At 33.0% G+C, this 72,089-nt stretch overlaps 1 protein-coding gene and 1 long non-coding RNA gene across 5 annotated transcripts; one reads left to right on the top strand and one right to left on the bottom strand.

Annotated features, from left to right (window-relative positions):
• The first annotated feature begins 25,610 nt into the window (after positions 1–25,610).
• LOC139482908 (uncharacterized) lies at positions 25,611–29,940 on the top strand. Its single transcript, XR_011655003.1, has 2 exons — positions 25,611–25,856; positions 29,036–29,940. It is a non-coding gene; the product is annotated as an uncharacterized lncRNA (long non-coding RNA).
• A 14,385-nt stretch (positions 29,941–44,325) lies between these two features.
• Positions 44,326–63,904, bottom strand: LOC139481736 (putative uncharacterized protein DDB_G0289963). 4 transcript variants are annotated; one of them, XM_071265226.1, is made up of 3 exons: positions 63,777–63,904; positions 62,326–62,473; positions 44,326–45,368 (listed from the first exon to the last, which is right to left on the bottom strand). In XM_071265226.1, exon 3 carries the CDS (start codon positions 45,347–45,349, stop codon positions 44,408–44,410), a length of 942 nt encoding a protein of 313 aa, XP_071121327.1. In that variant the 5' UTR covers positions 45,350–45,368; positions 62,326–62,473; positions 63,777–63,904; the 3' UTR covers positions 44,326–44,407. The 4 variants fall into 4 exon arrangements, with proteins under 4 accessions (XP_071121327.1, XP_071121325.1, XP_071121328.1 ...); XM_071265224.1 differs by lacking the exons at positions 62,326–62,473; positions 63,777–63,904 and adding an exon at positions 52,743–53,158; XM_071265227.1 differs by lacking the exons at positions 62,326–62,473; positions 63,777–63,904 and adding an exon at positions 50,615–50,875.
• Positions 63,905–72,089: the final 8,185 nt, after the last annotated feature.

Raw genomic sequence — 72,089 nt, 5'->3', positions numbered from 1 at the left:
TGAAAGAAATTTAAATAACATATTTCAATCAACGAAATTATGTTGGTAATGCATTCAAGGCATTTTAATAATACTTGTTTTTTTCTTATTTTGGAGTGGCTAGATTCTTAAATAACGGAAACTGATGTTTAAAGAAAAGCATTCATTTCGGTAGTTGATCACGTGATTAAAGCTCGAGTGTCCAAACTTACTAACCGAACTTCTGACAATAATATTTTAGTCGACGCTTTTTTTCAATGTATTTTCAAGAAACAAATACAGATTTTTGTTTACAATAACATGAATAAGGGGTATTCAATCTAATTGCAAAATATTTATTCTCAGAGAAAAAAAACCCAAACTTTTATAGACAGTACTTAAAATATAGTTGTCGTACTACATAGCATGATATTTGTTTACCACTATACATAGAAGTAACAGTCGTCAGTAGTTTAAAAACCTTAGTATTTTCTTAAGAATTATACATTTTATCGCTTACACATGTTACAGTGTATAAAATGTATAATTCTTAAGAAAATACTTAGGTTTACATGCTGTTGGACATTAGTTCAGATTTTGTTGTAGGATTTACAACCTTTCAACACAAAGACGGAATAACTTTGAGCGCAATCGATGCAATATAATAATATTTTTGAAGATTTTCTTAATTTTTAAATCATTCTCTTAATAGAATAACATTGAACAAAGGTTTCTTGTAACAATGGAATATTATGTTTTAGATGTCCAAAGGGAGGATAAACGTCCGCTTTTTTATGTTGAGCTTAGTGAAGATACACATCTTAATACCAACTCTATTTTAAAATTCGACACACAAGTAATAGATGAAGGAAATAACTTCAATACAGGAGACGGTATATTTGTGGCTCCAATATCAGGAGTTTATTTATTTTCCTGGACCATTCAGACACAATTTTCGCAACATGTACAAACAGAACTGCGAGTCGACAACATCGTTAAAGGAAAACAGTTAATGTCTTTAGGAGCTGGGGCTGGTTATTTTGGAACAACAAGAAATGTTCTTTGCACTGTCAATAAGGGGGATCATGTTTGGATACAAACAGACAACCATTATACAGATCACTACTTCGATGATATCAACGGCGGTGTTAGAAGTTCTTTCATGGGAATGTTTATCCAATAAATCTGAACATTTTAAAAGTATATGTGTTTGCAACTGTTAGTGTGGTGCTTTTCCATGAAAACTTTATACATTTGTACTACATATATTTTAGTATAAAAAGTTAAACAAGCGTGTAATCACAATTTGATCAGAAGAATAACCATGTAGATTCTTGTAGCTTTGTTCTGTTCTATGGTCGAGCTGTTGTCTCTTTGACACATTCCCCATTTCCGTTCTTAATTTAATTTTTTTTTAAGTGGTCTTCAATGCAGCGAAAAATTTCCGCACCCAGAAGCGTCCTTCAGCTTGCCCCTAAACAAATATATATACTAGTTCAGTGATAATAAACGCCATACTAAACTCCAAATTGTACACAAGAAACTAAAATTAAAAATAATAAAAGACTAACAAAGGCCAGAGACTCCTGACTTGGGACAGGCGCAAAAATGCGGCGGGGTTAAACATGCTTATGAGATCTCAATCCTCCCCCTATACCTATGGCCAATGCAGAATAGTAAACGTATAACAATACGCACATTAAAATTCAGTTCGAGAGAAGTCCGAGTCTGATGTCAGAAGATGTAACCAAAGAAAATAAACAAAATGACAATAATACATAAATAACAACAGACTACTAGCAGTTAACTGACATGCCAGCTTCAGACCTCAATTAAACTGATTGAAAAGTCTGTTTACTATAATCTGTATTGTCATTTGAATTAAATACATAATCAACTGATATTATATATTTGTAACTTTGTCAAAACGTATTTTCTTTTATTACATCGCACTATTTTTCGGGTTTTGCTCAAATCAACCATTAATCGCATCGTTAAGGAATCATGTCATCTTTTTAAATATTTCGTTCTTTCGGTCGCCTTTCAACGAAGATTTCACATTACATGAACTCAACTGTGTTTTGTCTTTTATACATAAATATGGTTAAGAAATAATCGTGTCATTTTCGTCTTTAAGCTTTTCTCTGCTTGGTAATTGTTCAGATGTTTCAGTTTCTTATGAGGCATTTGCCATTTTTGGATCCCGTTCTCTTTTTGCACATTTAGATTTGGTTTCATAAGCTTTTAGATTTTCCTACTGGTCTCTCTCCTCACTTTCAGTTAAATAGTCATTGTTTTCTACTTGATTGTGGATGCCATGCTTCCTTTTATGTGATCTTACGTCAAAACTTACGATCATAAATTTTCAACTATACACTTACAACTATTAAAAATAAGTAAAAATAACATTTGATTATCAAATTCACATAGCTTGCGTACCACCTATTTAAAATAGGCTATTTTTACAATAACAAAAGTTCGCAAAAAACACAATAATGAAATTTCTATATTTTTTTCACCACGAATGTGACCTGATCATACAACATTATTTACCACTCCTGTACTGGACATGCCATTTGACACCTGATCATACAACATGTTCCTTATGTCGTAACTACAATACCCTTCCCTTTTCATGAGTGTGACCTACCGAATAAGACTATTTATCGGGCTTGCAGTAACATGAGCAACACGACGGGTGTCATATGTGGAGCAGGATCTGCTTACCATTCCGGAGCACCTGAGATCATCCCAGTTTTGGGTGGGATTCGTGTTGATTAGGCTTATGTTTTCTATGTTGTGTCATGTGTACTTTTGTTTGTCTGTTTTTTTCTTTCTTTCTTTTTAGCCATCGCGTTGTCAGTTTATTTCCGATTTATGAGTTTGACTGTCCGGCTCCCTCTTGTATCTCCCCTATGTTTATTAATTTGATGACATAGATTTTTAGACAAAGGTCGGAACAAACCATGGATCAGGTGTTTTCTGAAAGCTTGATATTATACTTTAAAATCTTAGTATTACCTGATTTCATTCACTTGACTAAGTGATCTTAAACCTGTTCGCTCATAATATACTAGTTCATCTTATGACAGGTGTTTTATGATAATCTCATCAATGAAGTGTCTTATCAAACATTTCTTCAAACAAATTGAAATGTATGTTCCGCCTGATCAGTTGAAAACACATTGGTGATACACCATATCAGCTTGTACTACATATACCTATTATCGTCTGATCTTAAAATAATAAGGGTGTTACAGGTTATTTGAATTAACTTTGTAATCGAATTAACTATGTAGGTTATAATGATTATATTAAGAAATTTGTTTAAAGAATGAAGGGATTTTTTGTTTGCAAATACAATATACAAATGTAGCGTAGGATTAATACGTCAAGTGTACAATGTACTCTAAAGTTGTTGGCTATATTCACATTGATGAGTGTCTTTCTTTGTTTGTGTTTTTGGCATTGTTGGAATTGGGGGACTCACCAACATAGACATGTAAAATTGCGTTCAGAAGTAACGAATCCAGTTGTTAACGATTTCTTTGATCCTACCTATAAAAATATTACAATGAGAAAAATTGAAGCATATTTAAGTGTCAGATTCTATTATACACAGCAAATGTATGATATATAGAACCAATAAGAGGGAATAAAGACTTAAAGTAAATATTTATTGATCGGCGAAATAAGACATGGTTTCCGGCGGTCACATTAAAAAATGGGTTTGAGTAGACATAAATGAGATGCAAATCCGTAAATAAAATTAGTATATATAAAGTTTACATTCAAAATGCAAATCTTGTAATTTAAATGAAAGAGATAATTAAACTTCAAACTATTAACCAAAAACCTCTAAATAAACGCCGAAGAGGACCGTTGTGTTTGATAGTTGATTTTTTTCCTATCGTCCCCAAAAAATATGCTAATTTATAATTGAAATACTATGAGACAAAACTCGTTTGTGCATGCAGAAGCATGATACTACAACATTGTTTAAACAATAATTATATCCGGATTCGGTCTTTTATGTAGATCGGCGGGATGGTTTTTTTCTAGGAATAAGCCTTTATATGTCTACTTGATAATCTAAAAACAAACAAACTTTTTTTTTAATAGCATTCTAGAACAAAGGTTTTTGAAACTCAATGTTGTTTTCAATGGAAACAAACATTGTTTTTTTATTTCCTTTTTAAAATGAGTATTTTTTTCAAGAAATTGTAAATTAAATTATATATTAAAAGGGTTTTATTTGGTTTGTTGAGAGACATTTTTTTTCTGAATGAACAACTAAACGATATAAATAATTCTGACAGCATTTTTGATCAAACGAAGGAATTGATTTTATATTAATTTTCATATTCATATTCCTGGTAAGTACAATGTATGTTGTCAACAATGCCAGTTAATTTAGGAGGAACAATAATTTAAATCAGTTAATGATGAGGGACTCAAACGGATAAGAATACTTCAATCTGTTCTATAATAATAGCCAATTTAAACAGATGTAACTTGCATGAAATATGAGATGATAAAACGAAATTGGTAGAAAGATATTAATATATTCAATTTTTGCAAGCTCAAATGATACAAAACTGAGAACACACGATTTTACACTGATGGTTGATTATGTTATGTAATATCATATCAGTATTACAAAAACAGATGCAAAAATGTGTTTTTCTTTTATATCTGACACGTTTGGATTCCTGTTGTTTTGCAATTCTTTGACATCAGATGCAATATATAACAAGAAATAATTGTAACAGTATGCTCTTACGAAGTCTCCCAAATAAAGCTCCAATAATTTGCCATTCCCATGCTCACCTATTCATTTTATTTGTGTTATTTACAATTGATCAAACATGAGGGGTGAGGGTGACCCCCACAGACTTCGCCTATATTTCATTTGAATTGTTGTATTGTCCCATACAGGAATATATATGGTTTAGGGGGTTGGGATCTTGACCGTTTACATTTTGTCAAACATGAGGGGGTGGGGTGACCCCCATGGACTCTCCCATTATTTCAATTGATGTGTTGCTTGTGTCCCATACAAGAATATATGTGGTTAGGGAAGGGAATCTTGACCGTTTATAAGTTTGCAAACAAGATGGGGTGGGGTGATCCTTCAGCTACTTCCCTTTTCTATTAATTTGATTTGTTTTATTGCCCCATACAAGAATATGGTTAAGGGGTGGAGATCTCGACCGTTTACAAAATAAAAGCACATTCTCAAAATGAAGGGGGTGGGGTGACCCCCAGGGACTCACTTATATATCATTTTATTTGTTTTATTGTCCTGTGATCATTTTTGAAGACTGCATCTGTCTATCACTTACAATTTTCAAGTTATAGTAATTTAAAAATTTAAAAAAATAAATATCCCGTAGGGTTCTAAGGTAAAACCTCCCTTCTTTATGCTCCCCAATACCCCTTTATAGACCCCAATTTACAAACGAAAGATTGATGGCTCCTAGACATGTTATTCTAACTTTATGAAACCCTAGGTAAATCTGACAAGCGGTTTTTGAGAACTGCTGCGGACAAATTCATTTTAAAATGGTGGTAGAAAAAGAAAAAGAAGAACTTGACGTGCAATTGCCAGTAATAACGAATGGCACCCTTCCTCCATTGCCAGGGTAACGGTAGCCATTTTGAAAATTCTAAAATTAAAGAGTGCATCTACACATGCTTATTAACATTTTTGTAAAGTTTCATAAACTTTGGAGCATTTTGAAAAAAATTACATTTCTGCTGTTTCCGTGGTAACGGCGGCCATTTTAGAATTCTAAATTCAAACTCAAAATCAGCACATGTCAGTTATCATTTCTATGAAGTTTCTTCCACTTTGGAACATTTGTTTTTGCTGTTTCCAGGGTAACGTCAGAAGGACAACTTCGCATTGGTGTCAACATTATACCATAGTTCCATCAACTTTGATCCATTCTATTCCGAGAACTGCTCCGGAGAAATAATAGTGGAAGAATAATAATTGTAAGAATAAAAACAAAAAGAAACGTAGAATAACGGTATGTCACCCCAACTCCGTTGAGGGTGCATTAGTTATAAAAATAATAAGAACTGAGAAAAAAACAATAAGTCTCCAAAATTTGTTTAGGAGACTTAAATATGTAACATTGTAACTGACACATGGTTTGATAACCAAATTTCAATAAACTTTGCATTGTTCACCAAGTGTTTTGCGACCAATTTTGTCTCATTACTCAGTGTGTCCGTGTTGCTAATTTAAATATTATTCCACAGTCGCCTCATTTGTTAATAAGGTAAATTTGAAATCTGCTTTTCTGCAAAAATTGTGTAGTATATACTAATTTTTGTAGGATATCAGTTTTGATGTATTTGTTAGTAGATGTGAACAACAAAACAGAATTCTACATGATTAAATAGAAACTTTGGTAAATAACCACGAATATACATGTTTTTTCTTCAATCCACGTAAAGTGGAACCTGCGCAAAGAGAATGAGTCCAATGTACATAACGATTTTATAGAATGGAGAGGAAATCAGTACGTTGAGATTTGGTGAATATGTTCTAAAAGAAATTATTGCCACCATTTACAAGTAGTTATCAAAGGTACCAGGGTTATAATTAAGTACGCCATACGTGCGTTTCGTCTACAAAAGACTCACCATTGCCGCTCAGATCAAAATAGTTGTAAAGCCAAACAAATACAAAGTTGAAGAGCATTGACGACCTAAAATTCCAAAATGTTGTGTCAAATACGGTTAAGGTAATCTATTCCTGGGATAAGAAAATCCAAAATTTTTCGAAAAAATCTATGTTTTGTAACAGGAAATTTATAAAAATGACCATATGATTGATATGCATGTTAACACAGAAGTGCTGACTACTGGGCTGGTGATACCCTCGGGGACGAAACGTCCACCTGCAGTGGCATCGACTCAGTGGTGTAAATAGTTATCAGAGGTAACATGATTATAATTTAGTACGCCAGACGCGCGTTTCGTCTGCATAAGACTCATTAGTGACGCTCAGGTCAAAATAGTTGTAAAGCCAAACAAGTACAAAGTTGAAGAGCATTGAGGACTCAAAATTCCAAAAACTTGTGTCAAATACGGCTAAGGTAATCTATTCCTGGCATAAGAAAATCCTTAGTTTTTCGAAAAATTCTATGTTTTGTAACAGGAAATCTATAAAAATGACCATATAATTGATATCCATGTCAACACAGTAGTGCTGACTACTGGGCTGGTGATATCCTCGGGTACGAAACGTACACCAGCTATGGCATTGACACATTATTGTAAATAGTTATCAAGGGTACCAGGATTATAATTGAGTACGCCAGACGCGCGTTTCGTCTACATAAGACTCTTTAGTGACGCTCAGATAAAAAAAGTTGAAAAGCAAAGAAAGTACAAAGTTGAAGAGCATTAAGGACTCAAAATTCCAAAAACTTGTGTCAAATACGGCTAAGGTAATCTATTCCTGGCATAAGAAAATCCTTAGTTTTTCGAAAAATTCTATGTTTTGTAACAGGAAATCTATAAAAATGACCATATAATTGATATCCATGTCAACACAGTAGTGCTGACTACTGGGCTGGTGATATCCTCGGGTACGAAACGTACACCAGCTATGGCATTGACACATTATTGTAAATAGTTATCAAGGGTACCAGGATTATAATTGAGTACGCCAGACGCGCGTTTCGTCTACATAAGACTCTTTAGTGACGCTCAGATAAAAAAAAGTTGAAAAGCAAAGCAAGTACAAAGTTGAAGAGCATTAAGGACTCAAAATTCCAAAAACTTGTGTCAAATACGGCTAAGGTAATCTATTCCTGGCATAAGAAAATCCTTAGTTTTTCGAAAAATTCTATGTTTTGTAACAGGAAATCTATAAAAATGACCATATAATTGATATCCATGTCAACACAGTAGTGCTGACTACTGGGCTGGTGATATCCTCGGGTACGAAACGTACACCAGCTATGGCATTGACACATTATTGTAAATAGTTATCAAGGGTACCAGGATTATAATTGAGTACGCCAGACGCGCGTTTCGTCTACATAAGACTCTTTAGTGACGCTCAGATAAAAAAAAGTTGAAAAGCAAAGCAAGTACAAAGTTGAAGAGCATTAAGGACTCAAAATTCCAAAAACTTGTGTCAAATACGGCTAAGGTAATCTATTCCTGGCATAAGAAAATCCTTAGTTTTTCGAAAAATTCTATGTTTTGTAACAGGAAATCTATAAAAATGACCATATAATTGATATCCATGTCAACACAGTAGTGCTGACTACTGGGCTGGTGATATCCTCGGGTACGAAACGTACACCAGCTATGGCATTGACACATTATTGTAAATAGTTATCAAGGGTACCAGGATTATAATTGAGTACGCCAGACGCGCGTTTCGTCTACATAAGACTCTTTAGTGACGCTCAGATAAAAAAAGTTGAAAAGCAAAGCAAGTACAAAGTTGAAGAGCATTAAGGACCCAAAATTCCAAAAACTTGCGTCAAATACGGCTAAGGTAATCTATTCCTGGCATAAGAAAATCCTTAGTTTTTCGAAAAATTCTATGTTTTGTAACAGGAAATCTATAAAAATGACCATATAATTGATATCCATGTCAACACAGTAGTGCTGACTACTGGGCTGGTGATATCCTCGGGTACGAAACGTACACCAGCTATGGCATTGACACATTATTGTAAATAGTTATCAAGGGTACCAGGATTATAATTGAGTACGCCAGACGCGCGTTTCGTCTACATAAGACTCTTTAGTGACGCTCAGATAAAAAAAGTTGAAAAGCAAAGAAAGTACAAAGTTGAAGAGCATTAAGGACTCAAAATTCCAAAAACTTGTGTCAAATACGGCTAAGGTAATCTATTCCTGGCATAAGAAAATCCTTAGTTTTTCGAAAAATTCTATGTTTTGTAACAGGAAATCTATAAAAATGACCATATAATTGATATCCATGTCAACACAGTAGTGCTGACTACTGGGCTGGTGATATCCTCGGGTACGAAACGTACACCAGCTATGGCATTTACACATTATTGTAAATAGTTATCAAGGGTACCAGGATTATAATTGAGTACGCCAGACGCGCGTTTCGTCTACATAAGACTCTTTAGTGACGCTCAGATAAAAAAAAGTTGAAAAGCAAAGCAAGTACAAAGTTGAAGAGCATTAAGGACTCAAAATTCCAAAAACCTTGTGTCAAATACGGCTAAGGTAATCTATTCCTGGCATAAGAAAATCCTTAGTTTTTCGAAAAATTCTATGTTTTGTAACAGGAAATCTATAAAAATGACCATATAATTGATATCCATGTCAACACAGTAGTGCTGACTACTGGGCTGGTGATATCCTCGGGTACGAAACGTACACCAGCTATGGCATTGACACATTATTGTAAATAGTTATCAAGGGTACCAGGATTATAATTGAGTACGCCAGACGCGCGTTTCGTCTACATAAGACTCTTTAGTGACGCTCAGATAAAAAAAGTTGAAAAGCAAAGCAAGTACAAAGTTGAAGAGCATTAAGGACCCAAAATTCCAAAAACTTGCGTCAAATACGGCTAAGGTAATCTATTCCTAGCATAAGAAAATCCTTAGTTTTTCAAAAAAATCTATGTTTTGTAACAGGAAATCTATAAAAATGACCATATAATTGATATGCATGTCAACACAGTAGTGCTGACTACTGGGCTGGTGATATCCTCGGGTACGAAACGTACACCAGCTATGACATTGACCCAGTATTATAAATAGTTATCAAGGGTACCAGGATTATAATTGAGTACGCCAGACGCGCGTTTCGTCTACATAAGACTCTTTAGTGACGCTCAGATAAAAAAAGTTGTAAAGCAAAGCAAGTACAAAGTTGAAGAGCATTAAGGACCAAAAATTCCAAAAACTTGCGTCAAATACGGCTAAGGTAATCTATTCCTGGCATAAGAAAATCCTTAGTTTTTCGAAAAATTCTATGTGTTGCAACAGGAAATTTATAAAAATGACCATATAATTGATATTCATGTCAACACAGAAGTGCTGAATACTGGGCTGGTGATACCCTCAGGTACGAAACAAACACCAGCAGTGAAATCGACACAGTGGTGTAAATAGTTATCAAGGGTACAAGGATTATAATTGAGTACGTCAGACGCGCGTTTCGTCTACATAAGACTCTTCAGTGACGCTCAGATAAAAATAGTTGTAAAGCCAAACAAGTACAAATTTGAAGAGTATTGAGGACCCCAAAATTCCAAAAACTTGTGTCAAATACGGCTAAGGTTATCTATTCCTGGGATAAGAAAATCCAAACTTTTTCGAAAAAATCTAACGTTTTGTAACAGGAAATTTCTGTTGATCTCACTGAAATAGATACACTGAACGAGCAAATGATTGACTATGTTATATGATACTTATAAGTAATATTAGAGAAATGTATATATACATTTTCAGCTTGCTACAATACATTTCTTAAAAAGTGGATTGAAAGAAATAACAACTTTACGTGACAGACGAAACATACGAAAATGATAACAAATGTATCAAATTATAATCCAGCTGAGCTAAAACGTAGCCTCAACCGAATTCTTATCAACTTGATAATAATATATAAACTTTCTGTTGATTTACTGAAAAAAATGAAAAATAAATTAAATAAACAAATAAACGTCAGATGCCAAAATAGCTGCCCCAAAAATAAAATATATATAAGGATACAAAAAATGATAATACGCATTCAGAGAAGAATGAATCATGAGTTTGCGAGTTTTGCTATATGTTGGAATGATTTTATTCCAAAGAGTACTTTCTAAATCCATTAGCAATGGGACGATTGAGAATAGAACATATGTTTTGGAAAGGACACTTGATTCATTGGTTTTGCGAATAAACAATATAAGTGACATACTGAATGATCTTCCGAAACGTAAGTAAGAATTTGTTCACAAACGTCATGATTGAAACACATTGTTTTAAAACTTGTTTGTCAAACATTTATATAATTGCCTTTGTTGAACAATAACTATAGTACATACTATTTAATCTTTATTTCCTATATTTTCACTCACAGAAACGTAACTGTATATGTCTTTGCAATACGTTTTTCTTTTTTTAAACTTTAATAATATATTTGAACTTGAAATAATAACAACTTGCAATGAGTACATGGAAATGGTTTACTTGAAAATATGTGATATAGCACGATATTTATTATAATTTTTGAAGCAATTACTTTTCAAAGTATAATTTGTAGGGCACAACATCCAAGCGACACAAACCCAAATGTTCTGTTGAGATAAATATAAGGTCATAAACACTATACGAAAAGTACGAAATGAAATCATTTCCTCGTGTCATCATTTGTCTACATATTCACAATTATTCTAAACTGTACAAACGTATATATGAAATTCAAGCATCAAAACCATGTTTAACAGGTTTAATTAGGGTTATAAAAAATAATTGACAAAAAACGCTGGATGTGGTTACACTTTTAAAAATGTTCTTATATCAATTTATCTACACTGTGGATGAAAGTAACATAAACAAGAACTGCATTGTTTTTGATATTACAAAAATCACCTACTATTGTACAAATATCTTTTTTCTTTCTATTCATATAATGTTGTAAATAGAAACCAAAACGCAGATAAATGGTTAAAATGTTGCTACCGAATTAGAGACAAGGTCATGTTGACATTTCAAATTTGATTTCAAAGGCAAATAAGTTTCTACTTCGAAATAAACCCATAGTTTTACTGTAGCTTTTTTTTTTAACTTTTCGAAATTTAAATATCTCTTCTTTAATTTCAAAATTTTTATCAATTGTTTGGTTATTGTCACTCGCTTAATTGTCTGTGTCAATCAAGACAATGCAAAAAAAATTGTTATATCTATAGTTTTCAGTACTCGGAGTAATTATTCAGGTGTTGTCTCTGTCATTTTTGTCTATACATTCGATGAACCTTAAAATCGGAAAATATTTCCAGTGAAAGAATAGCACTTTATGAAATCCACTGAACTCTGATTGTTTGAATCTGATTTTGGTTAAAGACAAAATGCATCGTATTTACATTAACTAAAGTTAGTGCAGATGAAAATGTTTTATATTTAATAAAATAATTAATACAATTTTTGACATGGTGTAAATACACTCTCATCAATGTTTTAAAACATTGTATTCAGTAAATTTATAACAAGCACTTATGGTTGGAATAACCAATTAAAATCTTTAATAATTATTAAAAAAGGCTAAATTAGTATAGGGAAAAATGATATCATTTGACAAAAAGTCGACTGTAGCAATTAGAGAAAGATTGGAATCGTCGCGTTTAAAAAAATACATAAACCAGCATTTCAACAGTTCATTAGTCAAGAAAATAATCTGCTCATCTTAGTGTTTCTTACCAGGATAGTGTTTAGCTATGGAATAAATGTTTCTTCTTTCTTTCAGAAATACAAAATGAGAAACGTCCGGTATTTTATGTTGAACTCAGAGTGACAACAACACTAAATATAAACTCTATTGTGAAATTTGACACAGAGTTAATTGATGAAGGAAATAACTTCAACACAGGAGACGGAATTTTTATTGCTCCAATCTCAGGAGTTTATCTATTTTCCTGGACCATTCAGACATACAGCTCGAAAAATGTACAAACCGAACTGAGAGTTGACAACATTGTAAAGGGAAAACATTTAATGATTTTAGGATCTGGCACTGGTCATTTTGCAACAACAAAAAATGTACTTTGCACTGTCAAAAAGGGTGATCATGTTTGGATTCAAACAAGCTATTATTCAGATAATTTTTTGAATGAACTGCATAGTGGTGTTAGAAGTTCTTTCATGGGACTTCTTATCCGAGAACTCTGAAAGTTTGAACTAATGTATTTTAAAATATCTGTTATTTGATGCATTTGTACTTTTGCAAGAATAACTCTTTAACACTATATCATGTGTATACTGTACAGTAACAGATTACAGATTACACCAACGTATGAAAAAACACTATAAAGATTAAATCTTCTATTTATGATAGTATAATATTAATAAAATAAAAAAATAAAAATATTTTGGGACGACTTATTGTTTGTCTACATTTAAATTTCACAAACAAACTTATTTTAATTCGAGAATAAAGTTTTTAAAACTCATTTTTGTTAATAATCAGTTTTCAATGAAATTCGAAACAAACAATATCCCTTTCGTTCTGAAACAGGTATTTTTATTTCAAGTAATTGTAAATCAAATAATATATTAACTGGGGTTCTTTTTTGTATGTTGAGAGATTTTTCTCCTAATTTAAAACTAAAAGAACAAAAATATTCTGACATAGTTTCTGACCAAACGAAGAAATTAAGATTAATTTTGATTTTCATAAACATGTTTCTGGTACGTATGTTGACACTCTGGTCAGTCAATATCGGAGGAACAATAATGTACAACGTTTATGGATGAGAGACTCAAATTGATAAATAATATTTAAATCTGATTTATTATACCTTCAAGGTTATGCAGATATTACTTGCAAGGCATTCGAGGTGATAAAATGAAATTAAATGAAAGATATTGATGTATTTTACTTTTTTCTAGCTGAAATGATAAAAAAGAGAACACACGATTTTATACTGATAACTAATTATATCATCTAACAACATATCATATTACAAATACAGATGCAACAATGTATTTTATTCATATCTGATCCTCTTGAGTGCTTGTTTTTTATACAATATTTTGACGTCATAGGCAGAAGATGTAACATTGAAACTGACACATGGTTTGATCTCAAAATTTCAATTGCCTTTCATTGCTCACCAAGTGTTTTGTGACCGATTTTTCTCATCTTTCAGTGTGATCTTATTGCTAATTTAGATAATATTCCTCAGCCGCCTCTCTTTTTGATAAGGTTACAAAAATGAAGGATTTAAGAAAAAAATGAAATCTTCTTTTCTTCAAAAACAGTGTAGTATATATACAACAAAGTTCAAAAATAAACGGACATTCCATATGATTAAATAGACTTTGGCAAAATCAAAACCACGAATATACATGTTTTTTTTTCAATCCGCGTAAAGGGGAACCAACGCAAACAAGTATGTACACAGCACAGACATTTCAGTACGTTGAGGTTTCGTAAATATGTACTTAAAGAAATGATTGCCACCAGTTACAAGATTGGTTGATAAACTCTAATATTGGCTAATGCAACTGGTGATGCAGTAGGTAATGCATATAGGGTGTGGTTTGTCAGATTATCTTACATGACTGAAATATGATATTCAGTCACAAAATATATCAATTTTTTAAGATATTGAGAGGGTTGTTGTGAATGTGACTTTGCCTTCATGTCCGTAATGTCGCAAAACAGTGTTAACGTTGTTTCCCGTACTTTTGACGTTGTGTGATAGTGACGTGAGAGGGGGGATGTGTTGCCGGAAGAACAAGATGGCTGAACTGTCAGAGTGTATAACGTGTATTTTGTATGTTATGTAACGCATAATGCAAAAGAAAAAGTAGAAAGAAGTGAAAATCAAGCATGTTGATGTTATGAACAAAAAAGATTATACGCCAATTGATAGTCTTTTAACAGCATGCTTATATTGTCCTTTTATTTCGTACGAAAGCTTTAAATTTCATCACAAATGAATCCTTAATCAAATAGTTATTCTTTGTTATCGACAAAACCTGATAGACAATATATATCAGAATAAGAAGAAAAAATAAATCGCATTTTTCAGTGTTTATTGATATAAGTTTTGCGTTTTAGATACATACTTAGCTATGATTTTATTTATTTTGTTTAGAAAAAGTATGAAACTCACTCCATAGATTACTTTCTATGTAAAACGTTCTTTCATGGATTTAATTTTTCTAACGTGTCCGGCATTAGAAATTAAACTTTTTATTGATGATAACTGTATAATTTATGCAATACTGTCAATTAAAACTTTTATTACAAAGCATGTAAAATGAATTGCCGTACTTTCCTTTTCAATACGATTATAAAATTGAGAATGGAAATGGGGAATGTGTCAAAGAGACAACAACCCGACCATAGAGCAGACAACAACAGAAGGTCACAAACAGGTCTTCAATGCAGCGAGAAATTCCCGCACCCGAAGGTGTCCTTCAGCTGGCCCCTAAACAAATATATATATACTAGTTCAGTGATAATGAATATAAAAAAGAAGATGTGGTATGATTGCCAATGAGATAGCTGTCCACAAGAGACCAAAATGACAAAGACATTAACAACTATAGGTCAGCGTGAGGCCTTCAACAATGAGCAAAGCCCATACCGCATAGTCAGTCATAAAAGGCCACGATAAGACAATGTAAAACAATTCAAACGAGAAAACTAACGGCCTTATTTATTTAAAAAAATGAACGAAAAACAAATATGTAACACATAAACAAACGACAACCACTGAATTATAGGCTCCATACTAAACTCCAAATTGTATTAAAATAAGAAACTAAGATTAAGAATAATACAAGACTAACAAAGGCCAGAGGCTCCTGACTTGGGACAGGCGCAAAAATGCGGCGGGGTTAAACATGTTTATGAGATCTCAACCCTCCCCCTAAACCTCAAGCCAATGCAGAAAAGTAAACGCATAACAATACGCACATTAAAATTCAGTTAAAAAGAAGTCCGAGTCTGATGTCAGAAGATGTAACCAAAGAAAATAAACAAAATGACAATAACACATAAATAACATCAGAATACTAGCAGTTAACTGACATGCCAGCTCCAGACTATAGGTTGCACTTTGTAAATACAGCTGTTTCTCAAAACACGCCTCTTTTGGGGAGATCTTGAATATTCATAGAAAATTAATTTTGTTTACATACTGGTTTCCAGTTATGCTCCCTGTGTTTCATCTCACAGAGACATAAGTTGGGAATGTTACCAGTAAATATACACGTGCATGTTGTTTACATTATTATCTGTGGTAACCTTTCATTCGAGGTAGGGGTAGTTAAGAAAATTAGTGTAAGTTTAAACTCTGAGAAGTTCAGGGCATATACATGTTGAAAATATGCCGCACAGCCATATATTTTGACCTTTGAAAAAAATTGTTGTGCATATGAACTTTCAATTCTAGGATAAGATTTTTTTCAAAACTTCATAGTAAAAGTGGTACAGTTTTAGCCGTAAAAGGATTTCCTATGGGAAATTGCATTGTCAATATTTACAGAAATGCAACCTGAATTCAATTAAACTGATTGAAAGATTATATGTCTTCATCATATGAATATCAGGCACAATCCTTCCCGTGAGGGGTTTAGTATCATACCATCATAACATATATGACAAGAACATAACCCGTGTCATGCCAACAACTGGTTTTTATATAAATGTGTGTAGGTTCGATGCAAAGACCCTATAAGTAAATCAATATTAACGCCAAAATATGCAATTTTCAATGACCTGACAACAGTATCGTAACTATATCCCTTCTTAATAAGTCTATTTATCTGTTTATCTCTGATGAGCTCACTCTTTCACGAAATGAGTAAGTAGTAGATTAAACGAGCGAATGATTGATTATGATGCAATGAACAAACAATACATACATTTTAAGTTTGATACAATAGAAGTAAAATAAAACGTAATTACAAGAAATGACAGCTTTGGGAAAGTACAAAACAAATGAAGCTGATTACACATATATCAATTTCTAGTGCAGGTGAGCTAAGACATAACCTTGATTGAATGGTTTTATCATGATAAACTGAAAATTTACTTTTTCGTTATCTACCAAAAAAAAAAAAACTCCAAAAAAAACAACTCTTACATGTATAAGAAAATAAACATCAGATGCCAAGATAACTGCAAACAAATAAATATATATATATATATAACATATATAAAGATACAGTACATGGTTGTACGCATCCACAGAAGAACAAATCATGAGTTTTCGAATTTTGTTATATGTTTTCTAAATCCATCAGCAAAGGAACGATTGAGAATAGAACAGATTCATCAGAAAGGTCTATGGAGTCATTGCTGTTAAGGATAAATAATATAAGTAATATACTGAATAATCTACAAACAAGTAAGTATTGTCCATGTGATTAAAAAAATGTTTTTATATTGTAAGTTATGCATTGTGATCGTTACACTTGATTTTTAGAACAATTTCAACTGCACATCACAGAAAAAGAACAGCGTTTTATTGCTTTTTTCTTCATCCCATAGTCATACTTAGGCCTTAAACACAAACCAAATTCATGCAAGTTAACAGAAATCCGACTGTAATACGATAATATCCTTCTTTTGTCTAAACATTTGACTTTAAGGTGACTCGGGTCTTTTCCAAGTTTCTGTCGGAGATCCCGTTTATTTTGAAATTTCATCTATACAGAATATGTATACATGTTACGACTTTCATTGTATGATTTTACTTTAACATAATGAAAAGGAGACAGCAGTCTAACAACACACACTTAAAACGTCGTCTTAAGATCATAATATGGTCATCAACATTAGACTAGCACGAACTGTATGAAAATTGAAGCAAAATCTATGGTGGCTTATTTTTTACATAATTTTGGTCGACATTTATTTCGATAAGAACTGATATTATCTTGACATGAGACACATGAGATTGCTGACAAATCATAAATACATTGTGTATGAAAATAATAATATAACATCTATTACCAATGTTATTTCAACTGATCGGGCGGAGCTTACGTTTTAAATAGGACAGTCTATTTGAAGATGTGTGTGATAAGGATGATTGCCGTTATAATTATTACTGATTGATAATCACATATCAGTGACACCAAAGGAATTTACAAAACAATAACCGGACACTTCATTGATGAGTTTATCCTAAAACACCTATCTATAGATGGACTGGTTTATTGTGAGCGAATCGGTTAAACTCCGCCCAGTCAAGTGAAATAAATCGAGTAATACACACGCTTAAACAAACACGTGTCTCATGTCTATCTCTAGATTCACCTTCCGTGACAAGGTAACACTACGACTATTGAAGTTATATTTTTATATAGCGGATGTGGTCGAGTGGTCGAGAGCGCTTGCCATGAGGCTAAGCGATTGGTGCTGTAGTGTATCAAAGGTGTGAGTTCGAATCCCGCTGAGGGACGGACAAAAATTTGTCAGTATAAAATCTAACTCTAACACTGTTTGGTGTAAAAGAGGGACGAAAGATACCAAAGGGACAGTCAAACTCATAAATCTAAAACAAACTGACAACGCCATGGCTAAAAATGAAAAAACAGAAAAACAATAGTACACATGACACAACATAGAAAACTAAAGAATAAACAACACGAACCCCACCAAAAACTAGGGTGATCTCAGGTGCTCCGGAAGGGTAAGCAGATCCTGCTCCACATGTGGCACCCGTCGTGTTGCTTATGTTATTACAAATCCGGTAAATAGTCTAATTCGGTAGGTAACATTCGTGAAAGGGAAGGGGATTGCAGTTACGACGTAAGGAACATATCCGATATCATTTGTGAAACGGTTATTCCATAACGGTCAACCAACTCGTGATGGCGTCCGTAAAATTTACGAAGGGATGATTTCAACTTCACCATTTGGAACTCTTGGTTTAATAGCTTCCTTGTGAGCAGTAACCCTCTATCAAGAAAATCATGATAGGAAATGCAAGCAAGGGAATATCGTATCAATTGGGAGATATATACCCGGTATGCAGGTGCTGCTGGAATGTTGCTACTTAGAAATGGAAAGTTCACAATTGGAAAGCTGAAATCATCTCTTTTGTCGTAAAGTTTTGTTTTCAACCGACCCTCATTGTCAATTTCTAAATGTAAGTCAAGATATGAAGCCGGCTTAACTGTATCTGTAGTATCCATTATCTCCAATTCGATGGGATAGATGTGTTCCACATAGTTACCAAATTTTGAATTGTTTAGTGAAAGAACGTCATCTATATAGCGGAAAGTAGAGTTAAAGGATATTGCTAACTTCTTATCTTTCTTCCTAAGAAGTTCCTGCATGAAGTCAGCTTCATAATAATAACGAAACAAGTCGGCAAGTAGAGGGGCACAGTTTGTTCCCATTGGGATGCCGACAGTCTGTTGAAAAACACATCCTCCGAACGTTACAAATATGTTGTCAATAAAGAAATCAAGCATCTTGATAATATCGGTTTCAGAGAATTTGTTTGTTTGAATCAGAGTGATTCTTTACAAAGTATGATTTATCCCTCCCTAAGACAAGATACTTTTATCTACGTTGGCCATTCTTTTTTATGAAGTAAAGTAATACCAACTCTTTCAATTTGTCTTTTAGTTTGGAATGTGGAATACTTGTGTAAAGAGTAGAAATGTCAAATGTTTTAATACTGTTACAAGATGAAAGAGAGTTAGATTGTATTTACTCTAAAAGATCTTTGGAATTTTTAAGTATCCGCATCTGATTCACGCCACCTCTAGAATAGGCAGTTTCACAATAACTTTGAAGCCCGTCTTTGATTGCTGATAAAATAGATGTTAATAATTTAGAAAGAGGTTTCGTGGAGCACTTAGAAGACCCAGCAATATACCGTTGCTTGTAAGGACACTTATGTAGTTTAGGTATCCAATATAGTGATGGAAGATCCAGTTCTTCATCTTGGCTGAAATACCAAAGAAACAAAGAACAGACCTATGATTATCCAGAATTTTCTCTTTGGTAAGTGTCGTGAGGGTATATGGTGAGTTTCCAAGTGATTCAGACTTATATAAATACTTGCATTAACCTTGTATCTATATCACTCTTATATCCAGTGGACATGTATATTGTATGGTTTGTCACTTGTTTAGACTTGTTTGTATAATATACTTATTTCTAGTGACTGTATAATGAAATGAATCATGATCCTATATGATATATAAAAATTGTTGAGTTAGATTGCTGACAAATAATAAATACATTGTGTATGAAAATAATAATATAACATCTACACACGCTTAAAAAACACGTGTCTCATGTCTATCTCTAGATTCACCTTCCGTGAAAAGGTAACACTACGACTATTGAAGTTATATTTTTATATAGCGGATGTGGTCGAGTGGTCTACAGCGCTTGACATGAGGCTAAGCGATTGGTGCTGTAGTGTATCAAAGGTGTGAGTTCGAATCACGCTGAGGGACGGACAAAAATGTGTCAGTATAAAATCTAACTCTAACACTGTTTGGTTTAATTTTCAGACTTATATAAATATTTGCATTAACCTTGTATCTATATCACTCTTAGATCCAGTGGACATGTATATTGTATGGTTTGTCACTTGTTTAGACTTGTTTGTATATATATATATATACAACTCGTCTAAACATCAACCCAACAATGTTAGATCTGTAAATTTGCTTTCGCAAATTTTTGGTTCTTCCCTCGCCGGGATTCGAACCCATGCTACTGTGATATCGTGACACCAAATCGCCTGCACTGCAGCCGTCCCGCTAGACCACACGACCACCTTACCATATATATATAAGTACGTTTGAGTCAGTGACAACTCTACAACAGATGTATCCATCGGATCGCCATCAATGATGGTGATACATGGCTGTGTACATAATGTATAGACAACTCGTCTAAACATCAACCCAACAATGTTAGATCTGTAAATTTGCTTTCGCAAATTTTTTTTGCAAATTTTTGGTTCTTCCCTGCGAAAGCAAATTTACAGATCTAACATTGTTGGGTTGATGTATATATATGTATGTACTGTAGTACGCCGCTAGATTAAAACTGACGTGGAAAGGTAACACATGCCCACCGAAAGCTCTTTTTTTGAGAGCCCATGTGGTCGTGTGGTCTAGCGGGACGGCTGCAGTGCAGGCGATTTGGTGTCACGATATCACAGTAGCATGGGTTCGAATCCCGGCGAGGGAAGAACCAAAAATTTGCGAAAGCAAATTTACAGATCTAACATTGTTGGGTTGATGTTTAGACGAGTTGTATATACATTATGTACACAGCCATGTATCACCATCATTGATAGCGATCCGATGGATACATCTGTTGTAGGGTTGTCACTGACTCAGACGTACTTATGGATATAATTATTTTCTGTGACTGTATCTGACATTAATTTGTAGGATCCTTTACTATAGATAATTTAGCTGATCTGTAACAATAACATCTGCATGCCTTATATATCATGTACTGAAGTACGCCGCTAGATTAAAACTGACGTGGAAAGGTAACACATGCCCACCGAAAGCTTTTTTTTTGAGAGCCCAGGTGGTCGTGTGGTCTAGCGGGACGGCTGCAGTGCAGGCGATTTGGTGTCACGATATCACAGTAGCATGGATTCGAATCCCGGCGAGGGAAGAACCAAAAATTTGCGAAAGCAAATTTACAGATCTAACATTGTTGGGTTGATGTTTAGACGAGTTGTATATATATATATATATATATATATATATATATATATATATTTTGATAAATAAAAAGTCCTTGGTACAGAAAATATAATTTAAAAGTAAAAAACACAAAAAATCACATCATAAATCGAACATTGTTTCTGTTAGCGCTTTCACCGCATCTCCAGCGGTTCATCAGACAGAATTGTTATCGTTAATAGTAACGACTTGTGACGTTACGTTATAGTAACGACTTGTGACGTTATTGCGAAATGTCATTTATTGTGCAACCTGTCCCACTTGTAATAAAAACTACATAGGTCAAACAAATAGACTAATTGATAGAGTGAGAGTTCATAAACAGCAGATAAAAGACCCGTCAATTCGAAATTCTCCCTGTTCTGAACACTTTGACCGATGTGGAAAGGGAAAATTTAAAATATATCCCTTTTTTAAGATGTGGACCGAAGATAAAATTCCGCGTGAAGCCAAGGAACAATATTTTATTGAACTTTATAAGCCCACACTAAATAGGAAGTGAAATTCGGTCCGTTAATAAAATTCCGTAAGATATATACAACTACCGCATGACGTTACTATAACGTAACGTCACAAGTCGTTACTATAACGTAACGTCACAAGTCGTTACTATTAACGATAACAATTCTGTCTGATGAACCGCTGGAGATGCGGTGAAAGCGCTAACAGAAACAATGTTCGATTTATGATGTGATTTTTTGTGTTTTTTACTTTTAAATTATATATATATATATATATATATATATATATATATATATATATATATAAAGACTATATAAGAATCTACCAACCAGTAAAGTAATAGGTATTGGATCATCAAAATTGACAATACTACACAAACAGGAAAAATTATATGAGTCTAAAAGATTGTGTAACAATACCGATAAATAGATGGAAAACAAAACACTAAAAAGTGTTGAATATCATCGTACAAAGATCGAAAGTCTGAACAGATGATATAAATTATGCAATAATATATATATATATATATATATATATATATATATATATATATATAAAAAGAATAATGATAAAACACCTCGAGACATATCATTGCAAAAAAGAAATGATAAAGAAAAAAGGTACACCCAAAAGACATACAAACACTTAAGATATAGCCATAGCAGCACTAAAATAAGCTAGTTGGAAAATGCAAATACTCAAAAGTGGCAGCACATGTGGAAAGAGAAAATAAAACTGACAAGCAATGTGTATAACCATGTAGATCATGGAATAATTTGATTCTTTTGTAAGTTTGAAATATTATATAAACTGTCAGTTTGTATACTTTTAAACGATTATTTTTTTATATCCAGAAAATCAACACCTTTTCAACTTTCATTAAAGTTTTATCGATCAGAATATCAAACTGTAATGAAAAAAAAACCAAACCTATTCTTTTGTAAAACAAAACCAATTACTTCTAGTAGTTGCGCTTCTTTACTATCAGTAAACAAACATAAAATGAATATGACTGGCCTAGGCTGCTTTAATATTTAAAATAGCCGTGCAATGTGCTGTATTTGATAATAGAGTTAAACAAAATATCCAGAAACATGCATTTGATTCTTCAACTTTGTCAGTTGTTTTTATAAAACTTTTCAGATTTTTATAAACATATGTTCTCTACCTTTTGTCATTCATTTATATTAAGTAGTCTACTTTATGCAAACAATCGCCGCCTCACCATGGCACCTCCAGATTTTGAAATTTCCTCGTTGTTTTGCAATCCTATCCCGATATTGACCAAACAAATATTTTTAAAACAATGTTCTCCATTTTTTGATGTATATATAAATTTCGATCATTCTATTTAATGCAATTTATGTCCGTTAGATTTGTACTCTTTGGTATTGGTTTACATTTTCCTGCGTCATTTTCAGTCTCATCTGTCTTATGAACCTGACTGTGATTGTGATGAAGAGCAGCAATAAAAGCGCTGTATCCTAAGTTTTTTTTAATTTTTATGCAAGCTTGTTTAGTTTGTGTAATGAAGCAATAACCATATGATTGTTTCCCTTTGAAGTTAAAAATAAACGTGCATATATTCGCACACCTGTTCCATAACAACACAAAACAGGACTGAACACTAGATTAAATCGCAAATCAAAAAGCAAACATTTTTTAGTGATTTGATCTAATGGAACATCTATAACATATCTTCAATCCTATTTTACTATCTTAGTTTGCAGTACGAATTTGTTCCATGTGTTTAGTTTCTTTTGATAACGTCTTATTCAAATCACTTCTTTCCTGTACACACATTTTCAATACAAACAAAAACATGCCGTTTTTGTGGGTGACATCTTTGATTTTGGAAGAATTTTAATATAATGTGAAGTTGCATGAATGTACAGATAAAAAGACTATAAAAGAGTTGTTTATGAAGTAATGCTTCTGTAATTCGTATTTTACCTTATGTAAACATGAATACACCTTCATTATCTCTAATTTGTGTTTGTTTCGTGCTTTTTGCAGAACCAATGTTCTAATTAGTTGCATTTTCTGATAATTTTTTTCTCTACAAGTTTGTTACATTCAGTTTTTAATTATCTTTTGAGGTAATGCAACAATCTAACACCTTGTAGAAACACAGACATTGTAATGTGTAACAAAGTCTTTTTTCTTTTTGTATTTGTTTTTCATTTTCATGTGCTGAGACCAACGATATAAAATGTATGTTTTTTAATTTACTGGATCTGTCTCGATACAACATCGGAGTGTATCATCAACTCAGTAGCCAGTGCTTCAGAAAACAGTACTGACATAATTTATAACATAAATAATATTCGGGATCCGATAATACATTAAGTTACCGTTATTAAGATTTGACAATAATGGCCTCAGATGAAATGGCTATTTCCTGTTATGTCCGTTTTTGTCATATAGCACCTCAGGTTTTCAGGTCTTATATATCCGTGGCTTTATGGGTATGTGTTGGCCAAGTGGTTTAGGCAGTTCATCTACAGCATCAATAGCCTGTCAACACTGAGGTTGTGGATTCAAACGCCGCACGTGGCAGGTATCGACTCCGACGTTGATTGACTAGGATTGCCAATTTTGCTGCCAACAATCAGTGGTTCTCTCCAGGTAATCAAACTTCCTCTACCATTAAAATCTTACGCAAATAATATAGCAAGTGTGATTAAACACCAACAAACAATCAATCGATCATCATTGGATATTAATGTTTAGTCGTTTTGATCGGTCCTGATGAAGGTAAATCCCGTAAATCGTTTCGCATGGCATAAATAATATAAGTTATTTCAGTGATACACGCGCATCTGATGTTCTTAAATGCAATTGAAGCAATACATGAACTGGAAAATAATACCATGTGGTGTAAACAAATGTTAGAGAATGACGAAAAATTACAAGATACAAATGACGATGACACAAATAGACATTTTGCGCTGAATAAAACTAAATATTGAGCAATACGACCCAATAATGTGCATAACTATTAAAGGGTATATTCAGTATCGTCGACTTATGGATATACTAAACATGGCTACTGTATGGTCTTTACTATAATATTTGATCGACAAGAGTTTGTTTTATTTTCTCACAGTACCGTATCGGTACTCAAAACTTTACTGCCAATTCTACTTAATTTGGTCAAATATAGTATCCATTACTTTGACTACACACTACAGCTGATTAAAGTAAGCTTTGTTACTTTGAGATGAAGAACAGCAATACAAGCGCTGTTCCTTTGCTTTTTGTGTATTTTTGTTTGTTGTGCATGTACAGATTTTGTGTCATGGATGGATACCCCATATCCTATGTTTTTCTATTTCATTTTCATTCCATCTGGTTTGGCAAAAAAAAAACAGAGTATATTTTTGTTTGCATTATTGTTAAAACCAATTCGATTGAACCATTTATTATTTATTTGTTTGCAGTCTTGTGATATAAACTGCTTGTATGCTAAATTTTTTGATAGCTGCAGCTCAATTGGAAGATAATTGTTGGGTTCATCTGATATACTTTGAAAGCAAAATTATCTACCTTAATTTAAGTTTTATTTAAGAGGTTCAGGAAGGTGATTCTATAGAATAAATCTTTTATGCAGAACGACCAAAACGTAGCCTAGTATCAAACTGAGGTCAAGATGAGATAAAACTTCAAAAATAACTTCAAAGTTAAATTAATCATGATATACTTGAAGTTGTACCATTTATGAAATAACGGGAAAGTAAACAAGTACATCAAGAACTATAAAAACCCATGAACGTCAGACGTCAAATTACTAAAAATATGTTTGTCAAATCGGTAAAAGCACTCAGCGAAATTGGAAAATGAGTTTGCCTATTTTTCTTTATATTAGAGTAATTTTATTCCACACAGTGTTTTCTAAATCCATAAGCAATGGAACGATTGAAAACAGAACAGATGCTTTGGAAAAGTCATTTGACTTATTGAATTTACGGATAAACAATATGAGTGACATTTTGAAAAATCTTCAAACAAGTAAGTACAGTTTTATATATTAATAAGGGGAAGTATTTGTGGGATATACATTAATTAGGCAGCTACATAACAACACCGAAAGGCATGCTTGTATATCAGTTTATGTTTTGACGATCCAAAAATTATTCAAGAGAGGTACTGAAATGTTTATAGTGAAGGTTGGTACATATTGAATCGTTTAATCGCGCTGCAACTGTTAGCGCCTATCCTAAGTCAGAAATATGATGTTCAGCAGTTGTCGTTTGTTGATCTGGTTCATAAGTGTTTCTCGTTATTTTTATAGATTAGACAGTTGGTTTTCCCATTTAAATGATTTTACACTAGTCTTTTTGTTTGAGTCTTTTATAGCTTGCTGTTTGGAGTGAGCCAAGGCTATGTGTTAAAAACCATAACTTGACCTATAATGGTTTACTTTTTTTATAAATTGAGACTTGATCGAATGGAGAGTTGTCTCATTGGAACACATACCACATCCTCCTATATCTAATAGTGAAACTTTTGAACAGAATTATATCTTTTTTTTTAATCTTTTGCTTTCCTGATCTGAAGGGTCAAGTTAGCTGATCACGTTAATTGACGTCTGTCGGAGTCCATTAACTTAATATACACGAATCGTCTCTAATGAAACTTCTTAAATATATGGAACAAAACATGGACACCAACATCCTTGTGTTATTTTGCTAAACAAAATTGTGTCAACGAACCCGTATGCAAACCAGTATGGTTGACATTGCAAAACTTAGAACATAGGAGTAAAATTAAAGTTATGTCTATCATCTTGATTTTTTTTTAAAGAATTAGAAATGTTCAAAATATTGTGCTATTATGCTTTTTGTCTAATACTATAAAAACTATAAGACAACATTTGAGAAGAGTTATTTAGTCAGACCAATTTTACCAATAATTTTGTGTTTATAATATGTTTAGAAATAACAATAGTTAGAGAGAAATGTTAAAGGCAAACATTATTAGGGAAACATATATTAAAGACAAGATCTAGAAATAAATGAACTAAACCGGAAATAGCCAATTAAATTCTGATCATATTATTACCCTTTAATGACAATTCTACCAATTGTATATAATTCTGTCTTTTATATTGAAAACTATAACTAGAAATGTAGAAATTTGAATCGCAAACACAGTCAATAAGAAAAATACCTAGCAACCATTTATTTTCATACATGATATAGGAAAATTGCCTAGCAACAATATTGTTGGTGTCATTGGGACAAAAAATCAGAAAAATATGATTATTAAGCAAGCAGCTGAGTATACAGAAAATTCAGGTAACAGCAATTGTTTTTGCAAATTTTTTGGCACTTTTAATCGCTTGTGTCTGACAATTGTGGTTGATTTACTCCTAGCTCCTTCATTCTAATAAGGGTGCATGTTTCGTTTTGATTATTTAATTGATTTTATAACAATAAGAATGTATTCGCTAGCTACCAAATCCTGAAGCAGAAACTTTATATAGTAACATTTGTCCATTTAACAGCTTGTAATGAGGGTCGGTTGAAAACAAAACTTTACGACAAAAGAGATGATTTCAGCTTTCCAATTGTGAACTTTCCATTTCTAAGTAGCAACATTCCAGCAGCACCTGCATACGGGGTATATATCTCCCAATTGATACGATATTCCCGTGCTTGCATTTCCTATCATGATTTTCTTGATAGAGGGTTGCTGCTTACAAGGAAGCTATTAAACCAAGAGTTCAAAATGGTGAAGTTGAAATCATCCTTTCGTAAATTTTACGGACGCCATCACGAGTTGGTTGACCGTTAAGGAATGACCATTTCACTAATGATATCGGATATGTTCCTTACGTCGTAACTACAATCCCCTTCCCTTTCATGAATGTGACCTACCGAATTAGACTATTTACCGGATTTGTAATCACATAAGCAACACGACGGGTGCCACATGTGGAGCAGGATCTGCTTACCCTTCCGGAGCACCTGAGATCACCCCTAGTTTTTGGAGGGGTTCGTGTTGTTTATTCTTTAGTTTTCTATGTTGTGTCATGTGTACTATTGTTTTTCTGTTTGTCTTTTTCATTTTTAGCCATGGCGTTGTCAGTTTGTTTTAGATTTATGAGTTTGACTATCCCTTTGGTATCTTCCGTCCCTCTTTTGATATTTGTGGAATGCCGGAACCAATCTTGACCTTCTCCCAATGTGCACAGTTTAGTACCCACACTATGGTTTAAATTTAAAAAAAAAAACTGAGAAAAAACGAGTGATTGAAGAGAATATCTGATGTTTGGTTTTGATCCATCGACTGCCATTTTAAAAGTTTCAATTGTTTTTCTATATCATAAATTCTCATGAACAACATTTCGGATTGTTTCAGTTTCATTGATGATAAAAAATTGGCATATAAAAAGATGTTCTAGCATACATCAGGCCAATGGTTTTATCATTTGAATATTTCCCGCACGATATCCTTACAGTCTTGCCCTTTAATTAATTGTGACGTTAGCAATTATACCGTATCTTCTTAGTTTTAATTTCAAAGAGGGTGTTTCAAAGGACTGACACACTCCCCGTTTCCATCCTCAATATCATTAAAGAAACTACGAAATTTTAATCTCTAAAGGTTGCACTTTGTAAATACAGCTGTTTCTCAAACCACGCCTCTTTTGGGGAGATTTAGAATATTCATAGAAAATTAATTTTGTTTACATACTGGTTCCCAGTTATGCTCCCAGTGTTCCATCTCATAGAGACATAACTTGGGAATGTTACCAGTAAATATACATGTCCATATTATTTACATTGAAATCTGTGGTAACCCTTCATTCGAGGTAAGGGTAGTTTAGTTTAAACTCTGAAAAGTTCAGGGCATATAAACGTTGAAAATATGCCGCACAGCCCTATATTTTGACCTTTGTATATATGAACTTTCAATTCTAGGATAAGATTTTTTTCAAAACTTCATAGTAAAAGTGGTCCAGTTTTAGCCGTAAAAGGAGTTCCTATGGGAAATTGAATTGTCAATATTTACAGCAATGCAACCTATAACAGAAAGACAGTCAAGAGTATTTGATTTTGAGCGCTATAATGAAATATATCTTGTTTCGTTGAAAATCACAATTCGTATTGAAAGATTCTAATAAACGATTTATTTTCAACATGAGTTTACTTAAACAATACATGAACTTATTTATATTTCAGAAATTCCGACGGAGAAGAAACGTCCGTTGTTTTATATTGAGCTTCGCGGAAACATACATCTTCAAACGAACTCTATTGTGAAATTCGACACACAAGTTATTGACGAGGGAAATAACTTTAACACAGGAGACGGAATATTTGTTGCACCACTCTCTGGAATTTATTCATTTTCTTGGTCTATTCAGACACATTTGTCGCAAAATGTTCAAACTGAACTGCGAGTCGATAATATCGTTAAAGGGAAACAGTTGATGAATTTAGGAGCTGGAGCTGGTTATTTTGCGACAACAAGAAATGTATTTTGCACTGTACACAAGGGCGATCATGTTTGGATTCAAACAGACAACCATTATACAGACAATTATTTCAATGAACTCGGAGGCGGAGTCAGAGGTTCATTTATGGGACTTTTTATCCAAGAACTATGAACATTTGTATTTAATTGAATGTATTTGAAAACAATGTATTTTATATTATACCTTTTTTTTAACTTCTGCGAGTTCGTTAATTCTGTATAATTCACTGTATATGGTTTCATCAGCGTGTGCATACAAGAGCGTTATAAGAATCGATTATAGTCATTTCGTACCGTATGGAATTATAATGTATACCATTTCGTACCATATGGAACATTATAATGATTTCTATTTCGTATTATACGGGAGATTATAATGTATACCATTTCGTACCATAATGTATACCATTTCGTTCCATAATGTATACCATTTCATACCATAATATATACCATTTCGTACCATAATGTATACCATTTCGTACCATAATGTATACCATTTCGTACTTTATGTAAGATTATAATGTTAAGCTTTTCGTACCAATGTATGCTGTTTTTGAAAAGTTTGAAATTATACTTGTTGTACTATGAATAAATAAATAAAAGTAACATATACAGTTTTCATCTATATAAGAATAAGCTGCGATAAAAGGAACGATTATTTTCACTAAGGTTTCCTTATATTCAAAGAACCCAGTTCTGTTTACTTTTTTTAAAAGATATAACAACCAGAAAATTTGCTATAACAACAGAAACAAGTTTATGAAAAAAACTCTAAATACAAGAAACTACTGTTTTTACACACACTTACATATTTCGTTTCTATACTATACAATAAATTTTATTAAACAAAATACACAGACCTTTTATACGTTAAAACGGGCAGGCAATATGACTTGTGAAAGACAGAATTTGTATTGGTAATTGAAATAAAAAGGAACTTTATTAACATTATACATTCGACTCAAAATAAAAAAAATCGCCGCCTCGTTACGGAATCGCTCGGATTCTCCTTGTTGCGCAATATTTCACCGATATTGATCTTATATACACTAATACAAACAATGATGTTATATGGACACCATCACGAATTGGTTGATCTATACGATGTGTCTGTGTCTAAACTAACCAACGACATATTTACCATGTCTAAGATTGTGGTTTAACATCTATGTCGTCAGTCTGTTAATTACAGAACGTGACCTATTCCTGAATATGACTGTTTTGCCGAGTGTGAATTTGCATTGCTTTACGACGTGTCTCGGTATTGATACATCCATTTAGAATCATATTCAAAACAGTGTGGTCCTGGCCATTGATTGACGACCTAAATTATCCCATTGACTGGGACAGATTAGGTGAACGTTTGTCGGTAACAATCACTGCTCACTATATACTTGTTAAAGACACTGAATCTGTGAGGTCACCAAAGGTTCTCAACACCTAAATAAAAAAATTCGAAAAACGAATCCGGAATAATACGATGTGTTGATTTATATCAATAATATAAATCAAAACATAAAGGTTATTCCTGAATAATTTTTCGAATTATTTTATTATTAAAGGCGTTAAGAACCTTTGGTGACCCCATAGTTTAAATTCTATAATAAGTAAGAGGTGAGCAATGGTCGTTACAGACAAACGTTCACCTAATCTGTCCCAGTCACTGGGATAATTTAGGTCGGCAATCAATGGTCAGGACCACACTGTTTTGAATATGATTCTATTCAGTTATGTTGTTTTTATAGAGGGTTCGGTTGGATATTGTGTCATGTCTTATCATATGTGTGGTTTGAATTCTGTATTTTCGTTACATTACACATAATTATGTCTTATTTGTTTGTATAGTCTTGTTACTTTCGATTTGTCATAGATAGAGTACTGTGTTAGTTCAAATGATTATGACTTCGTCACAGCAATAATTTTATTTAATTGTATGAAGGTCAATATTATATTCACGTCACAAAAATACGTCACTGTATGTGGAGTCCTGTTATGTCGTTAATGGAACATGTTCGTTGTAATCTGCGGTTTTGAAATTACTAATTTACGATTATATTATTTTTTACTGAGTTTATCTGTGCTGAGTACGCTTCAATTTGTTTGTATTGCATTCTTGTCATTTTAGCAATATGTTTTAAAATTGTCATATATACGGGAGGTTTGACTACCATTAAACCAGGCTCAACGCACCATTTTTTTAAATGACTTGTACCAGTCTAAGACAGGGATAGGTCAATTTTTATCAAACAATCCGTTTTTATGTATGCGGGCGTTTGTTTTTGATACAATTTAGTGTATCTATTAATCCGTTGTTTTCCTCTTATAGTTGATGTTTTTCCCTCGGTTTTAGTTTGTAACCCGGATATGTTTTTATCTCAATAGTTTTATGACTTTTGAACAGCGGTATACTACTGTTGTCTTTGTGTATGGCCTATTTCCAAACTGCAATATCTAATAAAGAATATCACATCAGTCTTCTTTCGAACAGCATTGCCTTGAAGTCTTTATAAAACCTGCAAAACTGTTGTAAACCATACAAAAGCAAAATCGATAAACGTATAAAAAAATGAAAATACTTACTTCATCCATAAGAGTACACGCATTAACTATAGAGCATTTGGCCTATTAGTTAAAGCTCATCATAAATATTTTGCTTAAAAGTAACGCAAGCCAAGAGTTTCGTCTTAGAAACTCACCAGTTATATTCGAATAAAAAAAAAGTTAAATGGTCAAAATCGTACAAAATTGAAGAGCAATAGGGACCCAAATAAGCGAGTCATGGGTACATGAAGTATATCATCATTGTGAAAACTGACAGGCTCAGCCTGAATATTCTTTTCTAACTCAACTGCGCAATACTTATTGAATACCTGGCATCGGAAGAGCAGGTACTTATCCATTTTAAGGGATGAGCTTTAAAAGTCACTTCTATCCAATTACATAATTGATTGCCATGCGATAAATTAATATCCATGGACAAAAGAAAATATCAAATAAAATCCAAGGATTGATCAAAATTGAAAGTCCGTTAACAAATAGCAAAATCAAAATGTTAAGCACATCAACAGCTGTAATATTCCTGACTTGGTACATTTTACATTTTAGTGTTATGTCGTTGGTCTCCTCTTATATTTAATGCGTTTCCCTCGGTTTTAGTTTGTTACCCCGATTTTGTTTTTTGTCCATGGATTTATGAGTTTTGAACAGCGGTATACTACTGTTGCCTTTATTTGGTACAGGAATTTTCTTATGTAGAAAATAAAAGAATAAACCTGGCTGTATGGCTACCTAAACCCCTAATTTGTATGACAGTCGCATAAAATTCCATTAAATTGTCAACAATTTGTGACCTAACTAATAGACATAATAGGTGAAAATATCAAAACGTCAAGGTACACTGGGGTAAAGCTGATGACCGTAACTGCATTCACGGTCATCCCAAGATGTCGGATGAAAAATTAGGTCAGTTTCTGTATTGTCTGTTAAAGTGTTTCTATATCATTTTCTTTACAAATCATACATTAAAACGATGTAAATTTATAAAAGAATCACTCGGAAATCACTAATTACTTCTGAGAAATGTGCATGAAACGGGAAATTCGATTTGAAAAAATCGCCAAGATGACTGTAAATCACAATCGAGATGACTGTAACAGAATCAGCGATTCATAACAAGGCTGACCGTAACTGCTTTTAAGATGACCGTAATTTGTAAATGATGACCGTAACTTTTAAAGGATAACCCTCAATTCTAAGAAATATCCGTAATTATATAACTATCTTTTTGTATCAAATGATTGCCAAAAGACATGCAAATGAACAGGAAGGGAAAACATGCCACAAAAGCGCGATAAAATGACACCTTACAAGCCTTCAATTGCTCGACAAAAGATTTTTGTTTGTTTCTGGGATTCCTTTTAATGACATATAATAAATACACATTTTTAAAAATGCCAAAAAATTGCATGTACACCCATTGATATTATATCGTCTTTCATTTTGTCGTGCAAATAAAATAACAGAAATATTTTGAAAATATCATTCGAATAAACTAGTGAAGGTGAGCTCCAGCAAAGTAGATCCTTAAAAAAGGATTGTACGAAAAGCGTATCACAAGGCGGAACGTTGTCAATTTGTATATATAAAGAAATGTTATTCATACAGTCAGGATTCTACTTCTTCAAAATTATCTCCCCATTACGCCAGTTCATGCTCACAATTGTAGAAATGGAAGCCATTGTAGGGATGACGCTCTGCAAAATTTTGCTCTTGAAAACTGATAAATGTATCCACATAGCACCATTACGATCGATCGTTATGTGTCAGTTATATTTTAAAAGACAAATGTATCTACTAGCTAATGAGCATTATTTAGTTAATGATCTTGTCTGCATTGATTCAACTTAAAAATATTGTCTGTTCGGATGTCAGATGGAATTTTTGAAAATTCTTAAGCCTTTAAAAAAATTCTTATTAAATATTTCGTGGAAGGGCAGACTAAACATTTTCAGTGGTTGAAGATTATAAACCCTAGTTATAACACACAAGAAAATCATATTTTTTCGAAGATATCCATTTTCATCATCCAAATTAAAAGACTGTCGTCAAGTACTTTTAGAAAAAAAATAGCTATTCGAACACACCTACTCTGTTTTTGTGATTCATTAGATAGGTATCTCACTTGACCCATATATTTCATCTTTTCGTACTGTCATTTTTTTTACGTTATAAAGTCAACCTGTAGCTTTGATATATAATAATGATATAATCTGAAGCGAGATGCTATATAAAATACTCTTGCTTTGTACGTTTTAAAGACAAAATATACACCCCAAACATGACCTAACATAAAAAGGTGCACTCGATTTTTCTCTTTTCGATACAATCGTTACCTGTTTTGGGGCATTTTTTCTTGATCCACACAATGGAAGGGCAGACACGAAAATTTCTGAACTAAAAGATTGATATGTTCTCCGTCCGTGATAAAAAAAAAATCGGCGGTTATGGATTTTCTACATTCAACTTTAGATACTACATATATAAAAGAAGATGTGGTATTGTTGCCAATGAGACAACTATCCAGAAAAGACCAAAATGACACAAACATTAACAACTATAGGTAACCGTAAGGCCTTCAACAATGAGCAAAGCCCATACCACATAGTCAACTATAAAAGGCCCCGATAAGAACCATGTCGTCGACTTGATATCTTATTGTTTTGCATTACTATGTAATAGATACATTGAAAACGTATGCAAATGGTGTTTTTAAAATAAGAAAATAGTCGTTTTATTTGTTTCTATTAACTTTTTAAAATTTTGTTACTATATCAAACATTACAGTTAACATTTATCGCTTTCTCGATAAACACAGAGCTTCGATTCTTTTGTTCTATTTCAAAAGTGTTTCCGCCTGCATATATCAAGACAAATTAAGATTTTAATCTGCTTCCTCTGGAACCATACACATGGGCTCGATTACCAAATATTCGTATGTATTATTAATGTTTTTAATGCTCTATTTATTGGCATTATGTTTTTCTGGTCTGTGCGTACGTTCGTCCGTTCGTCTGTTTGTTTGTCCGTTTGTCCAGCTTCAAGTTAAATAAAATTGAAACTTAGTACACATTTTCCCTATGGTATGATCTTTTTAATTCTAAAGCCAAATTACAGTTTTATCCCATTTTCATAGTCCACTAAACATAGAAAATGATAGTGTAGATGAGGCATCCGTGTACCAGGGATACATTCATGTTTCTTCAAATTTTCGTCGTATCGCTGTCAATTTGTGTTAAAATTTTAACGTCGATATCAATAAATATTTCATTGTTTACGAGAAATATGCAATTTACTATCATTGTTATAAATCCTAAATATGGCCAATTATATTATAGTTCAAAACAAGAGGCTGTCACAACGACAGCAAACCGGATTTATTAATATTTATTTGTGTCATGGCAATATCACAAGAACCATTACTGATGAATGGTGAAAGTGAAAATCGTCAATATCAAATTTGACCTCCATTTTGTCATCAGTATCAACATCTTAATATTTGAAAAGCTTAGATTGAATGGTTCATGAGTAAATGAAACAACGTGAATGGAAACGCCATTTCACAATCTTTCAAAAACCATAACTCCTGAACGGTAAAAGTCAAAATCGTCATAATTGAACTAGACCTCTAATTTGCCATCAGTAACAACATATAAAAATTTCAAAAGCTTTAATTGAATGGTTCATGAGAAAATGCACGGACACGACTGGAAACACCATTTTTTCAATCTTTCAAGAACCATAACTCCTGAACGGTAAAAGTCAAAATCGTCATTATTGAACTTGACCTCCATTTTGTCATCAGTAACAACATATTAAAATTTGGGAAGCTTAGGTAGAACAGTGCATGCGTAAATGCACGGACACGACTGGAAACTCCATTTTTCAATCTTTCAGGAATCATATCTCCTGAACGGTAAAAGTCAAAATCGCCATTATTGAACTTGACCTTCATTTAGTTGTTAGAAACAACATATTAAATTTTTAAAAGCTTTGGTTGAACGGTTCCTGAGTTAATGCACGGACAACATTTGATTGCCGCCCGCCCGCCCGCCGTACATCCCCAAATCAATAACCGACATTTTTGTCACAAAAATCCGGTTAAAAAGAAATTATGAAGCATATTTATATCCGCTAACCGAGCCCTTATTGAGATCGACAAACTCAACAAAAAAGCTTTGAATACAATACGGATATTTCTTAGAATTGATGGTCATCCTATAAAAGTTACGGTCGTCCTATATAAATTACAGTCAGCCTTTACAAATTACGGTCATCCTTTACAAGTTACGGTCATCTTTTTACCAATCACGGTCATCCTTGTTTTATGTTACGGTCATCTTGAAAATATTTTGATTATGATTTACGGTCATCTTAACGATTTTTTCAAATCGAATTTCCCGTTTCATGCACATTTCTCGGAAGTAATTAGTGATTTTCGAGTGATTCTTTTATAAATTTACATCGTTTCAGTGTATGATTTGTAAAGAAAATGATATAGAAACACTTTAAGAGACAATACAGAAACTGACCTAATTTTTCATCCGACATCTTGGGATGACCGTGAATGCAGTTACGGTCATCAGCTTTACCCCAGTGAAGGTAGAGAAGTCACATGCTGTTAAAAAAACGAAACTCACGGTCAGTGACAAGAAAAATGCAAACATTATTCTAACCATCTTGTCACTTGAAATCCCGGAATTTAAACCAACTGAAAGTAGTTAATCAGTACAAGTACTACATACATTTTGGATTTAGTTACAACTGCAGTTTTTTTTTTCTTTTTTTCTGTAAAATGGCAAAAGCGAAATGGGGAATAGAAATGCAAAAACGTAAAATACCAAAGACATCATATATAACTGATATGGAAAATTGTTTTCACTCTTGTATTGTTCATTTTCGTGATGTTTCGTCAAATGAGTGGCGCTACAGAGCATGTCAGTCAATAGATGATTTTCAGAACAAAGATATTCGCTGCTATTGATTTGCTTTACACGGCGATATTGGTTTGATCCCGAGTCAGTATTGTCGTTTGATAAATATGATGAAATTCTGAAATCCACTTAATATTCAATTTCATCGAATTCTATTTTCCTATTTTGTTGTGTGAATTGCATTATTGACATTTATTACACTGCGGCAATTGTATGTTCTACATCATAAATTATGTGCTAGATTTTGTATTTCATTCATCTGTAGTTTTTTTCACATTTTTAAACTTTTACTACATAAGTATATATTCGACCCCTCTACGTCTGTCTACAATTAGCTTTCATAAATCTTCAATCTGGATTGACTTTCCCTTTCAATTTAACCATTTAGTGTTAACATGTACTACATAATTATGTTTGCAAACATTTAAAACTCCATATGGGTTTATTCAACATCTGAATTTGAAAATTAAACCAAGTTTATGCTTATAGAATAAGTTTGTACTAATAAACATGATAAAGCTTCATTGAGACAATAATAAAAGTAAAAAAAAAACAACAGTTGTTTATGTCCAGTTTATAAAGTTGAAATTAGTGAGACTGTCATGAAACAAGAAACTAGTTATAAGAAGACCATGCATGTGGCTTCACTCACAAATAGTGTACGTATTAAGTGGTGTAAAGACTCATGTTCCTGGCCTTCAAATAATAAAACTAATTGTTGTGAAATGATTTTTTTAGAATTTGGTATCATATCCTGCTTTTACTTTTTAATCAATATTGATTATTTGCGACATGTATCAGATAAAGAAACTTATTGCGTGTCTCCTATAGAAATTGAAGTTGCATCTCAAACTGTCAAATTCCAAAGAAATTAACATCAAGTTATAACAAGTGAGTGTATATGTTAATTAAATGTATTCAGTGCAGAAAGCATCTTTTTTATGATATTAATTATCAGTTGTAAGCAGGATGGCTGTTTCTGTAAACAATATTATATTACATATAAGTAAACTATTATATAAACACACTCAAGTAACAACCAGGTATCTTTGACAAATTAGTTGAAACACTCGGCGAAATAGAGATATGAGTTTTCAGATTTTCCTATAAATTGGAGCTATTCTATTCAACGGAGTTCTTACTAGAACAATAAGCAATGGCACGATTGAAAATAGAACAGATTCATTGGAAAGGTCATTCGAATCACTGGTTTTACGGATAAATAATATGAGCGAAATACTGAATAATCTGCAAGCTAGTAAGTAAAGGTTTTATAAATAGATGAATATATATATGTCGGATATACATCAATGAAGCAGTAACCTTACAACATTTAATCACTAAAGGACACACTTGAACACTTAATTATTTTCTGTTTTCAATCATTTTCATCCGCTCAAAGTTAATCATATTATTATACTTTTTGACTGATTTAGTGGAATCATTTATAATTTGTATGTGTATTACTTTCTTTCCCTATGTACAGATGCTCACAAAATAACCCAGATTTTCCTGTTTTGCTGTTGGATTCGACATTTGTGAAATCCGAAATGTTTTAAAATATATATTTTGTACGTCTGTGGACCTGAAATCGACATTATGTTAGAGAGGCTACAACAGGTTTCTTCAGAACTTGTTGTTCGCATATACGAAACAAAGTTTTAGATATTGGTTTTGATTATTGTGTCTAATCTTTTTGTTCTCAATAAAAATCCCCTTTTTTGTTCTGTTCGCTTATCATTTAATATAGTTTTGTAGTCCTTTATGTTTTTTGTTTTAGGCGACAGTCTTAATGTTTTATATATATATGTGGAAAGGGTTCTGCTGATCATTCCGAAGCATCGGAAATTAAGGCCGGGTTCTTGATACGGTCCGTGTTTCTTAGTTTTCTTTAGTTTTCTTCACCGATGTAGTACTTCATAGTATGTTGTTTGTCTTTTCGTATGTTTTTATTTTGCTAGGGTTTTACTTTAAACAAAAAAGATGATTTTTGAATATCTTTAAGTACCTCTCGCCTTTGGCCTCTCTTGGACATCTTATCGATACTTTGCTTCTGTCCTATGATTCGTTGTTTGAATTGTCTATCTGTTGCTTCTTTGTTTTACAGTCCGCATATTCTGCTTTCATCGATAGTTGCCTATCCGCTATCTACTAATAAAAGTCCTTTTTTTTTGCATTTTATTGACAGTTCCCCTAATCGCAGTATAATTCGTTGTTGGCAATTGACAGTACATTGGTTCCCTGATTTCTATTGATATTATAAATCTCTTAATAGCATTGGCAGTCAAGCGTACAACTAATTTATAGTTACATCCCGCCTATTCTACAACAACTTTCCATACCATATCAATATCTTGTGGATCAACTCGTTTCTTGATTAAACAGAAAATAAGAACATAGTATCCCAACATTCTCTTCGGCGACATTGATTTTTTTTATTACTGCACGTTGTTCTTACACTCACGTTCTTTATTCGCCAAAGGATAGTTATACTCGAACAGGGTATTACCATATTGCTTTCCACAATTGTGTTGTGCTGTCGTACTACTAAATGATCTACGAAATCGACTTAAAATCCTTAATGCAGGGTTCACACATTGCCGATTATTGCTCCCGTTTGAGATCAGACAGCGATTCGACACGAAAAGTAAAAAAAAATCGGATTACTATCCTCTATTATCTGGAATGTCCTATCATTGTCTTCCTGAACAATATCTGATTGTTGTCGTGATTAAATTATTTGTTTTACAAGATTCACAGGACCTTAATCAGACTTTTGACAAATATTAATCTGGAATGGTCCTGTCAAGGACGGCAGTAAAAGTCGTGAAGGTGTGACCCCAGCTGAATACCGCAGTCCCACTAGGTCACGATCGCACTACGATCTGTGAAAAAAAAAATTTTTGACGATCTTAATGAGATCGTGCAGATCGCAGTAAGGTCGTAGTACGGTCCTGGTGAGGTCTTCATGATCGTGATGAACATGGCCAACTTTGAACATGTTCAAAACAATCGTGATGCGATCGTCATGAAATCCGGTCCTAAAAAAAGCGTAGTGGGAGCGCAGTAAGGTCGTGGTAAGATCGCAAAGGTCGCTGTACCATCGTAGCGATAGCGTAGCGAGAGCGCGATTCTAGTCGCGATCGGGGAGACTTCGCTGCGATTTCACAGCGACTTTACTACGACCGTCACGTTCTTACCGCGACCCAAACACGCTGCCACTTCGACAATACCATGTTTATACCACGCTTACAGCACGCTGTTCAAGACCATAGTACGATTTTAGCACGCCCATGCCGTCATGTCATCACGATGTTCTAACGACTCGACTGCGTTCATACTACGATCATCATGCTCCTTGTCATTGTCATATAAAACTTATAAAAGCTCTCCAGCTTTTGATTGTCTGTATGTAATTTGGACCTCTTGTCCTTTATCTACAATCACTCTTGACACATCTGTGTCATCCCTAATATCATTCACTAAAGCATAGTCATTTGATCTTCAGGGACCAGCAATAAGTTGTGATTCAGGTTGGACTTGTCGGTCCGACATATATCTTCTGGATCATGCTTCGCTACTATCAGATCTCCCTCTGTGACTACCTCTACCCTTACCCTTACGTAGATTTTCGTTGCATGACTACGTTGTTTCCAAGAAAATCTACGTATCAATGAGAAATAGAAGGAATGGTACAGTATTTATATGGAACACGATGTTGACGTTATTAGTGAGAGCGTAGTAAGATCGTGGTATGAACGTGGTATGATCTTAGTATGGTCGTGGTAAGAGCGTGCTATAGTCGCAGTAGACACGATGAAAGATCGTGTTGCAATCGGATAAATCATGGTATTGTCAAAGTGAAGACGTGATAAGCGTAGAAAGATCGTGATTATCGTAGTGAATTCGCAGAATAAGCGTGGTGAGAACGTGGTACAATCGTAGAGGGATCGTTGCAGACGCGTAATGAGAACTAGTCCAGTCAAACTAAGATTTAACATCAAACTAATTGCAACAGAAAATGTTTAATTCTAATCTATAGCATTATGCCCTTTATAAACACAGAAAAAAGTCCCATAAAATCTAACTTGAAGAAAACTCAAAATCAGCTTTTTAATTTCCTATGGAAATTAACATAGGATAACTCTTGCAAAAATGTGTCTATTTTGGTCAGTTTTTGGTTGTTTTTCTTGAAATTTATGTAAAGTATGATACTTTGATGGGGTTATAAGTTTGTATTTGACTAAATTATATAATCTCCTGCTCATGAAATGTACAGAACCGAAGTGTTATGGTTAGTTTTATTTGTTTCGTGCATTTTTCATTAAAGAAATTGCAAATTTGAAGCTTTGTAACCATATTGAAAAAATATTGTGAAAATTTGGTATTGTTTATATCTGTATATTATATTTTTTCAGCAACTTACTTATCTAAAGAAACTTTAAACCACAAAAAGAAGAATACATGCTTAATTATTTTCATTAAATTTGAGATTTTTAATCTTGACATGTTGAAAAATTCAATAAATGGTCAACCAATGAATTACGCAATCTAAATTATAGCTTGATAAAATATATGAAAACTCCTTTAGAGTTGTTTGTTATACTCTAAAGACCGCTAAAAAATCAAGAATCAATACATTCTGATGAATAGAAGCGGTAAAGTTATAATTTTGTATCAATTTTTATGATATTTCTGCCATTTTTGCAAGAGTTATCTCCTTTTCAATGCAAATCTCCATAGGAATTTTAAATGGTGATTTTTTTTAATCTCCTCAAGTTAGATTTTATGGGACTTATTTCTGTGTATATTTGGGGTATAATGCTAAAGATTAAAACTTAGAAATCTTCTGTTGCAATTACTTTCGGGTTATGGTCAAATTTATGCTAGATTGACTGGACTAAACGCAGAAGCAACGTGATTGAAACTAAAATTTACATTTGCATGCCGCTCATAATTAGTATTGTAATTTTCACTGTTATCTGGGACTATTATTATAATAGTCCCAGATGTTATTAAGAAATATTAGATAAGTCATACAAAAATAATCTTGAATTTCATCCAAATTCTTTCTTAATTTTGGGAACTCGTTTTAGAAATTCAAATGTGACGTCACTTTGTACTTTGTGCGTTACACTGGCTTTTGCTAACACAGCTGTGTATTTTTGTAATGTATCCGTTTAATTCTGTAACTAGTTACCAATTCATGTTAATCATGTATCTATTATATAGTCATTTTATAAAAATTTACTGTTTGCAAACGTATGAACTATTCTTAATAATAAAGATGTTCTTGTCCCATGCGGATTACGCTTGCCGTATTGGTAACAACTTTTTGGAACTTTTGGTCCTCGGTAATCTTTAACTTTTTACTTGTCTTGGCTTTCAAACTTTTTTCATCTGAGCGTCGCTTGTTAGTCCTGTGTTGACGTGGCGCGCGTCTGGCGTATTACATTTTTAACCTGGAACTTTCGTTGGCTATTATTCGTTTGTTTCTCTTTCATAAATATTCCCCCATTTATTTGTATTGTAGTCCTGTCATGTAATGTTGTCATTTTAATGGTATAATTAACATTGCCATTAAAGCGGGATGCTTGGTATGCCACAAAACCATGTTCAATCTACCATTTTTTTCTTAAAATGCCCTGTACCAAGTCAGGAAAATGGCCATTTTTATATTATAGATCATTTCTGTGTATGTTACATTTCAAGGTTGTGTCTCTGTTGTGTCGTAGTTCTCTGATAATTGATACGCTTCCCTCAGTTTTAGTTTGTAACCAGGATTTTTTTCTATATCGATTTATGAATTTTCAACAGCGGTATACTACTGTTGCCTTTATTCATATTGCGAGCTCACCACGATCTGATTCAGAATTTATTTTAGATCGCAGTGAGCGTGGTGCGATCGTGGTCTAGTGGGACTGGGGCTTAACCAATTTGCAGTCCTTTCTATTTGATTTGGTGTGATATTAACCTAATGTACACGGTCAATTTGTAGTAAAATGTTCTAATAAACAATTTATTTTTAATATAAGTATGTTTTAAATATATTTGAAATGTATGTATTTTTCATAAGTTCAAATGGAGAAGAAACGTCCGCTCTTTTATGTTGAGATGAGTGGAGACAGAAATTTTCATACACTGTATCAACTCTATTGTTAAATTTGACACAGAGTTTATTGACGAAGGAAATATATTTAACACTGGTGATGGTATATTTGTTGCACCAGTCTAACGAGTTTATTTATTTTCCTGGACCATTCAAACACTATTCACAAAATGAAGAAACCGAACTGCGAGTCGACAAAATTGTAATAGGGAAGCCGTTAATGAGTATGCGATCAGGGGCTGGTTATTTTGGGACAACAATAAACGTACTTTGCACTGTCAGTAAGGGTAATCATGTTTGGATACAAACAAGCAATATTTATGGAGATAACTATTTCAATGATCTTCGCGGTGTTAGAAGTTCATTTATGGGACTTTTTATCCAAGATCTTTAAATGATTTTGAAAATGAAATTGTAAGATGTCAGTGCAATGATACATCTTTTTTCTCATTTTTGTAAGGAAAGTTACTGTATAGTAAAAAGTTTGTATATTAGTAATACGTAGCTATATATAGATATAATTAAATTGTAAAAATAACTACATGTACGTTGAATTCTATAACATATATTTCCTGACTTCAAGATTGTCCTACATATGTATAAAGTTCAAGACTCGCGTCAAAAATCTATACGAAAATGGGATAGTATTGTCAATATAATGGAATTCTATGCGACTGTCATACTAGTGAGAGGTTTGGCTAGCTATGAAAAACAGTTTCAATCCACCATTTTCTACATTAAGAAATGTCTGTTCCATGAGAGCCGTGGTGTAGTTGTTAGTGCATCGGACTAGTTCGGTTTCGTCTTTGTCTTGCGAATCGTTCCAGCTATTATACCAAATTCTTCTGAGGGTATCAGTGAGATTATGATTAAATATTATTTGGTTTTTTTTCAAACTCATTGATGAAGTGTGAAAAATAGTTTTTTTATGCATTGAATTATTGAGGACAACATCTTGCATTATAGTAATACCGCTTGATCATTGTGAGAGAGGACAATTTTAGGATGACATGGTGGCTAATCTGCAGATTTGTTTTGTTGTTCTTATTAACAATGTTGCATCTTTTTAGCTACACTGCGTTTTCTATATTTGCAACTAGGATATAATACTGAAACGAATGTGATGATAGTATCTTAAAACAACTTAAAAGTTCGGGACCGATACAGGATCTAAAACGAGAACAGGAATATCAAGCATCAAGAGGGCCTTGCAGTCTAAAAAACTTATTATGTCAAACGTTAACCTTTTCCTTTAATTTTTAATAATCATAATTATGGCATTAACAACATTCCTCCTTTTTTTCACGTTTTTCGTATAATCTTTTCTGTCATGAGTTCAACGTCATCTTTCTTATCATTTAAAAAACCTAGATCTGATAAAGAAACAACTAATAACTCAAAAATATATTAATTTAATGCTTTAAAAACAAAAGCACCTATGATACATAAGGATGAGCGTGCTATCATGATAATCAGAACTAAACTGTCACAGGAACAATCTTTGGAGTATTCTCATTGTTATTTGATAAATTATGCTTTGAATCGTCATCAGCGTTACCGTTTGTTTTCAAAATAACGTCTTCTAAATTATCATCACTTGTAGAATTGTTTTGTGTACGTTTTGAATTGGTTTCTATATTTTCGTTGTCGGATTTTTCACTTTGTCTTCTTTGATTTAATTCGTTCCCTTTTCTTTCACTTTTCAAAACAAATCCGGTATTTTCTCTTACTAAATCTTCTAACGTGTGATTGTTTGATTCTTTTACAAAACCGTAAGAAGTCTGTTCACTGTGTTCTGTACTATCGTTTGAATTTATTACATCATCAGCTGATTTTATATAACTTTCCATTTGTTCATAAAATACCATTCTTTCCTGATGACACTGTTTTATTTTACGAAGTCGACTTAAAGCAAACATTCGTCGCCTCGTTATAGACTCAGCCCAGGTTTTAAAAGTTTCACGTTGTTTCGCGATCTCCTCCCGTCGCTGATCTAACATGTACTCGAATGCTTTCTTCTCTTCGTCTGTTATATATAAATCTGGATCATATTCGTCCATGTCATTTTCATCTGTTAACTTTTCAGTCTTAGGTAATAGTTCAGATTGTTCTGCCTCGGTTTCGGTTCCTTTAGTTATTTTAGCCAAATCTGACGTTTCTTTGTTATTTTCTGACTCAGCGTTTGAATTTTGCGGAACCCTAACTTCTATAATAATGGATGGCTCTTTTTGAATTGAATTTCCTTCCGAGGATGAATTTGAATTATTTTCTATTTCATCTACTTTAATGTTTTCGTTAGTATTTTGATTCTGCACAATTTCGTCTGAATCGTTAGTTTTCTGATGTTCTACCGATTTGCTGTCTTCATTCTCACTATTGGTTAATTGGTCATTTTCACTGATTACGTTTGGTGACGCCATATCCCTTTTTAGCAATCGTCTGAAATAAAAAAAAAGCATATATGTAAATATATATGATTTGATTTTCATAGCAAAATATATAACAATAATTTGCCCTCGATACTAAAATGACAAAATCCTTAAGAGAACAAGATTGCATGTACATGTACATACCCCGTGACACACATTGTAACCAATAAAGGATACAAAAAGTCATTGACAAGTCATCCTTTTGAAAAATATTCTCTCCTTTCAGATTTTTTTTCAGGGTTATCGAACTCATCCGAGGTTTTTAGAAATAATAAACAGCTGCGCCATGAGCGCATGATACGCCCGACGTCTTGTGTGGAAGTTTTATGCAATAATCATAAATAGTTTCTGAGAAAGTTTTAAGCAATAATTACCATTTATTGCTTTTGAGACACGTCGGGACATGTGAACCCCCCCCCCCCCCCCCTGTTGTTTTTTTTTTTTTTTACAAATATCACTAAAATAAAATTTTGAATCAAACCAAAAGTATACAGATCTTTAGATTAATATAACAAAGAAGTGTGTACAGTTTCAAGCAATAATCATAAATTGTTTATGAGATACGGCGCGACATGTAAAAAAAACCCTCCCCTTTTTTACAAAATACTCAATTACTCAAAAATAAAATTTTGAGTAATCACCAAAAAGTATACAGATCTTAAGATTAATATAACAAAGAAGTGTGTAACGTTTAAAGCAATAATCATAAATCGTTTATGAGATACGGCACGACATGTAAAAACCCCCTCCCCCGTTTTTACAAAATACTCAATAACTCAAAAATGAAATTTTGAATCATCACCAAAAAGTATACAGATCTTTAGATTAATATAACAAAGAAGTGTGTAACGTTTAAAGCAATAATCATAAATAGTTTTTGAGATACGGCGCGACATGTAAAAAACCCTCCCCCTTTTTTACAAAATACTCAATAACTCAAAAATGAAATTTTGAATCATCACCAAAAAGTATACAGATATTTAGATTAATATAACTAAAAAGTGTGTAAAGTTTTAAGCAATAGTCAAGAATCGTTTTTGAGATACGGGGCGACATGTGAAAAAAAAACACACCCCTTTTTTAGTTACAAAGTGCCGTAACTCAAAAAGTTTTAATCTTAATTTCACCATAAAGTATACAGATCATTTGACCATCATAAAAAACAACTATATTAAGTTTCATGAAATTTAGATAAGTCGTTCTCAAGTTACGGTGCGACATGTTTACGCCGGACAGACGGACAGACAGACAGACAGACAGACGGACGGACAGACAGAAGGACGGACACCGGACATTTGTATACCATAATACGTCCCGTCAAAATTTTGACGGGCGTATAAAAACCATCATAAAGGTTTGAAGAGGTACCGATAATAAATCAAGAGCTTATTCAAACGGAAAAAAATAGTATGGTTTTTTTTACAAACTCACTCCCGTAAAAAAAAAAAACTGGTTCTCTTTTGCATATTATGGGGTTGTCGAACGCATAACCGTTGTTATGGTGAGTGAAGTTACTCGTTTAAATTGGACAAAAAAATGAAGGCGCTCTCATTGCAACAGTCAACACAACGGACAGTTCAAACCATCATTTTTTTTCTCTGCCACATTGTTCCTTTGATTTTTTTTTTCTTTTTTTTATGTAATTTATGTAATGAATTGATACGCCCTATCCTCTTTTACGAATGTTCGCTCCACTTTTGTTTTAAATTCTTGTCAAGACAGTCTGAATCCTTTGATTTTATCCATGTAAGTTCCATTTAAAGTTTTGCTCGCAAACCCCTTCTTTTCTTTTAAATATCTTTAGTTATTACATACCGTTTTAATAAAATCCTTGTTGTTTTTTCATAGTTTGTGAAAGAATAAAGATATAAAAGTTAGATGTTCAAAAAGTTTAGAGAGAATAAATCCCGCCAAATGTCTAATGTCTTAAATCTCAAAAACGCTTAATTTTTTTCTGATTATTTGTTCCTTTATTCATTTATTCAAATTTATAGCAGTCTTAAAAAAACCTTTTTGTTTTGAACCAGAGTAGCGAACATCCTTAACCCTACTTAGGTCTATATACATGTATATATACTCGAATACCTGTCTCATAACAACGCAAAATAGGACTGAAAATTAAATTAAATCTCAAGCCAAAAGCAAACAATCTGAAGTGATTTGATCTACTGAAACATCTATAACACATTTTAAATCCGATTTTATTAGCTTTGCAGCAAATATTTGTTTTATGTGTTTAATTTCTACAGATAAGGTCCTTTCAAATCACTTCTTTAATATACAAACAGTATACATATAGTAAAACAATAAAATGTTTCTTAGGTGACTTCCTTGACTTTGGAAGAATTCAAATATACTGTGAAGTTTTAGGCACAAAAACAGTAAAACACAATGACTTTCAAATTCATAGTTTTGTACGGTCATTTCTTTGTCAGTATATAGATCCAAGTGGTTGTTTTTGTAAACAATGAAGTGAATAAAAAGAGACAAAATTCAATGAGTCAGCAAGCAAATGAAATGTAACTACAGTGTATAAAAAATTTAAAAAAGAAACGTTGAATATGTCAAAGAAACAACATCCCGACCAAAGAGCAGAAAAAACCTTGGTCAGTAATTGGTTTTCAACGCAAAAAGAAAATCCCGCACCTGGCTTCAGAACTACAAAACTACAAGTCATACAATCTTCAACAAAAGACAATTGTTTACATGAAATTATATGAATTCAATGTGTCAAACTCTAAATCACCATAATGTTTTCATTTTTATTGATATGTTGATCTTCATTTGTTTAAAGTCCAGCGACAAATATTTCGTTTATATTTTCATTCATGACGATAGCGAAAAAAACCCAAAGATTAATACAAGTTAAAAAAACACATTACATAGAAACTTTAAATTAAGCAATACGATCCCCTACGTAATACTAAAGGCATGCATGGTTTGGACAAGGGTTCCAAAGTGTAACCGGTTCACCTCCCCAACCAGATGATTCCGCATCTTACACATACTAAAAGTAACAGAAATCAGTATTTGCTAAACTTTGCTACAATGTAGCTCTCATGGCTAAATGTTTTATAACTATTCTGTTTTGTTGAAATCATTATATGTTTCTACTCCGTGACTTGATAAAGTTATAATCATCTCGCAAAGCGAGCTTTGTACCGACTTTCACAAGGGATCTTACCGCGTAAAGGTTAATGCATATCCATACGTAATATAATTATCTTCTACCATAAGAATACATAAATCACCTTCTTAAATCCTATACAAATTTGTTTCTTTTTTCGTTTTCTTTTAAGTCCTCTCCGTTACAAATATATTAATATACCAAAGTACAGTAACTGATTTTAAATTGGTTTCGTAGTGCACATGGTACAAAGTCTATAAAAGTTGATGGAAACTAATATTACTTTAAGGCAATATACAAACTGTTATAATACAATTAAGCACTGATTTTAAATTGGTTTTGTAATGCACAATGTATATGATAGTTGATAAATACATGTATCACTTTAAGTCAATACGCAAGTTTATGAAAATATAACTTGTTAACTACACTGAATTTAAATTTGAGAGATGTACCTTTTCTGGTTCAAACTGCTATATGTACTCTTGACCAGTGCAAAGATGAAAATATACAGTCACGTACATGAAGTACATTTAGCAAAAAAAAAATCAAGAAATGTCGAATACCCATTTGGCTTGATTGATTATTTTCATAGCAGTAACGTTAATAGTTATTTTGTTGATTTTTTTTCCAATTTATAATTGTTTATCATTTTAATTTTGACAACGATTGCGAAACAACAATTCTATTTATATTCTATCTATATTCCTTTATTCAAGTTATTTATTATCAAGACAATTCTTTCGTTTTAAAGGTCATTTATATTAAAATATTGCTAGAATTAAAACATTGATTAAATTTTAGCTATAGCATACCTCTAACATTATTTTTTCGCTTACTTGCATTAATTCTTTTCCTTTCCCTTTCTTGATTGAAAAATACATTAACAGTTGTCAATAATAGATCTTACTTAATGTAGAATAAAAATATTCCTTTATTTCCATTCTAACTCCCGGACGACGCACTGTGTTTAATTTCATCTTAAAAATAATTAAATCCGTTCTCCTTTGTTATGTGAAATCTAAAACCTCTTTTCTTACAACGTAAAGAAGACATTGAATAGTGCATTTGAATAAAAACCAATTATGTGTATTGGGCGGCCATCAATCAAATTGTATAGGTATTATTGTTGTCATTCAATTCTTGCTATTAAATATACTTTAATATAGTGATGTAAATCTACTTATATTTTGAATATTTGCAAAACTTCATCAAGAATAGAGTAAACATTTAACTGTATAATTTAATATATGTTATAAAAATTTAATGAAAAATGTAAATACTTTAAATAAATATAACATTTATTATATGCTGTATAAATATGTTAAAATTTTATATTCTAGCTGTTTTCTAATGTGAAAAGCCCATTTCGATGAAGTTCGTATGTGCTAAGTTGGACATTCTTCGTTCGCGCAAATTAGTCTTCTAGTTGCGTCATAATTCATTTGTGCCAACTTTAAAAAAAAATGTTTTCGCGAACAAATCTCATAGATTCAAACACACTGTATCAAAAGTCGACTGAAATGAAACCACAAATTTGCGCAACTATTAAATTATCTAAGATCAAGAATGGAAATGGGGAATATGTCAGAGACAACAACTCGACCAAAGAACAGATAACAGCAGAAGGTTATTGGTTTTTTTAAAAACCTAAATAGTTTCGATTGGCAACCATAGAACGCTGATTCTGGAAAATCATTGAAAGAACACTCTTTTTCATCCATCTTGCATTGGACATTTTTGTTCTTATTTGATTGTCTGTCTCGTGTTGCAAAGAGTTGAGGGAATACAACTGGTAATCATGTTAAACCAGTTTAGATAAATAATGTGCCAGTTGTCACCAGTATGTCATTCTGGGTCACTTTCTCAGTAATTGGCATACAGTGCTCGAAATAACAAATCTAGTAGTATATTGCTTGGAATAATGTTTTATCATCTAACTGTCTCAAATGAGGCAAATGTTTAACAAGTCATTCAAATTTGTTTCACCTTGAACTTTCTAAACTAGGTTGACTTTTCAGAGGTCTTTGCGCATTTCAATGGGTGTCTGTGTGTAGAATGAAGATATCGACATTATTTTTCTTTTTTTGAGTAGATATAGTTCTCTATAAACATAACTTTATACATACCACATATTTTCATTTTAAAGTTAATTAACAAGCTGCTAGCTTTTGCATGATTAATGCACACCGTAAAGGCCAACGATAGACGTTTTGAGCCAGACTAAATTATGAATGGTAATAATTTGAAAGGAAATAATCATAATCTAAAAACGAATTGTACATAAATTCGCTGGGGATTGATTTAGTTCAACTTGTGCAACAGTGCACATCTTGTCTTCTGTAGTGTTAATCTGTTAGTCTACCGATCTTTTGTATTTTTTGAATAGCTATATTTGACGTTTTTGTTTCGTTGAAAAACTATCTGATAACAAATTTATGTTTTGCTCAATTCGCTTCATATATTATGGATACATGTACTTCCAAAACAATTTGCCATCTGATAATTTCTATTTTCCGTAAGGCCAAAGTGGTTTAGTAGCGTCTGATTCCTGATAGGTATTTGATGGCCTGAGTTAATTAAAATAAAAATAAAAATAAAAATAAAAATAAAATAAATAAAATATACATGTACATGTATCTATCAAAAAGCAAGGTAAGAGGGTTTCAAGGTTAAAATTTGAACTTTACTGAGTAACATACATGGGCAATTTCATAATCTGGTTTTCTTTTAGACGATTTTAACCCCAACATAGTTTTTTTTTTTTATAAAAAAGAGGGAGGGTGCGATTTAGTTGCCCTAATCTTAATCTGCAACTGCCGATTTGGGAGGTAAAATTAAGAAGAACTCTAACCATGCAGAGACAAATATATACACAATGTGTATATATATGTCTCTGCTCTAACCTAACAATAAAACATGGCATCAATCTTGTTGGCATGTGTAGTTGTGCTTTTGATCAGTGTATAGATATAAACAGATGAAGTATGATACCAATGAGACAACGCTCCATCCTAGTCATAATTTTTGTTATAAGTAAACCGTTAGTACGGCAAGCTGAAGGATGCCTCCGGGTGCGGGAATTTTTCGCTACATTGAAGACCTGTTGGTGACCTTCTGCTGTTGTTTTTTTTTTATGGTCGGGTTGTTGTCTCTTTGGCACATTCCCCATTTACATTCTCAATTTTATTCAACACGGAGCCTAGGCTCACACCGAACAGTCAGATATAAAGGCCCCCCCCCCCCCTAAAAAAAAGACTATTGTAAAACCATTCAAACGGGAAAACCAACGGTCTAATCTATAAAATCACAGGAAAAGAGAAATGTATGATTTTCGTCCTGGCTGGTCAAAACAAATTGAAAGTTTGAAAAGACATCAACAGATTAGTCTTGACATAATGAAATTGACTAAAATTTGTGAAATTTATCATAAGGGAATCTTGTTGCCTTTTCCATGTTATATTTTACAGACACTTGACTTGAATTGCTTGTTTTGTAAGCACACATACAATTCAAAAGTATATATTCATGTTACAAAAAAAAGGTTACTCTGGTGGACGTTTTTGAAACAAACAAATTAACAACTAAACAAATATTTTTCTTTGTTGTGATGTTATGCTATTGTTTCAGAAAAAGGGAGAAGGTTTGGATCCATTAAAACGTTTAATCCCGCTGCAAATGTTTGCACCTGTGCTAAGTCAGGAATCTGATGTACAGTAGTTGTCGTTTGTTTATGTAATATATACGTGTTTCTCGTTTCTCGTTTTGTTTATATAGATTAGACCGTTGGTTTTCCCGTTTGAATGGTTTTACACTAGTAATTTTGGGGCCCTTTATAGCTTGTTGTTAGGTGTGAGCCAAGGCTCCGTGTTGAAGGCCGTACTTTAACCTATAATGGTTTACTTTTTAAATTGTTATTTGTATGGAGAGTTGTCTCATTGGCACTCACACCACATCTTCCTATATCTAAATATTAGCTAACCAGGATTATATTTGTCATCTAGTATCTTTCTTTTGAAACACGAATAGAAAATTTTAACATTTTAATTGATTTAACAACAAAATCTATAGCAAAAAATGAAATAGGGATAGTAATAGTACCTCTTTGATACAATTTTACACTGTCATATGTACAATTTTGTTATGAATAGAAAATTTATAAAGGCTAACATAAAATCTAAATCCGTTTTGTTCTAAATATTTTTACGAATTTTATAATCAGTTTGTAGAAAATAATAATGTTAATAACATTCTTACCTGCTAGTATAAGTTCAAGCTGTAATTTAAAACCTGTCCTTAAAGAATTACATTTTAAACCTTTTAAACGTGAAAATTGTAAGTCCTTTCACTTTTACACAACCGTATGACAATATGACACGGCTTTACAATGGTTAAACATACCGTTGTCAACTGCTCTCGTGTCTTTATAAATATAAATAATTGAAGTCTGTCGATAATCCTACTTGTAATACACAATGAATGACTCGGTAAAATAACATTACTATATACTAATTTTAAAAGATAATGTAAAAAAGTAGGTATTTAACTTGCTTCGATAGATTTGAATTACAAAACGGAAAATTGTTAGTGTTCATATATTGTCATGTTAAAATGAACAAATTGAACTCGTTGACAAGATATTAACTTGTAAGGAAAATAAATTAAGTCACCACTTAGACGCAGCATGGCAACTAAAAAGCAGCTTACTGCGTTTTATCTAAGTATTTCCCGGAGGTGTAATCTACATGCAAGTTTGAACAAAGCTGTGATTGTTTTTAAAATCAAATAAAATTGAGATTTTTTTTTAATTTAAAAAATGAGTTCAAAAAGAATAAATAACAAAATTCATGTAAATGAATATCCTTAATAGAACAAGATTTACTGCAAAGATTTATAAATATGACCGTCCGATTTAGATATACATTTGTACAAGGCCAGAACTTCCGACTACTGCAAATTAAAGGCGCAATCAAATATGCATAAATACAAATGATGGAGCTCAGGGGCTGATCCATCCATTTTAAAAAGGGGGTTTTCATCCCTGAATAAAGTAGGGGGGGAGTCCAACTTTATGCTCCAATTCAAATGCATTGATGATAAAAAAAAAAAAAAAAAAAAGAGGGGTTCTACCCCCCCCCCCCCCCCCTAGACCCCCCTCCTGGATCCGCCACTGGAGCTGTATTGTTTGTTGGGGAGGGTAATTACTTTACTAGTTCAAGAAAAGTTCTATGTAAAAGCTTGAATTACGTAATAATTACTGAACTATGATACCTGACCTACTCTCTATTGGCATATTTCCTTTCAAAGTATTTATGATCGGTCACTTACATGAAGTGAAATTCATAACACTCCTATTGCAATAAGCTATTATTAACATATTAAAGTCAGATCTATAATTCGGGTTCAAATTGCTTGTGCACGTTTTGAACATTATAATCTAACTTAATAAAAACAAATTGTAATCGAAACCAATTGCAATCGAACGAACTAGAGTTCGTTTTAGATATCCGTATTAACATTGTTATTCAACAGAGCATTTATTCTATTTTTGAAACTCGTATGTCAGTTACAGAAACAACAATGAAATTATACTATCTAGTATCGAAAGATAATATTTCAAATAAATTAAACATATCTTCTAATTTTAAAAGTCTAATTATGCATGTAATGATATACTGTACAAAATTGTTTTTGCAAGAGAAAGAAAATCTGATTTCAAGTTGCGCTTACAAGATATGCATGAAAAGCTAAATTATAACTTATTTGTTTTATCAAATTCCAAGTCAGGCATAATGGTTTACTTTTATTAATTGTGACTTGGATGGAGAGTTGTCTCATTGACACTCATACAACATCGTCCTATATATATATATATATATATATATATATACATATATATATATACAACTCGTCTAAACATCAACCCAACAATGTTAGATCTGTAAATTTGCTTTCGCAAATTTTTGGTTCTTCCCTCGCCGGGATTCGAACCCATGCTACTGTGATATCGTGACACCAAATCGCCTGCACTGCAGCCGTCCCGCTAGACCACACGACCACCTGGGCTCTCAAAAAAAGAGCTTTCGGTGGGCATGTGTTACCTTTCCACGTCAGTTTTAATCTAGCGGCGTACTACAGTACATGATATATAAGGCATGAAGATGTTATTGTAACAGATCAGCTAAATTATCTATAGTAAAGGATCCTACAAATTAATGTAAGATACAGTCACAGAAAATAATTATATTCATAAGTACGTCTGAGTCAGTGACAACCCTACAACAGATGTATTCATCGGATCGCCATCAATGATGGTGATACATGGCTGTGTACATAATGTATATACAACTCGTCTAAACATCAACCCAACAATGTTAGATCTGTAAATTTGCTTTCGCAAATTTTTGGTTCTTCCCTCGCCGGGATTCGAACCCATGCTACTGTGATATCGTGACACCAAATCGCCTGCACTGCAGCCGTCCCGCTATATATATATAAGTACGTCTGAGTCAGTGACAACTCTACAACAGATGTATCCATCGGATCGCCATCAATGATGGTGATACATGGCTGTGTACATAATGTATATACAACTCGTCTAAACATCAACCCAACAATGTTAGATATGTAAATTTGCTTTCGCAAATTTTTGGTTCTTCCCTCGCCGGGATTCGAACCCATGCTACTGTGATATCGTGACACCAAATCGCCTGCACTGCAGCCGTCCCGCTAGACCACACGACCATCTGGGCTCTCAAATAAAAGAGCTTTCGCTGGCCGTGTGTTACCTTTCCTCGTCAGTTTTAATCTAGCGGCGTACTACAGTACATGATATATAAGGCATGAAGATGTTATTGTTACAGATCAGCTAAATTATCTATAGTAAAGGTTCCTACAAATTAATGTAATATACAGTCACAGAAAATAATTATATTTATAAGTACGTCTGAGTCAGTGACAACTCTACAACAGATGTGTCCATCGGATCGCCATCAATGATGGTGATACATGGCTGTGTACATAATGTATATACAACTCGTCTAAACATCAACCCAACAATGTTAGATCTGTAAATTTGCTTTCGCAAATTTTTGGTTCTTCCCTCGCCGGGATTCGAACCCATGCTACTGTGATATCGTGACACCAAATCGGCTGTATATATATATATATATATATATATATATATATATATATATAAAAGTCTATAAAAACGACCAACCAGCAAATTTACTATGTACCGGATCGTCTAGAATAGGCGATACTATGCAGATAAGGAAACAATTATATCAGTCTAAAGATTTGCACAACGGTACTGATATAAGATGTTATAATACGAAAATGTTGTTATTAAATCGTGCTGACAAATATTTCGGCTCAACAAATGGCCTTCTTCAAGTGTCACAAGTTTTAACAATTTATATATATATATATAAACGTACATACATGTATGAGATCACTTCAAATAAAAATAAAATAAAAATAATTAAATCTAGATGAAATGGATTTACATATTGGTTTTGACATATTGAAACTCGCCGTACAAACCTTAAGCCTCGGTCACACCTTACGGATAGCACGAACGGACGACTAACGGATGAAAATAAAAGTTGTCCGTTGACAAAATTGGTATCCGTTGGGAGTCCGTTGATGTACTGACCAAATAAAACGGACGTGTAACGAATGTATAACGGACAAACACCGAATATGCAACGTACGAGAAACGGAAACGTAACGGACAGAACGGATGTCGAACGTACACCCAACGGACGAGTACCGCGCATAAAACGGACACCTAACGGAAGCGTACCGGATAAAACGGATGAACAAGATATACGGAAAATTAAAGGCGACAATATTAATACATGTAAATTGCAAAACTATTTAAAATGTTTCTGTGTAACTGGTTTTGGTTTGTTCTTCAAAATGCCGCCAAAGGGGAGTATCTGGCCTGAATAAGAGTTGCTTGATTGTGAAGACGTGCCCTTACTCTAAGATCGATTATGATTCATAAGAATTCATGAACCTTAAAAAATCGATTTTGCATTTCTGACGCGAAATTTTTTTATTGGCATTTATCCGTTTTAGATCCGTTCATCATCGTTTTATCCGTTATACGTCCGGTAGAAGTCCGTTTCACATTCGTTCAACATCCGTTTTATCCGTTAGACGTCCGTTAGAGGTCCGTTGATGAATTTATCTGCCAGACCTCCAACGGAGGTTTAACGAACACGTAACGGATACAAAACGGAAATGAAACGACCGAGTACCGTACATAACGGACGCCTACCGGACGTTCAATGGACATTTCATCCGTTGGACGTCCGTCAAAATTTGAACATGCTCAAAATGTTCAACCGGACAAAACGGACGTCAACGGATAAAACGTATGCTTAACGGACATGCAACGAATATGGACGGACGTCTAACGGATAAGAACGGACATGAACGGATTGAAAAAAAAATTATCCGTTAGGCGTCCGTTCGAGCTATCCGGTAAGGTGTGACCGAGGCTTTATATCAATTCGCAGTTGGCGATTGGTATCGAAATTTATGAATGTTCGTTTAGGATGAAAAGTCTAACGTGTAATATATATTTAGTTAGTTTTCATGAAATTATATACTACAATATAAAGGGAAAAAAAACGTTTGTGGGCCGGGGAATTCCAAGCATTTTCTTTTTTCAAATAACTGCAAGACAAGGATTATTGACCTGAACAAAAAACTTGATTTTGTCAGATAAAATATAAAAACTCACTTAGAGATTGCATAGCAACAATAACCATTTGGTTTAATGAGATTAAAAATTAATACGTAAATTTTCAGTAGAAAGGTCATGTTTATATATTATATTGGATGTACAGCTATGTCACCGAGACACTATTGTTTGTTTTCTTATAGGCAGAATTTAAACTAACTTTAAATCCGAAGTAGCCTGGAAACAAGGAAACAAGGAAGCGTTTCGCCTACAAAAGTAAAGAACTTTTAAATTGAGACAATAGAAACAAAACTATGTTGATTGTTCCTTTTTAAATTGTAAGATTTGTTTGGTGGAAATAAATTAATATGTGTTTCCTTGTTCCGTCTGGTCTTCATACTTGAAAACACTTGAACATTTACATGGAAGCATGTTGCTTCAACGTATTTTTATAAATATTAAATCTATAGTAGAAATAATGAAAACCCAGGTTTCTTTTGAGTTTTGAGTTTAGACATTTTTACGCTTTTGACAACTGGCGAGTGGGAGAATAATTATCTGCACTTCGTTTTAGCAGTTTTAGTTTGTCGAACAATTCTTGGATGCATAAACCAGCATGAAAATGCTAGAAGATTAAAAGTTTCAATTTTAATTGATATGGTTGACAAGGGCGGCTTTAGCTTGCGAGAAATTTTGTCCGCATTATTAAAAATAGCACCGAACATAGTGCGTAGGAAAGTATTTTAAGAATTCTTTTAACAAAAAAATATATATCCGATTTTAATACGCAGTGCGCCACTCTAGGCTTCTGTTTTTGATTCCGCTATTGGTCTAACAAACCGTCGCAATTGAGTTTTTTTACATTTCAATGTACATGCCTTTGTACAAAACTATATCTGTTTGTTGGAAGTCTCATAATACCCTCTGTTTGATATTGATCTTATTTAGATATATTATTAATATTCCACCTACAGAAATTTTAGTTCTCAGTTCATCAAACCATAATATTTAAATAAACCTCATGGCTGGAACTAGATTAAAATGCACATCCCGAAGGCATACGTTTAACATGAAAGGACTGTTGACTTTGTAATTATTTTCTAAATGGTATTGACGACATATTTTATATCATTCATGGCTGTTGATACAATCCTTGTTAATATGAATACAACCAGGTATTTGTATTTTACATTTTTTTGTCGTTGGGTTGCTGTTTCATTGGTGTATACACACATCTGTTATTTTTATTCATTTGGACGACAACTGCATTTTAAATACATATGCTTTTCAATTGATAAATATCTTCTTTGTTGTCATGACCCTAGTTAACTACATATGTTTATTCTAGATTGTCCAGTATTCCCGGTGTCCAGTGGCGGATCCAGAAATGTTCATAAGAGTGGGCCCACTGATTACCTAAGAGCGTGCCTTGTACAGTAATGATTTAGTGATTCCCTATATAAGCAAACATTTTTCCCACAAAGGAGGGGTGGATTCCCTTCCCCTAAATGCGCCTCTGGTTTCTTATAAGATCGGTATATTCACAACTTCCCTCCCTGTATATAAGATATGTTCGACTCGTGATTGGGTAAGACATACAGTTGTAGAATTTTCAATGGGTTTTCATATTCAAAACAAATATGTGAAATTTACAATTGTTCTTCAATTGGATCTGCCATGGCATTGTTTTAGTTTAAAGTATTGAGCAGACACTGGCACTGAGGTTCACTCTTTCTAAACAACGTAAAGAACCGAAACTGTTAAAGAAAAATATGTCATCTTCCTTGTGAGTTCTATCATTATTGAAGACGAATACATTTGTACTCCTAATTGAAAATAAGAAAGAAAGAGAGAAACAGAAAAAAAAAATACAGAAAATAAATTCAGAGACGTAAAAAATGTATGCTTAAGTTTAACGTGAACTCTGAATTTATAAAATTTGCTTGGCCCTTGTGTTCCTTATACATTTTTTGTACCTGCAACATACATGTACCTATTGTAAATATGTCATCTGTTTTGTCAGAAACTTTTAAGTTACAAAATACAATGCGCTATTTTTATTCAACTTACGTATAAGGATTCAGGATGTCGGAATAAAAGGGATTATTCTGTATAATATCAAACATATCTTATTGCTTGCATCTATTTGAATCAAAGACAGAAGTAGTATTGATTATATCACGGTATGAAACAATTCAGAAAATTAGGAAAAATCAGCTTAAAGTTGTGATATAAACTCAGCAGTCATTATCTTTTATTTATCGAACAATATCTATAGCATAAAAAATTATGGAATAGAGGACTTGCAAAAGGGCAACTGAAAACCCAAACCATAGCTGTTGCAGGTTCTTTAACAGTCATGTACCGTTCAAACTGGACATTCAAATCAGCAGTTTAAAAATATTTAAGTTTTATTATTAACAAAATTCTTAACACATAATACATTGTACATGTTCATATACATGTACATACGATAAAACAAGAAAAGCAATGCACATGTCCTATTGTGTGCTTATTGTACAAGTTGTTACATGGATCGTCCATGGAATTTTTATTATCAGATTTTTAGATAATAGTTATTGCTAATATCAAAGAATTACTCGTTAAAATATGATATGGATCAATACCTTTATAACGTATGAATACATTTTATTTTTAAAAAGTTAATACTTCCAAAGCGTGTGAAGTGGCCATACACTGATTCTCCAAAGCCTTTAAGGTACTCCTGAATTAAAACAATGATTTTGTGCATTGGTGTTTTACATCAGGGTTACTGCTTGTGTACATGTGCAAAAAACATATTTTAAAACAAGAATGTGTCCATAGTACACGGATGCCCCACTCACACTATCATTTTCTATGTTTAGTGGACCGTGAAATTGGGGTAAAAACTCTAATTTGGTATTAAAATTAGAAAGATCATAATCATAGGGCACATGTTTACTAAGTTTTAAGTTGATTGGACTTCAACTTTATCAAAAACTACCTTGATTAAAAACTTTAACCTGAAGCGGGACGAACGGACGAACGGACAAACAGACGAACGAACGAACGGAAGCACAGACCAGAAAACATATTGCCCCTCTACTATCGTAGGTGGGGCATAATAAGGAGACGTAGTATGGTTGTCCTTAGACTTAAAGACAAGTACAATTTTAAAAAGCTACTGGTCACCTTATAGCTTAAAGCAGTATTTACAAAGTCACTACCATATTGTAAACTTAAAAGGGTCTTGTATACATAGGATATCAAATTGAATTAAGCTTAGGCAGCAACCATTTGATTTTCTGGGGGGGGCTATGGTTTTTTTTTCTGGACAAATTTTTTTCGCGACTAGTCGAAAACTATTTTTTTCTTTCAATTTTAGCATTACATATAGTGGCAGCTGAGGGTGAAACAAACATTTTTTTTTCTCAGAATCAAAAACAAATTATTTTTTTCTCCAAAATCTGGAAACAAACTTTTTTTTCCAAAAAAAACCATAGCCCCCCCCCCCCCCCCCCCCCCCCAGAAAATCAAATGGTTGCTGCCTTATTACAGACTGCAACCAACGATTACCCCTTCACTATTTGGTCTTTTACACGAGACAGAACAGCAAAGAATACGGTGGGGTTAAAAATGTTTCGGAAAGCGTAACCTTTAAATTTTCTGGGACAATGGTGAAACGATTGAGCAATATACGAATCACATATATTATAATTAACGCAAAGTTATAAAGATATCAAATGTGTACACGCACATATTAAGCATTGTTGGATAATAACAGTGACTGGTATTGATGGTATTAAGAATATTACTAGTACTTTATATTCTGACTAAAGTAGTTTGATTTTTCAGTTCAATAATAAAAGCATAATTAATGTCATCGTTTGAACTAGATACAATGTATTTCCCGACGGTGTTTGTTAACACGATAGATTAAATTACATTATCATGATGATTTTCTGCATGATATTGATAATATCAAATATATTTTGATTCTATCCAAACATTTAAAAAAAAAATCTCTATCGCACAGAACCTGGTAAATACTGTTCCAAACAAAGCTTTATATATATATTGTAATGGCATAGTGAACAATTATATGACAATGTGACAGCAAATAAACGAAAGAAAATTCAAAGAATATAATTCATACAGGTCAAAATTGGTTTTCAACAAAGGACAAAATATCTAGAATTAGAGTGATAAGTTAAATCTAATTTTCTCCTACCCAAGAACAAGTGTGATTAAGTATAAAAGAGACAACTATATCTCCAATAAAAAAACAATATCACAATAACATTACAATTTAGCATTACAATCACTGAAGAGTTTTTTAGCTTCTCTGTTTCAATATCCGAACCCCTTCTTTTTTCTTAAGACGCAATCTTAGTTGTGTCATGGATGCTGCCATGGTTTTCATAAGGTTGTAATTCAAACAGGTGGATATATATTTAATGTCTGTGGGTTGGTTTACACTGTCAAAAGTTTTTCAGTATCTGTGTGTTATGATTTTATTCAGTCTAATAGTAACTGTTACTCGCACATTATCGTTTTATACTGTGACGGCTCGAAATCTCTTTTGAGTTGTCATAGGAATGTAATGCAGCAGATACGTTATTGAAACTGATTAATTTGATGAAAAACTCAATACTCCCCGTTGGAAGAATGCTAACTTAACATAATTATGATTACATGTACATGGAACGGTCGCATATTATTATATTCATAAGACATTAATATAATTTAGTATAAAATTGTCGAAAACATTTTCGCTTCGCTTTGCATTCGCTATATCTTTAATCATTGGAAATAACACCTCCTACCTTTTGGAAAATCCTGGACTTGTCCCTGATTTCTTATTAAAGTTATAAATATAGGGCAAATAATGATGAAGTGAATTAATTCCAGTTTTAATTAAAACACTGGCCGAAAGCGAGAAAACTACGACTTAGAACACGCATGAGAATATAATAAGACAGAATACATTGTAACTGTGAACTACAAAAGCATTCAACTCAAGCACAAAAGTGAAATAAACCAAACAAGTAACATTTTACATCAATCTTTGAAATGTTAAATGTCGATGTATATTAAACGCTTCAATTTACTGTTTAAGTAGCAATTAATTTAAAAGTCAAATAATAAATACAAATTCAATACCTGATTCTAAATCTCCATGTATCAAGATTTATATAGAAACAATTATCCTCTTCATCAGCTATTGATTGGTGTAACTTTATCCGATCAGAGATTCAATTAAGATGTATTATTTCTGTAATGACAATATTGTTTCCTGCGATCTGGTGACCTGATGGAATTAAAGGCCGTCATTAGTAATGTTTGTGAAATGATTTCCGTTAGAATGTTAAATCAATAAATAGAATATGTCACACCTGCCATATAAAATCTTATATCGATTCTCAAAATATGATATACTCCATCATGAAATAGTAAGCTTTTGGTCTAAGACATATTCAAAATGAGATATATGCGATCGTGAAATAGTAAGCTTTTGGTATAGAGCTTACGTAATGAATGATATTTTTAAAGAATAATGTGCACGCGGTATTAATGGCTACCAATAGATCGACACTGTCATTGAAGCCAAACTAAATATTATCGTCGTTTTCTGCCTTTTGGCATATTCGAAAAAATGGAAGGTATTTTGAAAATATTTTATATAGATTTAAGTAGGTGTGGTATGAGTGTTCATGAGATAACTCTCCATCCAAGTCACAATTTGTAAAAAAAAAAACATTATAGGTCAAAATACGGTATTCAACACGGAGTCGTGGCTCACACCGAACAGTAAGCTTAAAGGGCCTACAAAATGTGTAAAACCATTCAAACATATATATCAATCATGATAGACAAATGGACGACGAAGTTATCAATTTTAGGCCATAAACTGTACGTCCATTTAGTATGAAGTTTATTTTAAACAGTATTTTATTCAAACAATTTGAACTGGATTGGATTGGGCAACAGGTATGGCCTATGTTAGTATGCAGTATAGTTCATATCGCATACATAGTCATTGTATATTTAGAAATAAAAGGCCTCAGCATGACAACAAATGTAGAGATAAAACATTTACGGTATAAGTTATGCTTGAAAAAAATCATAACAAGCTTTGTAGGTTTTAAGCCTAAAACATTTATGTTTTTGACTAAGTCTTCTTTGATCTCAAATTTACCTGATAGAAGATTTGTGCAATGATACATGTCATACGGACCGAAATGTACATGTATACAGTAGAAATAGCACATTTGATGCGACAAACAAAGAAAAAAACGTGGATTGACGCCTTGAAGCATCCGCGTTTATTTCAAGTTTTTTGAGAGGATCTTAGTGCTCATTCCTAATCTTTCTCCGTATTGTGGGAGAAGACTATATAAGTTTGATTAACTTGTGTCTCATCCCTTTTGCACATTTACGCAAATAAGATATGTTTAAACTAAATTAAAGCATTGGTTTTAATCTTTTTCTTCTTTTATTTGTTGAAATTCATTCTTCAATATACACATGATGGATTAATTATATCAAGAACAAAATGTTTAGCCAAATAGAAAACACTGTATACAGATATAAATATAAAGCAATTCCCTTACCTGGTTAGAACTTACAGGAAATTATTTCGAACTGGCATCCTATTCATTCAATTTTCTTCTCTAAAAATGAGAATAGTTTCCTTTTAATATTTTATCATATAGAACCGCTAGTTGTTCTGTTGTATACTAAAATTAGAAAATCAAGATCAATAATAGATGTATAGATGTCGATAAAAACAAAATTATGACAACTTCAAGACGTTAGAAAATTTAAAAAAAAAGTTACGGTGCACAAGGAATAATAATTGTTCATACATAATACATAAGCGTCTTCAATATCATAACTTATTGAAACAGGAGGGAATATTGTTTTGATAATACGTTTCAATGACTCGTGACATTTCAGATACTTTCCTATAGAATTAAATTCTGTCTGATTAAAGTTCAAACTGTTTTATAAATGATTTCGAAAATATTGCTTTCAAAAGACTGTTGCGGAATTGATACATGAATACACGTACGTATATATAGTTTTGTCGAATGCGTAACATTCAATGTTATTCAAATTCGTGTCTTTATTTTTTTTAATGCGAGCGTCACTGATGAGTCTTTTGTAGACTAAACGAAACGCGTTCCTGGCGTACACAAAGTAGTAAAGAGTTAAAAAGGACGCATGGTATTGTAGCTAAGACAATTTAAACATATAGTACTTGGTAATCTATGACACAGTTAGGATTTTTTTTAAAGCCTGCATCTGATTGGGTGAGAACGTTTTCGCTGTTCTCTCTTGAAATAAGATAGAACGGATTAGTGTTAACAGAACAGTTGTTTTATGTAATCCTCTAAACAGTTATACCCAGCAACATGTCTTGGATAACATTCGAATGCATGAATATTTCTCGGTTATACAAAATTAAACGATTAGAGTGTTTTCAGTTTTAAAGTGGATGAAGTATGAACTTTTTTTTAACACCCCTTGATTCTTTATTTTAACGACGAAATGAACCAACTTTTGTGAGATACCGGAAGTTTTATTGTGTTGTCTTTCCAACCACAACATTTCTGTTAGAAGAAGTAAAGATTAACAGTATGAAAAGAAAGGAGGTGGTTGGTACATGAAACATTATCAAAAAGCCAAAACTTTACGAAATTAGCGTTTCTAAGGCAGTCTTATCTCAACTGTCGCCAGAAGGTTGCCACATACATGTAGACTGAGAATCAAATAAGCTTGCATCCAACAGCATGGTCAATACACTTTATCCCTCCCCATGCATTGGTGCAAGTCTGTTCCTATGCATACCCACTATAATGTCATGAAGCTGCACACGTGAAAGAATTAAACAAATCGTCAAAAAAGAAGACAAAATCTGAAAATTACTACCGTTATTGACGATCACCGAAAGAAAACAATCTCTAATCACAAACTTCTTTAAATAGAATACGAAGAAAAGCAGCATACGAAGAGATCAAAAACAATAACAAAGGGAATATAAAATCCGAAAAAAAAGACAAGGATATTACCTAAAAGAAAACTACAAAAGACATGCAAATCCACAAAAAAAACTAAAGCAATACGAACCCACAAAAACCTGGTTTAATTAAAGTGCCTCGAAAGGGTGAGCAGTTTCTACTGAAAAAATGTGTCTGTCGTGTTACTCATAGTACGTGACAATGCGTTAGTAACTTGCATTCCATGGTGTCATTATCGAGTAGAATAGGACGCATGATATTGTAGCTAGGACAAGTGAAACATGTAGTACTACGTGGTCATCTGTGACACAGATATTATATAACGGTTAAGTAAAATAAAAAAAAAAAAAAATGTTTGAAGGGATGAGTTCAACCATGAAGCATTTAAGAGCCTATGGTCCAACACAACCATAAAATTAACTCAGAACCAAACGATAACGGTACAAAATTAACGCACTATGACCATAAATTGCGAATATGATCACCTCAAAAACAGAGATGTGTTTTACTAAACAGAGTACTAGGCAAGCACACTTTTCTATTTATATAGTGTTTTCATTAGTGCAAATTGGTCTTCATATACTAAAGTATAGCAGTTTTTTCATTGTCCGTTGAAATATTTAGACATCATGACCGCTTTTATGAACATGATATTAACAAATTTCTAAAACAATGATTCACCATTTCAAAAAAGATGACAGAAATGATAGAATTAATGACATTAAAAAACTGTGACAAAATCAAAAAGACGTTAAAGTGCATAAACAAAACCTATAAAATAAGACACCCTAGAAATTGTCATTTCTACATAATATGACAATCATTTCATACATCAAGGTACTTCAATTATTTTGTTGTTCATCGATTATATTTTTTTGAAGTCTGAAAATATAAAATATTGCCATTAATTACAGTTTTGACGGGAAATGAAAATTTATTTTGTAACCTGATGAGAAAAATAAATTGTAATTGTCTGTAATTAGACTCTTTACTCAACATCTAATTGTTGTTAATGGTTTCCTTAGTGATGGTAATGATCATCTAAAATAGCTACAATAGATCTAAAGAATTCAAAGAAATAGTAATCTTTTCTACGTATCAACTTCCCGTTATTAGGAACACCTCTAATAATCATGGGAACACTTCAATGAATAATTCTAAGAAGCTGCTGCTAACTGGGTTCAGCAAAATACAAAATTAAAAAAATAAAATTTGTAGGTTAAGATACGATGTATGAAAGGTAATGGAAAAAGAAAAACATGAAAGTAACTTTGTAAAACAAAACAATAATCACGGTGGGTATGGTTGTCCTGCGAGAGAACGTACTGTGCTGGTGATTCGGTCCTGACGGGTGCTGGTGATCAATGAAAAAATGTAAACAAAGACGAAAATGATGATTTTTGACGTTTTCACTCATAAAAAATGGAAGAAAACAGTTGAGATTTTTCAATTTCGTTTCTTATGGGTTCATATATAAACCATTAAAAAATTGACCCTCTAAACTGTTTCAGTAAGCGTAACACAAAAATGCTCATTTTCAGAAAATCTCGACCTGAAAAAATAAAACAAAAATGCTCATAGAGTCCGCTTTCTATACCGCAATCCACACGACAAAACAATTTTGTGAAAAAACATTGCAATTTCTTAAAATTTAGCATTTTCTCAATTTATGCATGTCCTGATACTGTGCTGGTGGGTCCTGTCATTGTGCTGGTGGGTCCTGATACGGTGCTGGTGATTTTGGATAAGAAGTTGGTCATATTTGAAACAAATGTTACAAAATCAATAAAATTGGGCAGATAATTGTTGCCAACAGGATCTATGACTCCTATTTTAGCTCTTGTGCATCCATTTGGCTGTTTAATATGTGTTTTCAAATGATCTTAACTTGTATTACATACTAACATAAAAGGGCAACATCTTTCGTCCAATATCAGATAACAATATATAGTATCTAAAATAAGTTAAAAATTCCACAATACTATATAATTCATTTTATGTGTCAATTTGTTCGAAAAAAGTCGAAAAGAAGAGAGTTTAAGTTAATGTCATGATTATCTGTCGCTTTCTAGATCTATGCTTAGCATTTATTTCAGATGACATGGACTCCTCACCCTGATGACCCTGCTGCCTTTCATAACTTCATCCGTATACATATATTAATAAATAAACGAAAGGCTGCAACTGGTATTTTTGTATTTAAAATGATTCGTTGTAACGAGAATATTTGTGGTGAATGGAAACGGTGAGGGTCAAAATCTTAAATTGCTTATAAATGTTGCTGGACCTAGTTTCGTTATCTGATCCGAGTTTTCTGAAATGTGCAAGGTAGATAGACATTATACAATTATGGCCCGTTGAAGAGGTGAATATCCAAAATTGTCAACACGAGAAGGTTATTTCATTGAGGGCGCAATAATAGGGTTATTCACCGCTGGTGCAAATTTTTAGGGTTATTCGTCCTTCCTTGCAATTGAATGAAAAACAACTGAATTATTCCATGTCACGTGATAACGTTTCACCCAATAGAATTGTTTAAAATGTATGTAAGGTATAATAATATACAATTATGGCCCGTTGAAGAGGTGAATATCCAAAATTGTCAACACGAGAAGGTTATTTCATTGAGGGCGCAGCCCGAAGTGAAATAACTTTTAAGGGTTGACAATTTTGGATATTCATCGACTCTAAGGGGCCACAATTGTTTTATTATACCGAACTAACATTGGAAAGGCCTTTCGAACACTTCTTTGGACTTTACACAACAGTCAACACAAACACACAAGCTGAAAATACCTTTAACGGCTTTGTGTTCTAGAATTTCTCGAATGTACAACAAAGGTAGAATCTTTTTGTAAAATATTGATGGCCCTGAAAAGGACCGTTTATAAGAGACACGGCTGCTGGCACTCTTTTCATGACCACTGCCTTATTTCCATTTCTCTCGGTGGTCTTCCAGTGTAACGTGAACACTGCCATTTTGTTTATTTACGTCTGTGACGTCATTTTCATGGGAGGTAACTCAAGTACAAATCAACAAACTGAAAAGGTTATTCACCGGTGAATAATAGGGTTATTCACCGCTGGTGCAAATTTTTAGGGTTATTCGTCCTTCCTTGCAATTGAATGAAAAACAACTGAATTATTCCATGTCACGTGATAACGTTTCACCCAATAGAATTGTTTAAAATATATGTAAGGTATAATAATTTGATTTGTTTACTCGGTAATGAACCCTTGTGTTGATCCCATGGTAAACATAACAAAAATCTCTGTACAAAGGTCTGTGAATTTTCTACAAAAATAGTATTTTATTTTCACTAAATTCTCTTTTTTCTACTAAATACAATAATGAACTATAATAAATAATAATGCTTTGCAAGAAGTTTCCCCTTGATATATGCACATTTCGTAATTGACATTGTCATAAACCGTACACGAAAAGATAAAATATTGATATAAGTACTTAATTTGCATCTTTGAACCCCCACCCCGGCTTGTTTTTTAGGAGCCTGGGGTGTCTAAAAATGGTCGATTACAGACAGCCGAGTACGCATTTTACTTTCCAGGCGTGTTTATGTTTTTTAAATATAAATTAAGGCTACATTTTAATATAATAATTCTATGAATTCACAATATAAAAAATGCAGAAAAAAAAAATGAATGAAGTGAAATATCTTAGTAAGGAGTCATAACTACAGAGATGGTGTGTTTGACACACAAAAACTTAAAAGCTTAGTGATATTACCAATATTAAAATAAAAGTGTATTTTAGTTGGGTATTTTTTCCATTTACTCATTTTCAATTATAATCAAGGCACATTTGATTTTTATTCATGAAAAATATTTAAATATAGAAAAGTAGGACACATTGTTCACTTCCTCCCCCGTAATTCTTTATCAAAAATATTTATTTTGAAATGAAAAAGCTAAGAAATCTTAGGTTTTTTAGTGTTTTCTAGGTTATCTCGTCTTCATTCTCTGACATATTCTAGCTTGCCCTTTCATAAAATAGTGATTTTTTTAGTGTTTTATCGAATTTTCGAAAAACAAATACCCGATAACCGCTTAGACAAAAAAAAAATATGTTGGAAAAATCTTACAGCAAGTGATTCTTAATAGCTATAGCCTCGGTCACACCTTACCGGATAGCTCGAACGGACGCCTAACGGATAAAAAAAAAGTTATCCGTTGACAAAATTTGTATCTGTTGGGAGTCCGTTGGTGTACTAACGAACATGTAACGAATGCCAAACGGACACACAACGGACACTGAACGTACGTGAAACGGATACGTACCGGACAGAATGGACGTCGAACGTACATCCAACGGACGAGTACCGGATAAAACAGACATCGCTATGGAAGCGTAACGGATAAAACGGATGAACAAAATAATCTGAAAATTAAAGGCAATAAACCATCTAAAAATTAAAGGCAATAAACCATGAGAAATTTCAATTGGCATATGTCCATTTTACATCCGGTAGTCATCCGTTTTATCCGTTATCCTTCCATTAATGTCCGTTTTACATCCGTTTTATCCGTTAGGCGTCCGGTAGACATCCGTTGGTGAATTGGTCTACCGGATCTCCAACGGATGCATAACGGATACGTAACGGATACAAAACGGACGAGTACCGTACAAAACGGATGCCTAACGGACGTTCAACGGACATTTTATCCGTTGGACGTCCGTTCAAAGTTTGAACATGCTCAAAATTTTCCACCGGACAGAACGGACGTCAACGGATAAAACGGACGCTTAACGGACATGCAACGGATATGGACGGACGCCTAACGGATAAGAACGGACGTCCAACGGACATGAACGGATTGAGAAAAAGTTATCCGTTAGGCGTCCGTTCGAGCTATCCGGTAAGGTGTGACCAAGGCTAATATAAGATACATTTTTCTTCTACAATCCACCTTTAAAATTTTACGGGAAACTATTCCAAGCTTTCACTGTAACCTCGCTCTAACTTATCCCCCTCCCTCCCCCACAAAAAACACCAAACAAACAAACCCGCAATACTATTGTCATTCTTATAGTCAACACTCAATTGTTCAGAAACAAATGTGTTTTAAGCTGCTAAAGACATGATTCAAACGCTCAGAAAGTCCTTTGTTCTATATTTATGCAAAACCTTTCACATTTTTATTTTATGGGTTATTGTTGAAGGTCGTACGATGACGTATGGTTGTTAACACATACTTCCTTTGGTTTCTTATGGAAATTTGTCCATTGACAACAAACATACCACATCATCTACATTATATTAAGTATTGTATAAATTACAACGTATTTTGGTGATCTTGCAAAATGATCGTAATCCCGAAAATCGTAAACATATTTTCTTATCTTAAAAGGGGGCAAGAAGGGTTCCATTAACAGGCCAATAAATAAGATTACAGTTAATTTCATTTTTTTTTTTTTTAAATAGGGGTATTTTTTCTCTCATAATAACAGTAAACAGATTCACAACAATGTCAATTTCAAGAAAGCAGACAACAGCTAATTAGTCAACAACAGTACAGCATCAATGCTCTTAAATATATGCCACTTTTAACTAAAATATAAAAGCACAGAACCAGGACATAGGAGCACAGAACCAGGACCGTTTTTCTTATCACCAGCACAGCGTCAGGACAATTCCGTTTAACGAACTTGCACGACTTTTGCAATATAATATTGTTGTAATATACTTTGCATGGTACTTATGACACATCAGAGAAAAATTAAGCAACAAAACAGTCGTTTTATTGCCGTTCTGATACAATGTAAACAAACCCACCAGCACAGAATCAGGACCCACCAGCACCCGTCAGGACCAAATCACCAGCACAGTACGTTCTCTCGCAGGACAACCATACCCACCGTGAATAATAGGCTAAATAAAAACAGATGAAAACACAATGACCAGTAGTAAACAATAAAGAAATATAGAAGTCATTGGTACAGCAACCCAACAAAGTAATACATCAGGAGAGAATAATGTAATTCAACAAACGGAAGTCAGCAATAGACAAGCGTGCCATATGTCGCCTCGCTTTTAAAGCTAAAAATATAAAATCTATCAAGGACTGCCTTACCGGATCAGGTCTTGCGGTTATAAACATTTCGCGCACGACAATCTAACTCGCACTTAGCAATAAAAATACAGTCTGAATTTTGTACATTTTTGTATTTTGAGCGCGAGTTTGTACTCCGAGTACAGAGCTTAGTAACATGACGACAACGATTTCAGGCATCATCATCACTTTAAGGTTATTCAAAAAAGCAATTAATGTATTTAAATAAAATTAACTTAAGACACAACTTCAAATATCGATCAAATATTAAAAAGATTTTAGTTCGAAGCACCAATAACATGGGCACTATGGTGTTGTCCTGATCATTTTGCTACAAATACATGTACAAACAAGAAAAATGACTGTGCATTCCGTAACTGGCTAAGTGGGAGTGAAAATGAATTCTGTATTTGTACAATGTAAATACTAATAATTAGAAAATCGCCTAGTTTTCTTCATTCAGATTTAAAGTTCAACTATGAATGGCATTCATATCTCAAAATATGCAAATTTCATTAAATATCTAGACCGAACGGTTTTCAGCTATTAATTATAATTCCAGGAGTAGAAAGAACCTAAATTGACATAATGTGAAAGCTTAAATTGCCAAAGAACATTTAACTAATATATTACAAGGATTTTGACGTCGCTAACTGATGTAAAACAGTCATACAATATATGTACATTCATTTGAACCATCAGAAGACAGAACATAATGGGATTCAATGGGATTCATTTTACACTTTCCCTGTCGATATGTACAATATAAATTAAAATAGTTTCCCAGTCATTATATTAGAAAGATCAATCAACAGTTTTTACTGCAACTTA

The sequence above is a fragment of the Mytilus edulis genome, chromosome 7, assembly GCF_963676685.1.
Source record: "Mytilus edulis chromosome 7, xbMytEdul2.2, whole genome shotgun sequence".
NCBI classification, from domain to species: domain Eukaryota; kingdom Metazoa; phylum Mollusca; class Bivalvia; order Mytilida; family Mytilidae; genus Mytilus; species Mytilus edulis.
Note: the sequence above shows the minus strand (reverse complement) of the source record. Positions and strands in the feature narration are given on the sequence as shown.

Bases quoted from the DNA above. Each gene is read 5' to 3' on its own strand.
- LOC139481736 (XM_071265226.1), bottom strand. From the start codon at position 45,349: ATGGCGTCACCAAACGTAATCAGTGAAAATGACCAATTAACCAATAGT.